General features: G+C 37.7%; 2 protein-coding genes across 3 annotated transcripts; one reads left to right on the forward strand and one right to left on the reverse strand.

Moving 5' to 3' along the window:
- Positions 1-32,603: 32,603 nt before the first annotated feature.
- LOC114267227 (cyclin-P3-1) lies at positions 32,604-35,081 on the forward strand. 2 transcript variants are annotated; one of them, XM_028208239.2, is made up of 3 exons: positions 32,604-32,908; positions 33,521-33,933; positions 34,634-35,081. In XM_028208239.2, exons 2-3 carry the CDS (start codon positions 33,533-33,535, stop codon positions 34,800-34,802), a joined length of 570 nt encoding a protein of 189 aa, XP_028064040.2. In that variant the 5' UTR covers positions 32,604-32,908; positions 33,521-33,532; the 3' UTR covers positions 34,803-35,081. The 2 variants fall into 2 exon arrangements, with proteins under 2 accessions (XP_028064040.2, XP_028064039.2); XM_028208238.2 differs by having other exon boundaries at positions 32,842-32,966.
- A 2,280-nt stretch (positions 35,082-37,361) lies between these two features.
- LOC114267224 (mitochondrial Rho GTPase 1) lies at positions 37,362-58,742 on the reverse strand. The gene is made up of 16 exons (XM_082914986.1): positions 58,657-58,742; positions 58,437-58,466; positions 58,089-58,295; positions 57,657-57,789; positions 57,323-57,472; positions 56,736-56,912; positions 56,263-56,514; positions 55,359-55,427; positions 52,911-52,966; positions 51,135-51,216; positions 49,490-49,701; positions 49,290-49,359; positions 43,623-43,735; positions 40,620-40,770; positions 39,250-39,436; positions 37,362-37,795 (listed from the first exon to the last, which is right to left on the reverse strand). Exons 3-16 carry the CDS (start codon positions 58,286-58,288, stop codon positions 37,722-37,724), a joined length of 1,926 nt encoding a protein of 641 aa, XP_082771112.1. The 5' UTR covers positions 58,289-58,295; positions 58,437-58,466; positions 58,657-58,742; the 3' UTR covers positions 37,362-37,721.
- Between the last annotated feature and the right edge of the window lie 13,347 nt (positions 58,743-72,089).

The raw sequence follows: 72,089 nt of genomic DNA on the forward strand, positions 1-72,089 counted from the left end.
CCCCACTTGTACACCGTATTTACATGCACCCACTTCACGTAGTCTTTGCTTGTATCTGCATCTGATGTATATATTTGGACTGATGTATTTGAGTTGAACTCTTTGTTTTCAGATGCCTTCATGGTCCAGTCAACCGCAGGCCAGGCCACCTGGGCCTCCTTGGGGAGCTGGGCCATCTGGGCCTTTTCAGGGAGTTGGGTCATCCGGGCCTTTTCAGGGGGCTGGGCCATCCCGACCTTTCCGAGGAGCCGGGCCATCTAGGCCTTTTCGAGGAGCTTGAGGAGGGCCTGTCCGCAGACGCAGGGCTCACGTTGTAGAGGCGGAGCCTGATGAGGAGGAGGAGGATGTTGAGGAGGAGGAGGAGGCTACCGACCGTCAGTCAGAGACATCTGCTGAGGAGGGGGGCTCCGGTCTTGGTTCGGGGAACAAAGGCGAGGCTGAGGGGGATCCTGAGGATGACAGCTCCGACTCAGATGATGATGATGGTGCAGAGGTTGTCCCGCAGAAGAGGATGAGGAGTGCTTCTCATTCCCGCTCCCGAGGACATTGATGCTGCTGTTTCCTGCTTTATTTTTCTTTTTGCTAGTAGTTTGTAGCACTTTGCACATTATTAGGTAATTTTATTTTTCGTAAAACTTGTACCTTTGTTCTTTGTAAAACATGATGGAATGAAACAGCTTTTGAAAAGGTGTTTGTATTTTAAACTTTTAGCATCGTATCGCATCATTTTATTTTGCACAAAAATGAAATTGAATGGGAATGCGCATTGTGTAATCACCAAGTCAGGTAGTGAACCGACGCAACAAACTAAGCAACTCAACTTACTAAGATATAACAGAACCTTAGGCAAGTTTACAACTCGATAAGCAAAAACAACAGTGTTGATAACGCAAATAAACAAGACTTAAACAAAGATTGCTTAAACAGAGCGTAATGACTCAAAAACACGAAACACGTCCGCTCGACAAACAACTCGATAAGCAAAACAACAACTCGATAAACAAAACTCAGCAACAACAGAGTGTACTTCGGACGATCTGGGCACCGGAACGGATCCGAAACAGAGGGAAATGAAGGCTTTTGACACATCCGCTGCATGGAGAAGCTCGAAACTTTTCCTCGGAGGGTAAAACAGGGCCAAGGAGATACACTGGAGCATGGCCGGCCACCTTTGGGAGCCGGCCGGCCAATTTTGTGGAGAGAGGGAGCCGGCCGGCCAGTTTTGTAAAAAGTAAATGGCCGGCTAGCCAGAAAAGGTGGCCGGCCGGCCACTTGTTCCTGCAGCCACCTAGTTTTTGACACGTGTCCCTGTGAATAGTGTTTTTCCCTCTATAAAAGCCTCAACTTCGGGAACATTCATTTCATCTTAGTTTTACACAAAGATGGAGGCGTTTCTCGCGGAAAATCTCACATCTTGGATCTCTTCTCTAGATGGCTCGGAAAAGCTGAACTTCCGGGGTTTCGGCTTGAATGCACTATTCACGCTGAGCCGTACTCCACTACAGCTCCCTTTTCTCCATGCCGCGGCAAGGTTCTGGAACCCAGTGACGCACATTTTTAGCTTTGGCGGCCAAGAGATGTGTCCCACTTTCGAAGATTTTCAGGTTTTAATGGAGTCTGAATGCTCTGAAGTGATCTTGCCCCAGCTCCGTTTTGGCCATGCCCAGACTTTAGGGCGGATGTGTGGGCTCACGGCGCATGATGCTCGATCTATGATCTGCAGTGGGGAACTGGACATCCTCGGCTTGATCCATCGTTTTTCCGACGCCGGTGACCGCAGCAACCATTATTGGCAGGGTTTCCGGCAACACGCCCTCTGCTTGTGTTTGTTGTCTCACTTTCTACTTTTTTCAGGCTTCGGCGGAGCTAGCATTCACCTAATTGAAGTTACCCAAGGCTTGAGAGAAGGAAAGAGCTGTATTGCCATGACCTTGGCCGAGACACTGATGGGCTTAGATTCTGTCTATCGCCGGGAGGCGACTAGGTTTGCTGGGAGTCCACTGCTGCTGCAGGTAATGTTTCCCACCCAACCTTACATATATATTTGCTCACATCACTCGACCCTCAGGCTCGGTTTTTCTCACAAAACCCTTGTCTTACTTTTCTCTCATCGTACATCTCTCTGTTCTTTATTCTCTCATTTTCCATCCCTCCCCTAGGTATGGTTAATGGATAAGTTGCAGGTTGTGGACTCTTGCCCGGCCTACTCAGCTCGAGGCTACTTCTTTCGGCAGCGCCTAGTCAATGCTCTTGACGAAAGGTGGTGGTTTGATTGGATGTGCAATTTGTCCGCAGACCGCATTGCTTGGCGTTGTCCTTGGCTCAACCTCCCGGCAATGAGCTATAGTATGTCCCGGCTGATTGGGATCCAATTGATTGGTCTAACCCACTGCGTATTCTATTTTCTGTTCCGGTTCCTGCGTCAGTTTGGTCATGATCAGACCTGCCCACCGGAGGGGATTGAGTACCCAGCTGCTTTCCCGGTCCGGGGTGCACAGCTTGCCCGATATGCCACAGCATGGAGGACTAAAGAGCTCCTGGCCCCTGCTTCGACTTTCAGTTGCACTTTGTCCGATGAGTGCTTGGATTGGCTCAACGAGGAGGCGCAGGTCGGGCCTAGCTTGGCTTCAGATGCTTCGTCCAGCTCTGAGAGAGGACGCAGAGATACTTGACTCAACTATGCCCCAAATTTATTGCTTATTTAGCATTTTCAAGTTTTCTTTATGAATGTACTAAAAAGCAACCTCGATTGTATGCAAGAGCAGGAGAACTCTATTTTGAAATCAATGAGATTGAAGTTTGTGGTACTGAAACTTTTCCGTTTTGGTCCAAAAATGGTCTAAGTCGTAAAAAGATTAATTTGAACAAAGTCGATTTTTTATTAAAACTTTTCAAAACCATTTTCGATGTGGATCAGAACTGGACATGCCGAATATCTGTCACTGAGATGCACAACCCCAGATCCCTGCAACTGGAAAGTTGCCCCTAGTCTGAAGAACAATGCGGCACTTCATGGCAACGGAAAGTTGCCCCTTGTCTGAGTAACTTTGCACCGTTGCGGCAACGGAAAGTTGCCCCTAGTCTGAACAGGACTGTACCGGAGATCGCGATAAATGCTGATGGATAAAGATGACTGAGATGATCAAAATGGACAGAGTTGATCGGGGAAAAGTTTATGGCTGAACCTCAAGGTGAAGTTGCCTACGTATCCCAAAGATGGGAATCAAGCCTTACGTAGTTCAGGCCAAGGTTCACTCGAGTATTTTCACTCTCCTTTTGCGCTCTAACTTTTGCCAAGGCCGCCCTTTGCGGGTTTTCAACCTTGCAAGCTCAGTTTTTAAATTTTCTAATTTTTTGTGCTCTGACTTTTGCCTAGGTCGCCCTTTCGGGTTTTCGGCCTAGCGAGCCTCTCAAGGGTAATATTTCTTCAACTTGTCCATATTGATCGGTTGTGAGAACTCTAAGCCATCTAGATCCATCAGAACCACAGCTCCACCTGACCAGATAGCTTTGATGATGTAAGGACCAGTCCAATTGGGTTTGAACTTGCCCCTTGGGTCGTGGATGGGAGCTCGGTTGTCTTTGAGCACCAAATCTCCTTCTTTCAGATTCCTGGACTTAACCTTCTTGTTGAAAGCCCGGGCAATTCTGCGTTGATAGCCTTGGATGTGGTACAGTGCTTTTAGTCTTCTTTCATCAAAGAGCATGAGTTCTTCGAATCTGCTTTGCTGCCAATCTGCTTCGGCCATTTGGCATTCAGCCAATACTCGTAACGACGGAACCTCAATCTCGATGGGTAGAACAGTCTCCATTCCATAGACCAATGAATATGGAATCGCTCCAGTAGAAGTTCTGATTGAAGTCCTGTAGCCCCACAGAGCAAATGGCAGCTTGTCTGGCCAATCCCGATAGGTTCCCACCATCTTCTGCAGTATATGCTTGATATTCTTGTTGGCGGCCTCAACCGCTCCGTTGGTCTGCGGCCGGTATGTAGATGACTTATGGAAAGCCACATTGTATTTTTCCAACAAGTCTATCACTTCTTTCTTGAAGTGGGAACCATTATCTGAAATTATCTCGTTTGGCACCCCGTAGCGACAGATGATGTTGTTTCTGATGAACTTTGCGACGTGCGACGCCTTCAACACTGCGTATGATTGGGCCTCGACCCACTTTGTGAAATAATCTATCGCTACTAGGATAAACTCATGCCCGTTTGACCCCTTCGGAGTAACAGCTCCGATCACATCAATTCCCCAAACCGAAAAAGGCCATGGTGAAGTCATGTTGTACAGTTTTGACGGCGGGATGTTCATGCGGTTTGCATGAATTTGACACTTGTGGCATCGCCGAACAAAACTAATACAATCCTCCTCCATGGTTCACCAGTAGTAGCCCTGTCTGAGGATCTTTCTGGCCAGTATTACTCCATTCATGTGTGCACCGCACTCCCCCCCATGGATGGCTTCCATCAGGTGTTTCGACTCTTCAGCTTCTATACAGAGCTTATGCATTCCCAGATGACCCCTTTTGTACAGCTTCCCCCCGCAGATAATGAACTGAGCAGCCATTCTTCTGATGGCCCTCTTATCCTTGGCATTTGCCCCTAGTGGATACGTCTCCTTTTCCAGGAAGTTCCAGATGTCGTAATACCAGGGGTTGCCGTCTTGAACCTCATCTATGGCGGAAATCGACTCGTATGCTGGCACAAACTTTTGATCAATGATGACTGGACGCATCCGGACTCCAGACGGGATGTCTATCATAGAAGATAGAGTTGCTAGTGAATCTGCGAACCTGTTGTTCTCTCTTACGAGGTGGGTGAAATTTAGCTTCTCAAACCGAGGAATTAACGAATCCAAGGTTTGGTGGTAAATTATCATCCTTTCCTCCTTGACTTTCCAATCTCCTTTTGCTTGAGATACAACTAGGTTTGAGTCCCCAATGACGTCCAACCGTCTTGCCCCTAATTCTAGGGCTGCTTCCAGGCCAGCAATACATGCCTCATACTTTGCCTCATTGTTCGAGACTTTGAACCGGAGCTTGAATGCTAAAGGGATACGGGAATCGTCAGGCGCTATCAGCAACACCCCTATCCCATACCCGTACTGGTTTGACGCTCCGTCAAAGTACATCGTCCAAGTTTCATCTTCGACGTGCAGAATGGCTTCATCTGGGAATAGGTACTCAACCGCTTCATCCCCCTCAACCGGGTGGTCGGCAAGGAACTCTGCTACCGCTCTTCCTTTTACTGACTTGCGCGTTACATACTTCAAATCAAATTCGGAGAGCAACAGCAGCCAACGAGCTAGCCTACCCGTAAGTGCTGGTTTCTCGAAAAGATATTTGATGGGGTCCAAACGCGAAACCAACATTACAGAGTGGGCTAACAGGTAGTGCCGCAGCTTCCTGGTTGCCCATACCAAGGCCAAACAAGCCTTCTCCAGCGGTGTATAGCGAGTCTCGTAATCCAGCATCTTTTTGCTCAGATAGTAGATGGCCCTTTCAACTTTGTCTTCTGACTCCTGCGCGAGCATGCAGCCCATGGTGGTCTCAGTTACCGAAAGGTACAATATCAACGGTCTCCCCGGCTCTGGTGGTGACAACACGGGCGGGTTCTGTAGATACTCTTTGATCTGCTCAAAAGCTGCTTGACATCGGCCGTCCCATTGGAATTTCTTTCCTTTCTTCAGGAGACCAAAAAGTGGTTCACAAGTCAAGGTTAATTTAGAAATAAACCGTCTTATGAATTGCACTTTACCCAGAAAGCCTCGCACCTCCTTTTCAGTCCTTGGTGGTGGCATTTCTAAGATGGCCTTGATTTTGGAAGGGTCGACCTCGATGCCCCTTTGTGTAATCAGAAACCCTAGCATCTTCCCTGCTGTAACACCAAACGTGCACTTCTGGGGATTCAACCACAGCCGAAACTCTCTGATCCTTTGAAAGAATTTTTGTAAGGCGGTGTAGTGGCCCTCTCTTTCTTTGGACTTGACAATCATGTCGTCCACATACACCTCGACCTCTTTATGGATCATATCATGCAATATTGTAGTTGCTGCCCGTTGATACGTAGCTCCAGCATTTTTCAACCCAAATGGCATCACTCTATAACAATATGTACCCCACGGGGTAGTGAATGCAGTCTTCTCCCGGTCTTCGGGTGCCATTACTATCTGATTATAGCCTAAGAAACCATCCATAAACGAAAGCAAAGCGTGTCCTGCCGTGAAATCCACCAATTCATCAATGTGTGGCAAGGGAAAGTCGTCCTTCGGACTGGCCCTGTTCAAATCTCTGAAGTCTACACAGACCCGAATTCTGCCATCTTTCTTTGGCACCGGAACAATGTTGGCCAACCAAGTTGGGTATTCAGATACCAGCAGGAACCCTGCGTCAATTTTCTTGGTGACTTCTTCCTTAATTTTGAGAGCCCAGTCCGGGTGGATCCTCTGAGTTTCTGTTTGACAGGGCGGGCCTCGGGATCAAGAGGGATCTGGTGCTGTACAATCTCAGGATCGATTCCAGGCATGTCTTTGTAGGACCACGCGAAAACCTCTTTGAAATCTTTTAATAAAGCGACTAAGCGCTCACGCTCCTCCGAAGACAACGTGGACCCGATCTGGACCAGCCGCGGGTCCTTCTCAGTACCAACATTCACAGTAGTGATTTCATCCATTAAGGGTTTAACAAATCTTTCCTGCTCTTGATCAATTAACCGTTGCAAAACTGGGGGAATTTCTCCCTCGTTGTTTTCATCAAAATTTTGAAAATCCTGATTTAAGCAATAAATCAAAGGCACAGAAAAATACTCAGAAACCACATCCACATCATTCTCATTAAATATTTCCAAGCCGTCAGATTCCTCTGTTACAACAGACTCAAAAGAAAATGAAAAAGACGATCTAGGCAGGACTGTGGCATCTGGGTTATCACCCCCAGGAATACCGGACTCAGACTCTGTCGAGCTGGAATCTGATTCCGACGCACAAGATTCGGTGGAATCAGATTCCGGCTCACTACCTGACCCGGAACTGCTAGATAAAAAGCCTTCTTCATATTGCCAGATGAGAGAAGGTGCGATAGATGCATCCAAGATCGGTGCTGGAAAGCCCGCAGCTATTTCATCTCCAATCATAGAAACCGAAGAGTTATCCCCCAAGCACTCTTGGCCGATCGGAGGATCTGATAGTAGACACGCCAGTGCTACCCCCATTTCAAGCTCTGTGCTCTCAGGATCCACTGTTCTACACTGCTCAACCTCAGTTGGTGGGTCTGTCTGCGCTTCGGCAACGTCATCCCCAGATAATTGTATGTCGAAGAAGATTTTAAAACCAGGCACGCGCTTCCTCTCCGCGTTCAGCCATGGCTCTGGGAAGCCGCAGAATGGAAAATCTTCCCTCTCCCGGACGAATTGTCCGTTTAGGGTACCCCAGATGGGCCTATGCATTAACTCAAATGGCTTCCCAGCCTTCTTTGCCCTGGCTCTTCCGGCCATTTCTTTTCCTCTCCTCACCCAGTCCTCTTTGGTGGGCAGATAACCCAGTCCAAAGGTGTGAGGGTTGTGTGGCACTTCGGCCAACACTGAGACGCCCTTCCAGCCGCTTCTCCCTAATCCCATCCCGGGAGTATGTTTTAGCCTATTCATGAGGTAGATAGATTGAGCACTAACGTACATACCCTCATTCACAGCCATGACATTCTGCACAATTCGGGCCTCCGCCAAGGTGAACCCCGATAAAAACACATCCTCCGTGCCGTGCTCGATCTCCAAGACAGGTGTGGACACTTTCGGCGGCGGATGGATTGATGAATTCCCAAAAACGATCGCTACCCCTTTCCCGTGAGGGTACTTTAGCATCTGATGTAGAGTGGAAGAGACTGCTTTGACCTGGTGCAACCACGGTCGCCCCAAAAGTAGGTTAAAGGTTGCGGGAACGTCCAAGATATGAAATTCAATGCTGTGTTGTCCTGGACCAACCTTGGTTTGAATTTTAACAGTCCCCATCACTTCTCTGCTGGTATTGTCGTATGCTCTGATCACTTGAGTAGTTGGGACGAAGTCCACGGGTTTTAACCCGATTGCATATGCCGTTCTGGTCGGGCAGACATTAATCGCAGACCCGGTATCCACAAGTACCACCGGTATCCACTTATCTCTACACTCCACAGAAATATAGAGAGGTTTGTTATGATTTGTGCCCTCAGGCGGTAGCTCCTTGTCCGAAAAGGTTAATGCCGGGGAACCTCCTCCCGGAAAAACCAGCCCAACCAGCTGTTCAGGCGTGGTGTCTATGGAGAGTTTGGACTTGTCCATAGCAGACAGGACAGCTTCCCTATGTACTCGTGATGCCATTAGCAATCCCCAGATGGAGATGTCTGCTTGTATCTTTTTTAACTGTTTCAGCACAGCTTCGTCTTCAATCTGCTTCTCCTTCTGTTTCTCCGCTTCTCTATCCTTCCCGGATGCCTCGGGTTGGTCCAGGTGTGGGGGTTTGAAGTATCGCCCACTTCTCGTCATATGGTCAACCTCATCGAGGTACCAAGTGTCATCCGGTTGATTATTTCCCCAGTCTTCATCCGTGTGGGCAAGACATAAGTCATCGTCTTCCCACCACATTCCGTCGGCAGCCAACAGACACCTGTCTGGCTCCGGTTTAGTTGCACTCGCAGTACTCCCTGTCCACATGCTCGCAGCATTCTCCATCTTCGTGCACACAGCACTTTCAGTCCCCTCAGGGCCTTTAGCTTTCCTAATTCTCTCAGCCTCCTCAAACTTTTCTCGTTCCAGCTGCATCAATACAACTGTTTGTTCAACAATTCCCGTATCCATAATGCCCATGTCCCGAGCAGAATTCTTAGCACCGGCGCTCTCCGGCGATACAACTTGACTTCCGGCCATTCCGGCCACAGCTGATACCTCTGCCCCTGCCGGGCTCTGTTTTGGTTGGGTTTCCCCCACTTCATCTGGTTGATCCTCGAGCCATCCAGTGGCCTCCGCTGATCCCTCATGATCGAACCAGTTGATTGACGCATCCCCCGGTTCCTGGTCATCGAAAAATTGCAGGTTAGCAAAGTCCTCCTCTACGGCTGCCAGATCATCTACCCCTAGCCCAGATCCATCCCCCCGGATCATGCATAGCTCTCCTGTCTCTGGCAATTCTATACCTAGCCCAATTCGGCTCATTGATAGGATATACTCGCTTGGATCATAGGCTCCCCCAGCAAAATTCTGTCCAGTCCTAGATTCAACAATCTCATTCTCTCCCAAAATCTGCCCTGCCCTATCTTCGACGGTCACCACCGTCGGTTCTGGTTGGGTTTTGGAGATGTCCACCATGCACAAGAAGTCAGTGCAATCGGGGAGGAACACCTCCAGCTTAGGTAGGTGGGATGGGGTGATATAGATACTGGGATCGTAAGATGCGACCCCAGTTTGGATAAAATTGATTCTGTTGGGAGGGGGAGCTTGGTTATGTGGTGGGAGAGGGTTGGTTGTGACATTGGGTTTATCAGGAGGCGCAATCACCTGTTTGTCAATAAGATCCTGGATCTCATGACGCAATCTGTAACACCGGTCGGTGTCGTGACCGTGTTGTTGGTGATACGCACAGTACTTTGTTGGGTCATGAGAGGGAGGGAGTGGATTCGGTAGTGGCTTTGGCTCCAGGGGTTTCAAATGCTTTTTCCTGATCAATACCCCTAGAGCTTTGGATAGGGGCATATATAATGGGGTGAAGGTTCTTTGGCCTCGCGGTTGGAATCTATTGGTTTGTGTGTTGCTTCCGGACGCGCCGAAGAAGGGTGTGGCAGCCATGGGCCTTGGAGGGGGAGGGGGAGTGGTGGTGATCATACTGACTTCCGAGGCTCTTGTATTTGCAACGCCACTCGGGCTAGCATTGTTGTTACGGTTGAAAGTCCTCCTCGGTTGCTCCCTATCGTGGTCAAACAGACCTTGTTTCATTGCGTCTTCGATTTGCACCCCCATCTCATGTAAATCCGCAAAAGTAGGAAAGGGACTATAATCATTCTCTGCATCAACTTTGGGTGGAGATTGCGCACAATCATCCGGATTTGATCTTTGTCAGTGGGCCTTAAAGTCATCATTGACGCCTTTGCCCTCCATCGGATTACAAAGTCCGAGAAAGTTTCCTTGGGCTCTTGCCTTGTCGTTTCGAGATCACGGGTTGTGATCTCGATCTGAGTGTTGTACGAATATTGCGCGACAAAGGCTTCAGCCATTTCGTCCCAATTCCTTTTCACTTCATCTTGTAACTTTGCGTACCAGTGGGCAGCCACACCCGACAGGGTTCGGCCGAATAGTGAAAGCTTCTGTGGTCGTGTTAGGCCCATTGGCCGCAAAATGTCTGCGAACAGTCGGAGATGGACCATGGGGTCGCTCGGACCCGTCAAAGCGGTCGATTTGTGGCATTTTGAACCTATCGGGGAGTGTCACAGCCTTCTCGGTATATCCGTCTTCGATATCTGGCATAGCCTTGACCCCTTGGGATTTCTTGAAGAGCTTCTCAAGTTTGCTCAATTTCAGAGCTGTATGATCAACCTCGAACTCGAAGGGAGAGTCGGGGCGATTGGGTGCATGGACCTTGGACAGTTGTGGTGGAAGCGGGGGCGGAGCTGGCCCTGTTGGAAGATTCGTGTCCTCTTGTAAGTTTTGGATATTCGGCAGGGCATTCTGGGCATTTGGTGGGGTGTTCTGAACAGTAGGTGCCTGCTCAGGCAATGGAGCCCCTGCCGAAGGAGGGACTTGATGTGAAGCAGATGCAGCATTCTGCTGTTGCAGTCGGGTAATCAGCTCAGCCTGCTGGGTCATAATCTCGGCCTGTTGCTTGGCGAGTTCATCTCGGCGAACGGCATCCTGCTGCATGGCCCGCATGGTTTCTTGCATTTGGCGCACCATCTCCTCAACTCCTGTTGGCGTTGCCATACTGTTTTGATCTATCTGAACTACTGGCAGATCTGTCTCAATGGGGATCTCAATCCGACTGTCCACTGATGGGGGAAACCATTGTTCTGGTGATCTCTGTTCAGATACACTGCGCTTTTTCTGCTTTCTTCTGGTAACAGGGGGTAGAGAATAGAACACTGGCTGTCCGTCGATTAGATCCTTAGATCGATTGAGTCGACGACCTCGTGTCCAAAGTGCTTGGGGAATGCCTGCTGGGTTGGAAGCAATTGTGCTAGAACTGACCTAGCAAAAGATAAATAAAGCAAAAAGGAAATAAATAAACAGATAAACGGACAGCATAACAGCTTAAAATAAAATGCATGACACACAGCCGGGCATAACAACACACAGTCAATAAGCTGTATACACACTGTCCTCAAACGCTGATTATTATCCCTGTATCACTGTCCCCTAAAACAGAATCTGATATCCGCAGATAACTAATTCTCAAATACTGGCTGATGCCCGCAGGCCTGATGCTGACAATACTGAACTGATGCTCGTAGGCCTGACGCCCAAACTCATATACTGAACTGATGCCCGCAGGCCTAATACTGACAATACTGAACTGATGCCCGCAGGCCTAATACTGACAATACTGAACTGATGCCCGCAGGCCTGATGCCTAAACTCATATACTGATACATGCATTCCTGTAGAGACGCACTCTAAAGCACATAACAGATAAGTGAGAGCCAAAACACCCCTATGTTGGGGTAGGGTTTCCCTGTAATATTTTGTCAGGAACTAGGGTTTCACTACGCACGCAGCGGTTTCAAACAACCTATAATCGGGTAAGCAACCTGTCCTAGTTTGGAATGGTCTCTATGGATCCGAATATGCACTAGGTCGAATGGTCAAAGAGGGTGCCCCGGTAAAACCGGGGTTTGTGTTCCCATACTGGCAGAGCCTACAATCGGTCAGCCTTATGGTCATGCCTTGACAAGACAAGCCTCCGGCAAACCGTTCAGGAATAACAGATGGAAAACACGGTGTCCTAGGCGCACCAATGCAAATGCAATGCAAAGAAAGACACAAGTGTAGTCAAAAATAGATATCATGAGTTCGAGTCAAGTTCTCTAAATCCCCAGCAGAGTCGCCAGAAACTGTAACAAGCCCGCGGGGGACCTCGCTACAGTTTGGACTTGATTTGTGGTCACGGTTCTAAGTCTGAACCAAAGAGTCCAAATCCGGCAAATCGTTTTGAGAAAACAGATTTTTGAAAGAAGTGCCAAACATGGACTGCTTTGCCAGATACAGAGTCGCCACCTAAATATTTTATTTTGGGAAATTTAGGAAACCCTGACTCGGTGCCAAAAGGCCACGTGTCCGTCATCACCAAAGTTGCCTCGGCTCGGGAACTTGGGTACGATTGGGGAAGGTCACTTCGTGAGCACCCCCGCTCACCCGATCAAAGATCGGCCTCTACTAACCATGATATCTATTTTTGAAAACATTGTGAGTTCTTATTCCGGTTATTAGCCTAGGTTACTATGTGATGCGCACAGCATACAAGTATAGACTGGGTCGCCCGAATTGGAACAAAACGTTTCATGCTTGTTTATTTGAAAATGGTTTGATGATGCTACTCGCAAGTAGGCTAAGACGTGGATTTGCCACCCTCAGGTGGGCTTAGAAAAATGTGATTTTACCACTATCTAGTGGGCTTAAAACTCACAGTCAATGATTTGTTCCAATTTAAACAACCTGACCTTCACCCACAGGCATTCAGGCAGTTATATCACATAAGCACATAGCCTCATGGTAAGCATGCTATTCATGGCATTCACTCACACGCGTGCAAGGATGCTAAAGCATAGAACTTACCGAGTACTCCAAGCCAAAATAGAAACTACATTAGAAATCATGCATGATCCTAAGTATACAGAAATGCCTAATGCAACACATGCAAAAATGCAACTATAGCAGGCTCGGCTATTCTAAAATGGCATATGGAATGCTACAGCTAACATGTATTCAATTTGGAATTGAAATACAATGCAGTTAGTATGATGCGCCGAACCGGTGCATGTAATACAGATGAATGATGCAAACATGCTGTCATACTGTATGCTAATTGAAACATGCCCTAATCTAACCATCAAAAGCGGATAAATAAAAGGGAGAAAGACGTGGGGTTGGAAGACATACATCACACACACGCACACTTATTACAGTTATGCCCTCGCGCAGAGGGTCCGAATAAATAATACAGTCCCAAATAAAAGAATAGTACAGTCCAAATATTACAGTCCGAATAATCTACAAAATTCTAATTAATTAACAAATTAACTAAGAAAATAAATAAAACTGGCATGCAAGCCAGAGACTGCCTTGCTTCTGATGGATGATGCATGTCCGGGTTGTCTTGCGCGGAAATCCACTGGGATGCCCCAATTAGCCTCTGTTTGCGCCTGTTCTTGAAATGCGTGCCAAACCTCGAAAGACCGCTGATTCCTGATTTTGCTGCAACAGAGAGCGGGAAAGGAGCATAGCAATGTATTTTCACAGATATATGTATGCCTCGATCCTCGTGCCACCAATCACGTATACCGAGGCATGATGGTCGAGGAGTCGAATTGCACAACTCAATATAGAATGAATGCACGTATAAACACAACAAAAACCTAACTCCATCATGGATAATCCGGAGTGTCGGTGACTGGGAAATTGAGATACATTCCGTCACTCGGAGTACGAAATGCACCTCGTTTCCCGTGCCCGGGCTAACTCCTATTCCGAACATGATGCAATATGCATGACATGCATGAAATGCAACTAAGATACAATCCTAACATACACCATGCTATGGAATGACATGCCTCGAAATACGTGCACACGGGCACGTAAACTGAGAAAATGATAGAATTGCGATCTAAGATACAACCTAGTATGCACTATGCTGTAAAAAAAAGATGCCTCGAAATGCGTGCACACGGACACGCAAACCGAGAAAATGACAGAATGCGATGCAAATGCGTGAAAATGGCATGTAGAATGCAACATGGACTTATACTAACATGAGAGAGCCTCAGCCACACTCACATAAGAGGCCAATGGATGAAAATGAAGTGCCTCGAAATGCGTGCACACGGGGACGCAAACCGAGGCAATGGCATACGCAATGCGATGGCATGGAAATGACATATAGAATGCAACATGGACTTATACTGACATGAGAGAGCCTCAGCCACACTCACATAAGAGGCCGATGGATGAAAATGAAGTGCCTCGAAATGCGTGCACACGGGCACGCAAACCGAGGCAATGGCATACGCAATGCGATGGCATGGAAATGACATATAGAATGCAACATGGACTTACACTAACATGAGAGAGCCTCAGCCACACTCACATAAGAGGCCGATGGATGAAAATGAAGTGCCTCGAAATGCGTGCACACGGGCACGCAAACCGAGGCAATGGCATACGCAATGCAATATGGCTAAAATGGCATATAAGCATGCTAATGGATTTTCAGCAATGAAAAGTGGGGGAAAACAGCCCCGAAACGAGGCGAAAGTACACCCGATGCACGGAATGGTCCCGAAACATGAATTTTGGCACCCGAAATGGCCTATAGCTATACCAAACATGCACAATTGGCACATGCAATGAATAGACAGAAGCAAGGCAGCCCCTAAATATGCACTTTTCCAGTTTATAGCATGGCCAAACAGCAAACCAAGATAGGGCAAAACTAGCATGCAAGAAATGGCCCTAAACATGAGATTAAGAAGCAACTCACATCTTCTGTCCTCAAACAGGTTAGGGCCCTTCAACAAAGTTGAAGAGGGGCCCAAAATATGATGTTTTCCAGAACTGTAAAAACCCCAAAAGCAAACACAAGTATGGCTGCACTCCTATGCAAGAAAAAGGGCAAAAAAGTGGCCAAAGAGACAAGTGGTATATGAAAAGCCCAAACTGAAAAATTCCCTTCTACAACATTGAAGAGGGACCAAAAATAAGCATATTTACAGAACTGTAAAATGGCCAAAACAGTATACAAACATGCTAGAAATGCAATGCAAAATAAGGCTCAAAAGAGGCTATAACATGAGGTATGCCAAATATTCCACAAACGGCCAAAGACCCTTAATGAAACATGAAGAATGGGCCAAAATAAGACTATTTTCAGAACTGTAAAATGGCCAAAAACAAAAGCATGATAGGCTAACAAAACATGCAAGAATAGGGACCAAAAGAGAGATATAACATGAAGTGACATATGGAGGTCCCAAACCATGAAAGGCCCTAAATGAAACATGAAGAATGGACCAAAATAAGACTATTTTTAGAACTGTAAAATGGCCAAAAACCAAAGCACAATAGGCTGCCAAAGCATGCAAAAATGGGACCAAAAAAGGAGTATAAAGGCAAGTACAACATGGAAGTCCCAAACAGTGTTGATCCCTTCTTCAATGTTGAATAGGGGCTCAAAATAAGCCTATTATCAGTTTACAACATGCTCCAAAACAAATCACACACAAGCTAAAAATATCATGCAAGAAAATGACATTTTAGAGGGATAATGAAGCAAGTGCAAGATGGAGGGCTCAAACAGGGTTGAGCCCTTAATGAGACATGAAAATGAGCTCAAAAGAAGGCCAATTTCAGTTATGGCCAGAGCTCAAAGCAAAAAGCATAGATGGCTAAGAAATGTTGCAAAGAAAAGCTCAAAAAAAGGGAAAAAGGCAACTCACCCTTGGAGACAAGTCTTTTGTTGCTTCTTGGACCAAGTTGCAGAACCTTTAGCGTTTGAGAAGCCTTCCTTGTTGTTGGAAATGAAGTGGTGATGGTGGTGCTTGGTGGTGATGAAGAAAACAAGGTGTAGGACTTAGGGATTTTTAGGAAAATGAGAAAGATGGAGGGAGATATGTCTATTGAGGCTTGAAGACAATTTTTTCTAACCCCAAAAACAAGTGTTGGCCCTTGGTTATATGGACCAAAAGGAGGGGCCAAAGGTGGGGGAAAAGGAGGCAAACTTTTCCCCACAAAATATCCTCCGGATATTGATATTTTCTGGGGGATAAAGCCATACAGCTGTAAAGTGAACAGTGTGAGGATCATGGCCGGCCAAGTATTTTGGTTGCAGGTGGCCGGCCGGCCACATCCCCTAGCCGGCCGGCTAGGGGTCAAAAGGGTCAAGCTGGTTTAGTGGCCGGCCACCACATGATGGTGTCCTCCCATGTGTCCTCAACACAACCCTGTGGTTAAAAGTCCAAGAAAGTGGCTCAAAGGTGTTCAACATTAGCTCGGAAAGAGGGGTTCAAAAGGGTCAGGTGGAATTACTGGCCGGCCACCAACTTTTAGGGTCCTCCTAAGTGTGTACATCACAAATATGTGGTTCAAAGTTCAAGAAAGTGGGCCCAAGGTGTTCAACATTAGCCCGGAAGGAGGGGTTCAAAAGGGTCAGGTGGAATTACTGGCCGGCCACCAACTTTTAGGGTCCTCCCAAGTGTGTACATCACAAGTATGTGGTTCAAAGTTCAAGAAAGTGGCCCCAAGGTGTTCAACATTAGCCCGGAAGTGCGAAAAATGGGTGTCGGAGGGCGAAAATGGAACATAACTGGTTGCCAAGATAATTGCTGGCCTCCCACCCTCCAATGACCTCCTTGGTGATGAAACAGAGGCACCTGCCAAAAATGAACGAAAAGCAATGCAAAACGAATGCTCGGGGGCCAAAACACGCAGTTCGGGGTCCCGAAAATGGGCTGTCAAGCACCGAAAGTGGCGTTCAGCCACGAAGTGGGTTTCTCAGGGCCCAGTGTCCCTTGAAAGGGAGAAAATAAGATGTATGCCAAAATTTAGAGCAAACGGAGATAGTTAGGCGGTCCCAAACCGAGGCACACGGCCAACGGTCCCAAAAAAAACGGAAACCGGACTCCGAAATGGGCAAAATGGCCTGCGGCCACAAAATGTAGCCCACGGCCACTGAGAGATGGTCTACTGGACCTCTCCCTCCCCTCAGGAAAAGAAACAAAAAAAACCGAGTCTGGTTCGCAAACCGAGGCAAGGCACAGAAGAGGGTTCGGAGGTCCGAAGGCAGGGCTCGCAGCCGCGACTCTGAGACTTCTGAACAAGCACAACATGCAATATCACCAAGTGCTTAACTGGTGACATCTGAGTCTCAAGGTCGGTCAAAAATGGGGTGTCTACAGATACCTCCTCCCAAATTTGTCTTCGGGTTTTCATTCGATCTGAGACACTTCCAATCACCTGTTGAGCCAGATGATTCAGTTTCACCCTTACTGATGGTTTGAATTCTGGACTTGTAGTGACAAGAGCATCAGTAGCGGTGTCTCTTTGTGCACTCTTTGGACTCGGACTTACCTTAGAAGTTGGTGCTGGCTCACCTTCTTGAGCTTGGTCCTCTGTTTCTCCATGACTTTGTGTTTTTGTATCTAGGATTGGAGACTTACCATTTTCTTCCTCATTTAATGCTGAAGTAGGAGAACCTGTGTCATCTATAAGCACATTGATCGATTCCATTAAAGACAAAGTAAGCAGGTTATAGACCGGAAAAGCTCTACTAAAGGTTGGGTACCCTAGAAAAATACCTTCATCACTTCGGGAGTCAAATTTGCCCAAGGGCTCTCTATCTTTGAAAATGTAACATTTACTTCCAAAAGTTTTGAAGTATTTTACATTAGGTTTCAATTCATTCCACAATTCATATGGAGTTTGTAAAGTTCTGGGCCTTAAATACACACGATTTACAACATAAACAGCGGTATTTAAGGCTTCAGCCCAAAATTTTGAACAACCCTGTTCTTCCTCTCAACAACTCCATTTTGTTGTGGAGTAATCGATACAGAAAATTCATGCTTAATTCCATGCCTATCACAAAAATCTGAAAACGAACTATTTTCAAACTCACGACCATGATTAGTTTGAATTCTTATGATACGCCCAATAGAAACACCTTGTTCATTTTGGATTTTAAGGACTAAGGCCTGGAAAGCATCAAACGTATCAGATTTTTTTCTTAAAAAATTTACCCATGAAAAACGAGTATAATCATCAATGGTTAAAAAAATGTATCTTTTACCTCCAATGTTTTCAGTGCGAGTGGGTCTCATAAGATCCATATGAACTAATTCAAGAGGACGTTTGGTTGTGAAGCTGTTCACCTTTTTATGAGGAGCACGAGTTTGCTTCCCAAGTTGACAAGGGCCACACACATGGTTGACATTCTTATCCAATTTGGGTACTCCTCTTACAAGCTCTTTGTTGGCAATCTTAGTTAGGTCTTTGAAATTGATGTGACCTAATCTTTGATGCCATAGGTTAATGTTACTTATGACGGCCGAGTGACAAGTAAGATCATTAATGGTAATAATCCCATAGCAATAATCAGATGTGCGAACCCCATGCATGGCAGTATTTCATTTCTTATCCAAAATTTCACATTTATTTTTTGAAAATAATACTTCATGATGGAAATTACACATTTGACTAATGCTTAATAGATTAGTTTTAAAGCTGTCAACAAGCAAAACATTTTCAAGTTTAGGAAAACCAGCGACACTTATAGAGCCCTTACCAATGACTCTAGAAGTGCCACCATCTCCAAAGGTAACAATTTGTCACGACTCAAACCCACCCCTATGGGTTTAACACCGTAACCGGCCAGTAATCCAAGATTACCGAAGGCCTGCTTAACAGTAATACAGTAAAACAGAGTACAGGGGCATGGCGGAAGCCAAAACAGTAAATAAACAATGTCCAATGAACTGTGATAGTCTGTATGCCAAAAAGACTTTTCATACACATATACATGAATAGTACAGAACAGTATGTACATATATACAATCATTCAATTCAGGGACCTAATCCCTATTAAACAGTCCAGTAACAGTTTATACAGTTTACAAAATAGAACAGAAGGGGGAAAACTAAAACACCCCATAGCCTTAGCTTGACAGGCTCAGAACCTGGCAGTGAGGCACACAGGTTGGCTTGACAAAACTAGAACTTAACCCCGACGCTTCTAGCCGCGGTCTGGTGCCTGAACACCTACATATATATATAAACAGTGAGCTAAGGCCCAGTGAATAACATAATGCGTAAAGGGGTTTAGAATGAATGTCCTTACAGTAATGAAAATAGTTCATTAAATTAGTATTTTAGTCGTTCAATCAGTACAGTAATATGTGGTACATCCATTACCATAACAGTACAGTAAACAGTAGGTCTTGAAAGACCGAACGGTAAATGATGGCCATCAATCAGTAAACAGTAGTGGTTCCAACAAGGGAACCGACAGAGATCTCTGTAACAGTAATAGTAAACAGTAATTGCTAAGGATGCCACAATACAGTTCAGAATATAGGACATACATTCATTCAATTAACAGTATCAGTTCAGAAAGCAGTACAGTTCAATTATTCAGAAGATAATCATTTTGAACATATCTTTACACAGTTGTTACTCACAGAGTCCTGGGCTACAGTAAAGCTAGAGCTCGTCCCCAGTCGCCAACCCTACACAGTTTATAGATTGAACACACACTAAGCTACACAGTTGGGAAAATAATAACTTAATCCCTAATTTGCCTCGGTGTGTTCTACATCTATATCCTCATTAAGATGTCTTAAACTAGGCCTAATAATGCCAATGATGAGATGAGGATGCAAAGATGCACTTTAAAAGCATTTTTAGAATTTTCAGAAAACAGGGGTCACGCTCGAGCGTAGGTTTACCCGCTCGAGCGGACATGCAGACAAAGGTATCCGCTCGAGCGTAGACTTTCACGCTCGAGCATTATGCAAAACAGTCAAAAGTGCTAGATAAGTGAAAATCACGCTCGATTGGGTGCTCGACACCCGCTCGAGCATGAGACACAATGTCCCGCTCAAGCGTCAATTATTCCACTCGAGCGGATTTCAAAACAGTGCAAAGTACTGGGAGCACGAATTTCACACTCGAGCGCCAGTCACCCCGCTCGAGCGTGAGTTCAAAATCTGGAATTTCCAGATTTGAACTTCAAGCTCAAAACCAAGTTCAAACGCATCAAAACCAATCCTCTTGGGCTAATTTTCCAGAAAACTCCTCAAAACTCATAGTTTAACATGATTCAAAGCTCAATTTGTAAAATCAACGCCCAAAGGAAGATCAATTAAACACAATTTCAAACCATCTTTCAAGAACATAATCCAAGCATGACATTCATGAGTTTAGCTAGCTTCCAAGCTTCGAAAACATGCTCCAAGGAGCCAATTCTTTCCAAAACAAGATGAAATCATGGACTTCACATAATTATGCGCATGCATGTGACAATTTTCCATGGAATCAACTCAAAATTCAATAGTATAGGCATGCATGCATGAATTAAGCTATAATTCAACAATTAAGAGCCATAACTTGGCTCTAGATTTCAACTTGCTCTAAAACCATGCAAGAACCAATTGAATTCAATAACAAGAGGGTAGTTACACTACCTTAGGTCTTGTAGTTCAAGAATGGAAGCACAATTTTGAAATCAACCTTCAATTTCTTCAATTTTCTAAGCAAATCAACAAGGACAATTCAATTCCTCTCCCTCTTTTTCTCTTGGTCGGCTAAGGCAAGGGAGATGAGTTGATGAAATGTTTGCCTAAGTGTATAATAAGGCTCACATATGTTCAATGAAGTGGCCCACTCAAAATGGCAAAGTTGTAGATAAGCCTAACTCTTTAATTAGCTTTACTTAATCCAGCTTAATCATACTAAATCAAATTTCAGGTAAATACGCCATAAAATCATATAAATTCTAAGGATCACAAATCATCAATCAATTTCAGATTCGGCCGCCGATAAGGCCTTCAATTCGCAATTTAAACATAAAGGCATGAATAGATAATCAAACAGCCAACAGGTAGACATACAATTAAACAGATATACTTAATCAATTCAGTTCCAGATTTCAGTCAGTCAGTTCAGTACTTCAATCAATTTAGTTACCAATCATAATCAGTCTCAGTTTAGTAGTAATCAGTGGTTAATCGGTAAACAGTAACGAGGGTTATTACACAATTCCTCTTTTATATTTATCAAGAGATGTGAAGTAGGATTTGTCACCAGACATGTGACGAGAGCACCCACTATCAAGATACCACATGTGTGAGTCACGTGCTTTCAGTGCAGTGTGAACAACAAAACACGTTAAGTCACTCTTTCTAACCCATATCTTTTTTGTTTGAGTAGAAGTAGGACTAGCAGTCTTGGTAGACGTCTTAGCATTGTAAACACCCTCATGAATCTTGGTGTTCTGTCTAGACATGTAAGGTTGTCTCCTAACCCAAGAAATATTAGAATTTTTACCCTTTTTAGACACTTTACCAAACAACTTAAAATAATAAGGACGAATATGGCCATACCTCCCACAATGATGACAAACAAACACAAGTTTTGCCTCCAGTTTGTTGATCTTACCCCCTTTGGGTTGATGAAGAGAAGTATCACCCTTAAGCTTTCCCTTTGCTTGAGTTTTTAGGTCCTGCGATGTAGAGGCCTGTCCCTTTTGAAGTGTTATAGTAGTATAGCTTATTCCACTTTTATCACCACTCATTTGTTGAGACCCGATGATGCCTTCAAGTGTCTTTGACCCTTTGTTCCACATATCAATCGTGGCTCCAGCAACTTTGAGTTCTTCCTCTTTCTGACCAATCAGCTCTTCCAACGTGGCTTGTGACATCTCAAGGATTCCAATCTTCTCTTCAAATGTGGCATAGATGCTCAGAAACAGTTTCACAAGCTAGAAGCTTTCCATAGAGGTCTTGCCTGTCATTTGAGATGTTGATGACATCCCTTTTTGTAGCTCCAATCTCTCCATTTAGCTTAACATTCTCACTTTCTCATGCTTTGAGCTTGAGAGTGAGTTTGTCATTAATCTTGGACAAATTCAGATATTCATCGTAAAGCTTTTCATAAGCTTGTTGTAGGTCTTCACCATTAATCTCATCATTGTCTTTCAAGGTTTCATCATCTTCTTTTTGCTCCTCTTTCTCCTGAACCTTATCCAGTCGAGCAACTAAGGCATGAAAGTTGATAGCTGGTGGTGAAAATGACTCTCCTCTTTCATGAAATTGACTCAGAATGTCCCTTGCATTTTTTGCCTTTGTGCAGTGAGCAACCCGTTGCTGTTCTTTGTCAGAAATTACTTCACGAATGGTAGTCAGAACTCTTTGATTGCTCGGATTATCAATACTTTCAACATCCTTTTTAATGGCTTGCCAGCCCTCAGGGTCGTGAGCTCGCAGAAACATCCTCATTCTGATCTTCCAGAACAAGTAATTACTCCCATCAAAGGTAGGAGCATGGTGCAGATTCTAACCACGAGCAAATTCCACTAGCTTTGGAGGAGGTTAAGTGACAATAGACCAGAATGTCATGTAAGTACTATCTTCATCTTTACCGGATTCAGTTTCTTCAGGTTCTTGCTCTGACCCGCTTTCATCATCCCAAGTCACTGTATAAACTTTCTTCTGGTTCTTTTTCGATGGACATTCAAGAGCAATATGTCCAAACCCTTAACATTCGTAACACTCGACACCTTGCCTCTTCACAGTCTTCTTTTCAGTTTTTTGAGCAATTTTTGGTGGAAAAGTTTTTGAGTTTTTCATTTCCCTCATCTTTTGAACTAGGATCCTTGAAATTAGGCTTCTTTTTCTTTAAATTTTTTTTGAACTGTTTGGTAAACATAGCCGTCATTTAGGATTCTAGATCAAACTCTATCTCAAAGGTCTTCGAAGTCTCATGAGCACTAATAAAAGCCACACTATCTTTTTGTTTTTTCTTAGAAATCTGGTGGGATTTATATGTAACGACCCCGATCTTTGATTAACGTTAATCCATGATTTTATACACCTAATTCGTAATTAAGATGAAATCCTAAGTTAATGACTTGTGCATTGCATTATTTGTGCTTATATCTGTCTAATGTAGAAATATCTGTTTTTGTTTCTGTTTTAGTTTATGAATTGAAGGCCTTATCGGCAATCGAATGCGAAATTGACTTGATATACGTGTTATTTGGCATTTTTAGGAATTTATGGTAGGTTTAATTAAAATTTGGTTCAGAACGATTAAATTAGAATAATTTAATAGTTGATCAACAATTTAATTAAGCCATTAGCCGAGCCTATATAAGGCTCCCATATGTGCCTTCACTCATTCTTTTCATCATCTCAACACATTTTGAGCTCACACACAAACCAAACGTGAGAGAGAGAGAGAGAGAGAGAGAGAGAGAGAGAGTGGAACCAAGAGAATTGAACTCAAACAAGGGAATTACTAGCTATCTAAGGGAAATTAACTTGAAAGTTCAAAGATAGAACAACCTAGAGCTCAATTGAAGGTCTTAGGTGAGTGTTTGATTCTTAATCTTTGTATTTAAATTGTTAATGAAGAGAATTCAAGAAGTTTTGGTAACTAAGTAAGAGACTTAAGCTTTAATGAATGAATTCCATGTATGCATGCATATATCATGGCATTTTGAATAGATTTCTAAAGAATTGTCACATGCATGTGTCTATCATGACTTGATTTTGAGAATTCATCATAATTCTTACCATTTGACCTTAATTAATCATGTTTTGGAAAGCCTTAGTTCAAAGTAATTCATGCATGTCATGTTTATGGCATATTCATAAATTTTTCAAGTTAAAATTTTGGTCAATTAGCATTCTTTTGGGCCTTGATTTAGTGAAATGATCTTCAAAGCATGGTAAATGTTTTCTGGAGTTTTGGCCCAAAAAGATGAGTTTTAAGGTGTGTAGTTCGAGTTTGGACCTTGGAAGTGTAATTTGGAACTTCCAAATTCTGCACTTTCGCTCGAGCGATAGAAATTACGCTCGAGCGACCACTCTGTGATCTTACACTTCCGCTCGAGCGACCTGAGGTCCGCTCGAGCATGAAATGCAAGCTCCCAGAAGTTTCATGTTTTTGCAGACCGCTAGAGCAACAAGAGTTGTGCTCGAGCAAGGACCTGAGTCTTATGCTCGAGCGACCGTCGAACGGCCATCGAGCGGAGATTTTAAACAACTAGTACTTTTTCAGAGTTTGCGGACCGCTTGAGCGAGGGATGTTGCACTCGAGCGTCCCTTCACATGTTTGCATGTCCGCTCGAGCGAGGAAAGTCGCGCTTGAACGTGACCTCTGTTTTCAGCAAATTTTGTTAAGGATTCCAAAGTACATTTTGGCATCCACATTGCATCCTAGGCATTCGTAGGCCATGATTAAGACTCAATAAGAGGTTAAGACTTAGAAACACACTAAGAATGAAACGAAAGAAGTTAAGTATCAACCGAATGTGTGTTTCATTATGTGTTTCTGATATGTGTGTGTGTAGGTCACATGTCACAAGTTATCTGATTTGTTTGTTCTGCAAGTGGAGTCATCTGTAAGTAATAACCTTGTAAAGCTATGTTTACGTTTATGTAATTTCTTACATGATTGATATGACAAGAAATGCCTTGTTTATGAAATGTTATATTCTGTCCAATGAATAATTGTTCAATTTTTAACAAGTATTTGTGGCATCCTTAGCACAAGGCCCTTGCCCGGGGGTAATAATACCGTGGTCTTATGGCTCTCGCCCGGGGGTAACAATACCATGGTTCAAGTAAGTTACAAGTTTCCCGGTACCGAAGGTTCCCAATGGAACTAACAAGCAAGTTAAAGCTAATGGATATACCATGTATAACGAAGCATGAACTCTGATTTCTGTATGTAGTTCGAACAAGAACATGAATATAAATCTGTTTCTAATATGAACTCTAATTTTTGTACCTGTTATGGACATAATTCATTTAAACCCTTTACTCCGTTATTATTCACTAGACTCTCGTTCATTATTTATATTATGTATGTAGGTGAGCAGGCGCATGACCAGACCTAAACTGCTGCCTGGAGATTTGGGTCAGTCAGTCACTGTGCCTCCCGGGGATGTTCTCTTTTGAAATGTTTAGTTTTGTAAACCTTGCTACAGATATTTTTACTTTGTTTTGCTTATCTATACATTGGGCTAAGTTCCCTTTTAGCATTATCTGTTTATTTGGGTAACGAAAGACTAATGTATTTATGACATTACATGTATATATACGTTTTGAAAATTTTATCTCATATATGTCAGCACAACTCAATGGACTATGTATGTTTATATATTGTTTCCTCAGTCCCTAATTATATATTATTCTGTTAAGAGACATTTGATAATCCAAAGATTATTGGCCGGTTACGACGCGAAACCTATAGGGCGGGTTTAGGTTGTGACATCATAAGTCTGCAAGTTTTCAACCAACTGATCAAGCTTGAGGGTATCAACATTTTGAGCCTCCTCAATAGCTATAACTTTTGATTGGAACCTCTCAGGTAAAGACCTCAAAATTTTTCCAACAACCTTAGCTTTAGGGATTTTTTCACCGAGTATGAAACAATAATTCACGATGTCACGGAGTTTAGCATAAAAATCATCAAACGTCTCATTATCACGCATAAAAAGAGTTTCAAAAGAAGATGTGAGACGTTGAAGTTTTGACCTTTTAACAGAAGTAGTACCCTCATGAATAGTTTCAAGGATGTCCCAAGCTTCTTTTGCTACCTCACACGTGCAAATACGACGAAACTCTTCAGGTGTGACAGAGCAAAAGAGGGAATTGAGAGCTTTACTATTCCAACTCGAGTTTTGATAGTCGAATGCGACCCATTTATCAAGAGGTTTGGGAATATCAATACCTTCAATGGTAACAATAGGTTCACTCCACCCATAGATCACACAGTACCAAACTTTCTCATCGATAGATTTTAAAAATACTCTCATACAAGCTTTCCAATAAGAATAGTTTGTACCATCAAGTAACGGAGGTCTATAGGTCGAGTTACCTTTGCGAATTGAATCCATATCACCAATCACACAAAATCACACTCCTATAGTTTTGATAAAAACCAAGAGTGACCTACTCTGATACCAATTGAAAAACCTAAGTGATTTGTGATTAGATCAAGATTTAATTGTACCAATTCCCAAACAATTAAAACTAACAATCTAAATCATCAAGCACATACGAAAGTGATTTAGATTGTTGTTTCAAAAAATAATAAATTGACACAAACGATTTTTACGTGGAAAAAATACTATTGGAGCACCTCCAATTGTGATTAAAAAATCACGGGCCAAATACCACAAATCAATTCACTATGAAGGAAAGAAAGAATACAAATTACCCAAACTCTATCAATTTGTCTTCAACGATTTGTATATCTTCCACCGCAACCTTCGTCTCAGAATTGATTAGATTGATGTTGATTCCACAACATCCACGTCAACTCAACGACCGCGCACAACTTCGAACACCTTTGAACACTCTACGCTTGAATCTCCGAATTCCACTGAAGAAGAACACTCTTGAAGATAATCACTTAAATGACCCTTTGATGTGAATTATCAAACCATCTGAGTTTAATACTCAAGCAAACATCAAAGGAAAACTATCAAAATAGCCCCAAAAGAAAACCCTAGAGCTCCCAAAACAGATCTAGAAGCATTAAACCTAAAAACAGACTTAAACACATATATATAGAAAACAAGGGCCGCGTACCCCGCTTGAGCACAGGACTTGTCGCTCGAGCGGAGTCACTAAAACGCGTGCAATAAAACAAGACTACGCTCAAGCGCTGGAACTCATGCTCGAGTGCAAAAACACGACTCTCAGTATTTTTACAGACAAGCCAAACTATTGAGAAGGTGCAAACTCCGCTCGAGCTCATATTTGCCACTCGAGCGGGACAAGCAAAATACAAGGAAAAATTACAGCTCAATTAAACAAAGTTGGTTAACGGAATTGGCAACAAATAAGGATCTAACAGTGGAGATCAAGAAAAACTAAGATTGTATTTTTTTTTAATTTTATAAATTATGTGTGAGACTCATGGTTCACTTGTTCCCCCAACTACAGGGCACCAACAGCAATTTTGGTGTAATAATATCAAAAAAATTAAAAAATTAGTAAGTATAATCGCATTATGTATTATCAATTTCAATAACAAGTGGATTTCATTTTTAAATCAGATTATGTGACAAGTAAAATCAGTAACAGTGGTTAGTAAAATCACGAAAATTGCCACTTTATTTTTTTATATTTAATTTTAATCGTTATTAATTAATGACTGAATTTTCTACTCATCAAAATTAATGACTGAAATTGATTGGTGCATGGTGCACGAAAAGCACTTGACCATATTAAATCTCTTCTCTATCTAAACCATTCAACTTCTACTAATCAATTTAGATCTCACACACAAAAAAATAAGGAGAATCTACTAATCAACAATTCTAGTTACTATGTGAAAAAATAACTAAAATTTTAGTTTCAAAAATAACGTGTAGCGGTTAAAAAATTACCTAATGGTTATTTGACTATTTGCAATTTGTTTGACCTACAAAAATTAATATTTCTTAAATTACAATTCGTAACTTCTTAAAACTTATTTGGAACATCAAATACGAATTGACAAAAGATATTCATCGATTTTGTTTTAATTATTACTTTAAGTAAATTACAGTAACCTTGTTTAAGATTTAGATAAAATACAGTAAGTCTCATAGTTTTAACATAATTATACTGACTTTTCTTTTAGTAAAGTTAAAGAGACCAAAACTCATGCAGATAGTATAAAAACACAAAGATACACAAGATAAAATGTACATTTTAAAGTAAAAGAGATAATAATATTATTTTTTTCATTCATATGATTAACAAATTTCTAATGAAAAAATGTGTCAAGTATTAGTATAAATTAAAACTTTAGGGGAGTCTAGTGTAATTATTCTAAACTTCTGAAATTTACTGTATCTTCTTCAAATTTTAGGAGAGGTTAGTGTAATTTACCTAGTATAACTTTTGAGGGTATTTTGGATACATGCCCAACAGAAAAAGAAAAAGAAAATGACATATGCACTGTATTCATTTTATAATTAAAAAAGAAAATAGTATAATTTCATACTTTTTAAGGCCTATTTTGGGAAGTAGGTTAAAAGTCACTTTCAGCTTTTAACCCACTTCCCTCTCTCACAAAAAAGTCAAAAAAATAGCTTTTAACCATCTTCCCAAAACACCCTTAAGTCATAATTAAAAAAAAATGTCATAACTAAAAAACTCATGAATCATAACTAAAATAATATTATAAATAGAGAAGAAATGATCATAACTAAAAATGAAAATAATATAATTAAAAATACATATGATATATCTTTTTTAATATGTGTATATTAGAAATATTTGCCAAGATCATATCCAGTATAAATAGATATAAGTGGGGCCTTCATGATTTTGTGACATGCATGACATTTGCAGTAGCTTGAAGAGATTTGACCTCATGATGATAAGGAGAGTTGTCACAGGTGGGATAACTCAGTTCCCCCTGTGAGCACAAAATAACTTTAAAATTATACAATACTTTATGCGAAAGATGATTTCATAAAAACATGTCCCCAACAATGATGTAAGAGAAAATGTAAACAATTGTATGCATACCTAATACAAGAAACCTATGTCACCACAACCAATTATAAAATGTTAGTATAGAAACTAACCCTTAAAAGTATCAACAGCCCCAAATTTTTTATTTTTTTTTTTTTTTTTTTTGGGGGAGTATTACATATCAATAGTAATTACAAAAAAAAAATTATAAAAAATAAAAAAAAAAATTTCTAATTCCACTAATGTGTAATTCTCCCTTTCTCTTCTTTATTTATAAAAAAAAAATGCAGCATTATAATGACAAACAAGTTATTTTTGTCCTTCACTTTTGTTGTCATGAGTTCAAGTGTCGCTTGTTTACTTTTATTTTCAAGTTAGCTCACATTCTTAGTATGATTAAATGACATGAATGAAGCTTTTTTTCTTATTAAAAAGAGAAGAAAATTATAATAAAACAAAAAAACAAAAACAAAAATGACAACAAAAAATTAAAGTTTTGAGTAGGCCTATACAACGAAGGTAAGACATTTTTATCTAACATAACAGCGAAATATTCAATTGGGATTTCATAAGGGTTAAACCAACTGCATACCCCAATGAGATTAGTCTAGTTAATCACATAATTACATTTAACTAGTAATTATAAATACTACATATATTTTTTAATTTTATAAACTTAAAGTTGAGGTGATGTTCAGCTATTGGCTATTCTTTGACAATTGGATGGGTAAAATTGCATTTAACCATTTTTTCTAGTTGATATTGTAAAAGTTAGGCATGTAAATTAGGCTAGAGGCCCATGGGCTGGCCTGATCCCAGTGTAGTATGCCATTCTAGGCCTAAATCCTCGAGTAAAGCCTAAGCCAATACTTAAGAAGCCCAACATGGCCCAAGATCAACCCCTCCCTCCCCTCCCCCTGAGTTTTTTTTTAAAATTTTTTTTTTTAATTTCCTAAATAAAATTAGGAGGCTATCAAAACATTTAGACAAAAGAATAGCCCACTGATTGGGAGCCCCTTTACCGGGTGGTAGATTATTTAAGCTTTTAAAACTTAATCGGCTTCAAAATGTGTTTGAGTTTACCTTTTACAATTTGAAATATTCTCAAACAAATTTTAATTGAGTCAAACTTGGATTGCCAAGTTTTTTACAATGTAAATAAAGTTATAGGGATGAATTTGAGCTACGTTTTAAAAATTACGAACATCAACATTTGTTCAATTTTAACTTGTTTATATAACAAGCAGAACTTGAACCAAACTCAAATAACTTTGTTAGTTTTTTTAGTTTTAGAAATAAAACCCCTACTCTGTCCATCCGATATTCTTGGCTTGTACTCTAAACAAAAATATATCTTGCTTATAACTTCTTTTTTAGTTTTAGAAATAAAACCCCTACTCTATCCATCCGATATTCTTGGCTTGTACTCTAAACAAAAATGTATCTTGCTTATAACTTCAAGTATTTTCTTTAGGAACGAATCGTCTAACAAGTTGAAATTTCACATTTCTAAAAAAATCCCAACTTATGATCTTTTAGAAGGAATATTATTATTATTATTATTAAATCATTGAAAATTGTACATTTCTCTTCAATCAATTCAAATATAGTTGAGAGAAATCAATTTATGTGTTGACGGCTTGGGTTGGGTCCATTGCTAAATCTGATTTTGTTGAGGTCATGCACAATAGAACCTAATAATTGTGGTTAGTTTGTTGTTTTCATAAAAATAAAATAAAAAAATGGTAAATGAAGTGAAATTAGGGCTGGTTAAGTAGATGGGTGACATAATATCAAAACATTGGCCATAAAATGGTTTTTTTGGTTTTTTTTTTTTTTTTTTTTAAGTCACAAAATGCAAACAAACATACTGGTTAGCTTAAAAATCATTTTTCTTTTAGAGTATAATTATTTAGACTTAAGAAAAATAAAAAAATAAAATTACAATGAAATCATCAAAAACCAACCGCATGTTAACATTGCATTGGTCACATGTTGCAGCTATCACCACACAACAACCAATGCAATAGCAACATGTGGTGGCCTTCTGCATATTAATTAATTCGTCAAAGTATAGATATATTCTTTGATATTTAAGTGGGTTGTAAGGAAGGCATATATATATTTTAACTTTTAGAGAAAACAGAGAGCATATACTATTGGTATTGGGTGCCTTAATAAATCAAACAACACAAATGTTGGAATCTAAGATGGTGGCCTCATTCTCATTCTCTTCCCATCAATTGCTCTCTGGTTGGTTGATTGGCAATTGGAATGGAAAGGGACAGCTCAACTGTAGGTGACCCAAAATGTACCACCAAGAGAGGACTAGTGTGAGAGAGTATGAGCTTACCTTTAAAGGGATGGGCTTTCCTTCAATCCAGGTCTGGAGAATGTTATTCGAGTTAATTTGAATTGTTAATTTTGTAGGACTTCTTGTGTATATCATTCACATAAAAAATTAGATTGAATTGATAATCGTAACATATTCAATTTGTCACATTTGTCTCAAAAAAATAAATTAGTGTGTTTTTAATTATTATTTTTTTGTGACAAACACAATAAATTGAAAAAAGTTACAATTATCAAATTGATCTAATTTTTTGTGTAGATATATATATGAAGGGTCTAACAAAATAAACAGTTTAGATCATTAAAACGGAGCACTCATGTTGGACCCCACAATCCCAAAAGGAAGCTAGATTTAAAAATGAAATTACTCAATCGCCAATAGCATAAATGGCTCAAAAGTCGTCAATAATTCAGGTTGTGTAATATCAGAATTATCAATGTTTTGATTATTAAATATTGTTATGGTATAATATTTTAAAATGATAAATTTTAATGCATTATATCATTTTGTATATGTATATTTTATTTGTATATCATTACTAATTTGAGTCTCACACAAACATTGACATCCTACTTGACCATTTGAAGTTGTTAAAAATCACATGATATGGTAAGCTAAAATGGAAAGCAATAATTTTATGTATCTTGGTGGAAGCTATATTTTCCTTGGAAAAATGGCAAGAAAGCATCTATATATGAGCATGGTTGAAAACTGCTGAAACTTCTCAATCACTAATGCAAACAACTAATCAGGGTTCATCAATTGGCCAAGAATCGTAATTTACTATCATGGATTCATTTTTTGACTTTGATTCGTAGCTCGAATTCGGAAGCTCGAATTTGGCTCGAATTCGGAGAAGAAGAAAAAGAGAAGAAGAAGGAGGAAGGAGGACGAGGAAGGAGAACTGGAGGGGAGGGGGCCATCAAAATCGGGCCGGAGGAGGCGGGGCTGCGCCGGGCTACGACAATCGGAGCTGCTGCTGCAACGATCGGAGCTACTGCAACGATCGGAGATGCTACGACGATCGGCGGCAGCGGAGGCACAGGAGGGGCCCTTCTCTCCTCTCTTCTCTCTTTCTCCCTCTCTCCTCCTCTTCCCCTCTGTTCTTCTCCTGTGTTCAACGAAGAAGAAGAAGAAAAGAAAGAAAGAAAAGGAAGAGAAAGAAAAGGAAGAAAAAGAAAAAGAAAAAAAAAATCGCAAAACGACATCATTTTGCGATTTGAGCCAAAATCGGGCCACTTTTTTCGAGTTACCAGTCATTTTCCTTCATTTTTTTCCCACATATTTATTTGGTGGTCTTCCTCCTGTATGATAGTTGGATTTATTGTATATTCACAATGAAATATTTTTACACTTTCTTACATAATGTCGAGTTGGATAAGTAACAAAATATTTGTAAATTATTATTTAATTTACAGATTGGTCTTAAAAAATAATACAACTGCAATTCATATGACTTGCGAGACCTACACAAAAAATAAAATAAATACTACTTTATAATCAATTTTGCTACACCTACAAACTAATTTATTAATGTTTTTACCAAACTCACACACCTTATTCTCATGTTTGTTTTAACATTTTGGTTTAGGATTATTAATCCAATGGATAATTAATCCAACAAATTTGTAGGATTATTAGTAATGGGGTAGGGGTGGGATTATTAATCCAATGGATATTAATCCAATTGGATAGTGAATCCTACACTAATTTAATAGGATTATTAATACTTCACTATTAGTCTTTTGAATCAAACATGACCTATGTGAATAGGTGGTAAAAAATATTAGTGAATTATATTGAGTAGTGATTCCTCTACTTTTGTATTCTTATCCTAAATGAAAGTAAGTCCAAAAGAAGACCTTACAAACATCTAAAAATTTACAATGGTAGAAGGTCCTGAGAGGAACATTTGATTCTTCTTTCTCTCTCAACAGGGCATCTAAAATTATCACAGGAAGAGAGAGAGAGAGAGAGAGAGAGAGAGAGAGAGAGAGAGAGAGAGAGAGAGAGAGAGAGAGAGAGAGAGAGGCACAATATAGGTGGAACAGAGAAAGGGAGAATGGGACTTCCATCATTCCTTGTATTTCATTCAAGATTGTCTTGTTTGTGACTGAGTCTTCCTTTGGTGTAAGTGATTTCCAATACTGCAGTATTTCATACCATGTGTGTTAATCAAAGAGAGCCGGTATTACTTTCACATATTTATATGTGTTTAAACTTTGTTTTGATGTTTATGTTTACTCTTAAATTGGCTATGATCATAACTTAATCAACTTTAATTTCTCTTGTTCTGTACATTGCAAGAAGTCCAAAATATATAGCAAAATCCATAATAGAAAGGATTCTAATGAATCATGACAACTATAACCATGGATTTAAGTTCACTTATTCTACTTCTTCCACATCTTGTTTCTTAGGAAAATACTCAAAAATTAAAATATAAAATATAAAAAAGAAAAAAAAAATGATGTCTTTTCTGTCACCAAGAAAAGTTTTTGCAGCATGATTTATTGACGGAAAATAACCTTTGTCACCAGATGAATTTCACCGTTTTTCAATGGTGCAAGAAAAACAGTGAAATTTGAAATTTTAGAATTTTTTTTTATTTTTTAGAAGTCAAGGATACAGAGGTACAAGCCTATAGAACAGATTGTGTTCAATTAAGGTCATGAAATTTGAGATTCGAGGATGTAAACTTGGTGCTAATGACTGATTGTTATATATTGTAATATGTTGCAGCTCGGGGTAGATATGGAGACACAAACCCTCAACTGCAAGTTTTTAGGACATAGGTCTCATTTAAATTTGGGACTAGTTGAATACAAAAAAGGAGTTTCTCCAACTCCCCGAGTACTATCACTTCTCTCCTCACTTCTCGAAAGAACCATTCAGAAGAACGAAAGATCATTCAAGGCATCAGGTGGGAGAGATGTCATCACCATCTTTAATGGTTCTAGAGCACCCGGGTTGAGTATTAGGCAATACATCGAGCGCATATTCAAGTACTCAAGTTGCAGCCCTTCCTGTTTTGTTGTTGCCTATATATACCTTGATCGGTTTCTTCAGGAGAGAAATGTCCGGTTAACTTCACTCAATGCTCACCGGCTACTAATTACTAGTGTTATGTTAGCTGCAAAGTTTCTTGATGATGAGTAAGTATTCATTTTCATGTTGCCAAAATTGTTTAGAAGTATGTCTTAATTTTTTGCAAATCAGATGTCATAGTTTTTGCAAAGCTTATTTGTCGTGTGTTTTTTAAACTATTCTAAATCAATTACTATGAAAAAATTTCATGAACAAACATGACTTGGAGAATCAGAAGAGGGAATGTATGATATTCATCAGCAATGTGTTTGTTATTGTCATCCATTTTTCCTTCAAAGTAAAATTTTTCATTTTCATCCTTAAAAGTTTTAAATTTGAGTTAATTAATCCAATTGCGAACACACCATCTAAATTGTTAATGAAATATTATGAAATACGCATAGTCTCCAAAGAATGGGTTTCATATTATTTTAATCCTTTTACTTTTTTATTTTGTCACTTTGATTCCTAAACAATAATGAAGACGACAAAACATAAAACGTTACAGTATTGTCAAGCAAAATTATAACTTTGGAAACTTAAATGAGAAAGAACACTTTAGCAACCAATAGTTGAATTTTATGTAATGATTTTGACAACGGCATATAATTAGATCAATTTGACTCAATTTTAAAAGTTTGAAGTACAAAATTGACAAAATGTAAATTTTGAAGGTCAAAGTAACACGGAGCACATACTTTAAAGACTGTTAGTGTATTTTAGCTTGAGTGTTTGTTTTTTAAGTGATGTGATTTTATTTTGTGCTAGATGTTACGACAACAAGTATTATGCGAAAGTGGGAGGAGTGAGCACAGCAGAGATGAACAATTTGGAGGTGAAGTTTTTGTTTGATATACACTTCAGATTACATGTAACTCTTGAGACTTTCAACAGCTACTGTTTGTTACTAGAAAGCTACAACAAAGGTCGCGATTGAACGACAACCGATTTAAGCTCCATCTGTGGATGGACTGAAAGAGCAGAACCCAACTGAACTGTGCACCCAACCACCATTGCAGGGTACATTTGTAGAGCCCAGAATGTGGTAAAACCCCCTCTAAAATTGTGATGTTAGATCATTGTATGATACAAAACAGGATTGAAAAGAGAAAAATCATTTTGACATTATTAGCTTTGTAAATTATAAGAATGTGAAGAGTTGCTTACTTGAACAAAATGAAATGACAAGAACATGAGTATAGACACAGCTTATTATGCAGAGCATGGGAGAGACATTTTTGTGGGTGTATATGCAATTATAACTGAATGTTGGGATGGGTGAATTTTTTATAAAAGGTTTATTTACACCAAGATCCCTTTCACTCTTAACAAATATCACTTTATCTTCTCATCTATGAATCCTATATTTTGACATTTTCAACTAAAAAAAATTCATTTTCACCCCCTTTAGACCCCCTCTAAAATGGATATATTTGTATGATTTTCATAGTTAAGGGGTTATAATGCACTGATTCATAGATAAGAAGATAAAGTGATATTCATTAATAGTCGAGGTGTTGTTACAAGAATTTTTAGTGTTCCAGCTGCTCCTTATTCAACTATTAAACATTGATTATGTGTTTGAATCTTAAATTTATTGAAATATGTCCGTTCATTTTTGTCAAAAAGGAGCTCTGAATAAGAAATGAGAAATATTATTTAGACAAAAAATCTATACATAGAATGCACAAAAACTCTCACATAAAGGTGAGCCCACATAAATACTATTTACATAAAAAATTTGTGTACAGAATGTACAAAAACTCACTTGAAGGTGGTGCATCTTATGCTCAAATTTTCTATACATCTAACATTGCTAAAAAGAAATAAAAACATCAAATAAGAATCGAGGAGATCCAGCATAAAAAATGTACATTCAAGTTTAGTCCTCATTATTTAGGTTCTAGGAAGAATACATTGAATACAAATTTAATCCTTGTAGCATTATTTGCATAAAGTGGTCCTCAAATGCACCACCTCAAAGTTTGAGAATTTTAGCCATTAGAGCACAGAAGAATCGAGCCTAATCGATTGGAATTGAGAAAATTTTGTTCCTATTGTTACAAACATTCAATTCATGGGGAGATATAAAAAAAATAGACCGAACTAAGCACCTGTGCATCACCCTTTCAAGGGAAGGGAAAAAATTACATTATATAATATATTTAATAAATGAATTTAATAACCAAAGCAGGTCCTATTTATTAATTCTAATTCATTTTAGCATTTAACATACAAATTAAAGCTTAAAGTTGAGTAATAAAAGGTTCCTGAATTCCAATTTCAAGCGTTCACCATCCCTTAAAATTAATTAATTCTGAAAAATTCATTAAACCAAAATTCTGGGTTCTCAAAAAAAGAAAAAAGCATTCTTTAATTCTCAAAATAAATAATAAATAATATAAAATTTGGTTGTGATTGAGGTAAGATGTTCAATTACATTTGAAGCCAAAAAAATATTAAAAAAAGAATTAGAAAAACATAGAGAATCAAAAATAATTACGAAAGGCAAAATCCACTTATGAAATGACAAAAATGCCCCTCTCTCAACCCTGCCCCTCTTCCTCTTCTAGCTCCTCTTCCCTAACCAACCCTATAACCAACTCTAACACTGCCCCCACCCCAGCCTGCTTTCCTACTGCCACAACTGTGACACTGCAACGCCTTCCCTATACCACCACAGCACCCCCAATCCCTTCGGAAACCATAGATCGTCAATCCCTCTCTAGTCATGATCTCCCTCACAAAGGTGGGAAAAGGGGGAATCGATAAAGAGGCCGAGAAGGGTGGTGTAAGGGCTTGGGAGAGGAGAGGGTAGGGATGGGGCTGACCGAATAAAAATTAATTTGATAGGGCAAAAACTAAGTCCAAAAAAAAAAAAAAAAATTGAATCTAGATCAACAAAAAGCACAACTGATTTGAATGTAAATGGTTTTCTATTTATTAAAAAGTATAATCATTTTTTGAACTAGAGCTTTTGCCAACCCCACCACCAATGTCATCACCACCACCAATACATCTCTATCACCACTACAACTGCCGCAGCCACCACTTACCACCACCATTACTACGCCGCTACCACAACCGCTAGCATAGCATATTATTTTTAAGGTAAAAAACAAACCCTGTTAAAAATTAAAAAAAAAAAAAAAAAAAAAAGGTTACAACCAAACAAAAATGTTTATTCTAGAAATATTTTCCAAAGCAAATGTAGAACAGCACAAAAATCTTCATCACCACTTGTAGTATAGTTTCACACCTCTCCGCACCATGGTTGCGCAGTGACTTATCCAGTGAGTAACCGGGCTGGGCACTACTGTAAAATGCATTGCCCACATTCTAGGACAGTATCTACTTGCATGTACTACCCTTTTAAATAATAAAAAATAAAAACAATTTAAAGACCACACATCACCACAGGTCCACAAGAAGTATACAGGGACAACTTTCAGACTCACATTTTATAAAATAAAACTAAAAATTTGAAGAAGGCAACTAACAAAGCTCAGATCATACATTTTCAAAATTTTATTTACTGCACAAAGTCAATGCACAAGCACCTTTCTCACATGTGTTTCCCACCAAGGAAACCCATCTATATAGAGAGAAAAGCCTACTAGTAAATTTTGGGAGTAAGCCCTACAATGAATATAAGAGAGCTAATATGGTAGATTTTCTGAGGTGTGCTACTTTCCAAATGAAAATTGCAAATTCTCTACCTAGAAAATAAAAATTAAAACTATTATTTATCTTGAGAAACATAGACAATGTGGGGGTCCAAAAAATGTAATCCAACACAGTCGATTCGAACTTGCTATGATAACGTGCAAATAGAGCTGGCACAATCCTTCACCCTTTAACTGGAGGCATTTTTCCTTGCTGCATAAACACGGTATGCTGCCAACCCAACAACGGCTACCGCAGCTCCAACTGCAAGTATTGAAAGACACTATTTGTCAACTCGGGTGGAAAAAATGAGATAAAGCATTACCTGCCTAGAAAACCTAACGTAGAAGAGAAACAAGCACAATATGTAATCATTATCGTGTTACTCTGTAATAGCAGACGAAAGAATCATCTGACCAATTATCTCCTAATCGACTATGAAAAAAAAGAATCTGCATATGCCGAATCTCTTGCTGAAACAGCAAAACCCATAATATATTTAATTTAGCCCCACTGTCATTTGGGAAATAAGCACATAACGCTCCATGATTTGTGGATTAGTGTGCACCGTCTGAGATTTCATCCAAGTTAACATTAGTGTGAACCACGTACTTGGACAAAAGGGGGTTAAAGTGTATTGTGTGTCCCAAAAAATGGTAAAAATGCTTGTGGTTTACACAACGAGGTTACATATGTCCAAAGGTATTTAAGTCTTTTGTCTTAAGCAGTTAATGATATAGGTGGTGAACTTTAGTCCACAAACCATGCAAAGTTATGTGCTTAATTCCTAATGTCAGAGAGGTGAGCCATAGAGAGATAAAGTGAAATTTTCCCTTTAATTTATTCCAAAAGACTGCAAGAACAAAGGTTCCACTGTTTACTATCCAAAAGTAAAATTAAAATAAAAAGCAGGTTCCAATTTGAGAGTACAAACTTTGTGCAAATAATGCCAAGAGTTGGTGTCCAATACACACCTTGGCAGGACTAACAAAGGTATGGCCAAGAAGACACTCAGTTTGGACAAATTAGTGATCCTTAAGCCTTTCACCCCCACCCCCACCCCCACCCCCACCCCAAAATTGTGATACTTAGGCCCTTGAAACAAATGTTCAAAGCAAATGTAAGGATGAGAATATTTAATGAAGGTATAAACATTGTTATCAAATTGCAAATCGAATAGTGAATTTTGCTAAAATAGTGAATCGTTGATTGTATCAAATCGTGAATCATAAGGTTCACTTTATTTAGCATAATATATAATTTTAAATATGTATATACATAAAAAAATATACGCACTATTTAAATTGAAATAAATATCAACACAACTAAATCATATATATATGAATATACATATAAAACCACATATATCAAAATAATTAATTGAACACTTTTTATTTTACAGAAACGATGCTGTCAAAACTGAATCGCACGAATCATAACGAATAGTAGTGAATCACAATTGAATCATATAATTCACTCAATTTAAGATTCAACAAGCACAAATCAAATTATTTTGGTTGAAACTCAAATCCAGTCATATTAACCAAATCCTGAATTGTAAGATTCTAGCAACCATGGGTATAAGATGCCTGCATACATTTATATGTGCATATAAAACACCAACAACAACATGCAGCAAACTCTTATGGATCCAGTGATTCTAATAAAAGGAAAAACTTAGCAGCCCAATGATAACAAAATTTTAAACGTTAATTTACCTGATACAAACATCAGGGAGCGATTAATAAGCTTGTGGTATTGCTTGCGACTTCTGCCAGCTTCAGTTTCAGGAATGCTCAAATGAGGGCGTTCTGCTGCAGTCACAATCCTACGGAACACATTGTTAAAGTCTTCCAGCTTTGTGCTGAGAGGTATAGGAGCATCTATTCCCATATCCTGACTTACCTGCGGAAGCAAAATATATAGTTGATGTGTCAAGAACAGTAAAAATGAATAAAAATAACAACAAATCTAACAACACATTAACTTATAATCAGGGTCTTCCTACTGTCCTATTCCTCCTATTATTACATAAATAGAAACAAGCACAAAACCAAATTTAGCAATAAAAATCAACAAATTTGTTTCAAATCAGAAATTAAAAAATCAACCCAATTGTTAAAAGAATTAGATAGGTAAAGCAGAGATCTGTCACTGAAAAGAAAGCAACAGATAAAAGGGAGAGAGAGAGAGAGAGAGAGAGGGAGTAGAAAAAATTAAATGGGTGAGGAAGAGTTCACCAGTTTACATGAAAGCAACAGATAAATGGAGAGACTGGGTTCCTTGCAATTTTAAGAATTGGAGTTGAGAGTGGATTCTACACGTTTTAATTTAATTACTCTATAGAGAAAAGTCTAGTTTTTTAAGTGGTAGATGCGTGTCACGTCCCACTTTTAAATTGTCTCCACAATGTACACATGGTAAACATACTTGTTCGTTGTTTATTTATTTTTATTTTTTTTTGATAAATATGGTAAACATACTTGTTTTGACCAAAGTCCATGGTTATAGGGAATTTATTGTAAAAAGAACAAAAGAAAATCAACCATACTTTATCTCGGTTCAAACCATTTGTGTCATTCAGATATCAACCTCCGAACAAAAACAACTTCTAAATGAAAATCAATTGTTTAAACAAAAAACTTGTTCCACAGTTGACATCCAAACATTTATATTTTGTTCAGGAGTAGATATCTAAACATTTGTATTTTGTTCGACAATTGATATCCGAACAAGATAAATGGTGTACTGAGACAAAGGCTAGTGTGTAAATAGAATCACCCAAAGAAAAGTGGGATTATAAAAACCATTTAGAGAGCAAATAAAAAAAATTTACGAGGCAATTGTACAAGTTATTTATAACAGCCAAAATTTTTAAATTTTTTTGGGAGGGCACTTTATGAGGCTCCGCTACTCGGGGTATCCCTTCCCCATCAATAAATCCTCAAACCCAAACTGAAGGCAAATTTAATCCCAAGTCTCCAGTACAGCTGTCTCCATATTAAAATCATCATAATAACATGCCTGGGTGATCAAACTAGTGTACTCAAGTATGAAAAGAAATATAGCCAGTTGTGAAGATCTCTACCCTTGTTGAATCATGTATCCCAGTTGGAAATGGATCCAGATCATCTTTAGCTGCAACAATGAGGCAAGGCACCTCATAGCCAGTCGCTTCTCCATGACTAGCAACTTCCACAAGCAATTCAGTTGCTCTCTTCCATGAGGACTCATCAGAACTGGAAAAGTAAAAGCATTAATTCTTGAAAATTCAGTGTGAAAATGCTGCTATAATACACAAACATTTGCATACATGCATACTATAAAGCATGAACACCTTGACAGGCCAAAACTTCCAAGCATTCAAGATAGCATAGCAGGGGACAAAACAGACTCTGTGCATGTCAAAAAATGTATGGTGTTCTCGAACAACTTGATGTCAGAAACTATATTAAAAGAGCTTATTTAACAAATTAAAAAGAAAAAAGAAAGATGGTTCAATAAGTAGTTAGAAATTAGGAATAAGGATTTTTCATAGCATTAACAATGAATATAGCTATCATTATTACAAATAGAATGAGTTTTTTTTTTTTTTTTTCATAGCATTAACAATGCATATATATATAGCTATCATTATGCAAATACAAGGGGTTATAAAATTATAAATTGGAAAAGTTCTTCTTTAGAAGAAAAAAAAATAGAATTAAAGATAATGTCATCAAATACTAGTGTATAAGTGAGAGGAGGGAATGGAAGGTTATGTTATTTTGTGTGATATGTGGTGTGTTGAGAGAAAGAGAGATCTTTTTGAGGGGAAGGAGCTTCAGATTTCTAGCCCAAAGGGATGCCCCATGACTCTTGAAAGTCTATTTGTGTGGCTTAAGGAATCATTCCCTATTAATTAACTAGGCGTAACCTAGTTGGCCACTATGACTTTCCTAAGGGCTTGGTCTCTAGGGGGAGGTCATGGGTTCAACTCTCTCTAGGGGAGTTGAATTAAGAAGGCAAGCAGTTAGTGCTTTACAATGGGTGGGGAGACCAACTCCTGTAGGTACTAATCTAACAACTAACAACTAACTTTCGTTGATCAAAAAAAAAAAAAAAAGTAATCATTCCCTGTTTATTTTTATTCTTTGAACCTTTTGGGTGTGGTACCTTATTCAAGATATAATGGGGGAACAGGGGGATTCACTTTTATACTTTGCACGTGAAGAGTTTGTTCTCTTTTTTTTTCTTTTTTGCTGCCATAATAATTGAAGTTCATTTATTTATTCCCAAGACGTAAAAAAAATCAATTTAAATATCGTGCTTTTTTAACTTGGTTACATGAACTTCTTACATCAAATTCATTGACATGTAATCATGCACCAGGCCTTGTAATGTCTTTTATCAAGGCAGAAAGCATATCTTTTTTTGTAATAAACAATAAAGCATTCATTTAAACTACTACATGAATATTTCCTTTCCTTTGTATGGAAGTATTCAATTTTATTATTTTATTTAAAAACATATATTATAAATAAACAAAAAAAAAAATCTTAGAACATACCCTTCAACAACTGTTGCAAGCATATTAATGAATATTGTTTCACATATACATGTCCCTGTCATGTCCCAATTTCTCTTTTTTAAGATGTGACTTAATATGTGCCTATGTCCTATCAAATTCATGTACAGCATCATGCCCACACCTCGCAGATGATGGGGGTTAGCAGAGCTCATACCATTAAACGTAAATCAATAAAGGTTTGCAAATATTGACAAACCTACAGTCCTTGTCGCTTGCTTATTCAAAAGATCTTTCCTCAACACCAATCGCACTCCACATGGCTTGCTCATAAGCAAGAAGATTTAATCTTACATATAATGTGGGTCCATGATATGTCCAAAATTAAAGGAATCATCTCAAACTTCTACAATAGAGCATGTGTCAGACAGTATGTCCAAGCTGTGTCTATGTCCAATTCCAATGCCTATCAAGCAACACCATAGCATCTCTACAACAGTGTCCATACTTAACAGTGTACTTAAAAGATATTTTGGCACAAAGATCAATATCTTGTTGACATAAAAGGTTTGGTCCAATTCTAGATCTGTCAATCTTTCACAAAACCTATGTTACATAGACTCTACAAAATAAATTAAATATCCATGCCGGACACTCAACACTCAGACAAGGGTGTGGCATCCGATACTTTCCATTGGACACTTCTCATATATTCGTATTTAACACTATCTCATATGTATCTTTTGTTGTGTAATTGCTATAAGTACCTTTTTTGACATTCTATGTTACATATAGTACCATTTTATCTCACATAATAGATTAGAAATATAAAACTATGACTCTTTTTGCCGAGTCCATGCACTCTTGAATTTGAGATTTGATGAGTCCGACCTCTAAATACGCACACGCACTCTGTACCCGAGTCCATGTAACATAGCACAAAACAAAGGAGTGAATCAACAAGAATTTGAACTACAGCAGAGGCTAACTATTATAATGGGGTTCCAATAAAATGCAAATATATATATATATATATATATTTTTTTTAAATACAAGGGATAAAAGCTTTATTAACATAATAACAATATGACAACCCCTGGAATAAAATATCATCCAAAATTTGTTAATAAATGCTTAATATACCATCCTTTTAGATTCACTTTACCATTGATGAGAACATGATTTAGAAATTGTTGACCAATCATGAATACATAAATAAAATAAACATGACCACTTTCAATTAGGAATACTTGTATACTTTAGAAGCTACTACTTTCAATTATTAGCAAAAGAGTATGTAAAAATACAATATTAAGCTATATATCCAATTGCAAACCAAATAACGTAAAATTCAAAACCCAATTACTTCCAATTTTCAATTAAGAGTTATTTAAAAAGACTATAATATATAATAATAAGCAAAATATATCCAAGTTTCCAAACCAAAAAACATAGAATTCGAATTTCTCATGTTTGAAGTTGTTGGATATATGAGAAGAATATATTAATGATTAACCACAAAAACAAACATCACCCTCTACTTGGCAACACTAAATCTGACAAAAACAATAGCATTTTAGCTACCTGTCATGAAGAAATACTGCTATGTCGCAGGCTGCCAAAAAATCCTTCTTAGGCAATAATTTTTGAACTCCATCTTCAGGTATCTCTCGCAATACAAGAGTTTTATTAGTTCCCTGTCAACACAACAAAACATATCTTAACGAGCTTGAACTGCTTCAGGAACAAATAAAATAAGAAAAATACAAATAACAATGGAAAAACCAAAAGAGAATATTCAAATTTTCACACAAGAGAAAGGAAAAAGTACCACTGCATTTTAGTCACAAAAGCAGCATTTGACATTAAGCCATTAGAAATTGATAGAGGAATTTTTGTGCTATCCTAATTGTAAGGTTAGTATTTCTAACTTCGATAAAATATTCGTTACTTTGAGTTTTAATTTCTGTAAGAATTTATGCTGGTATAGAAGACGAGTAATCTATGAAGCACAGATACTTCAAATAGGAAGACGTATCCGTATCGTATCTGTATCGGATACCGATACTCCTTGGATACTTACAGATACGTATCAGATACTTATTAAAAGTATCGGATACTTCTTAATTAATTTTTCATTAATTTTGAAGTATCAAATACTTAGTTTTGAAGTATTGGATGCTCCAAGTCACACATTATCAGATACTTTTAATTAATTTTGAAGCATCAAATGCTCCAAGTCACATATTACTCCTTTTACGAAATTAGAATTATATAATTTCTTGCATAACATCGTAATATAATATAATTGCGAGGATAAATATAATATTTTTCCAATACTTTGCTTAGTTTTTTTATAAAAATAACATTGTAAGGTAAAGTAATAGAATTCATCAAATTGACATATCTTCATTGTATCATGCATGTCCCCTATAACTACATAGAAGTAAGGATTAATAAGATAATATAACAATAGTAAAATTAAATATCAATAAATAAATAAGTAAATAAACTTGCATAGAATATTTTTTACTAGTGTAAAAAGAAAAGGCATAGAGTCAAGTTGTGGATTGTTTTGATATTATAATATCAACATATTAGACTTGATATTGAAATGAAATATTTGCAAGACCTATTGAAAATTTAAAAACTAAACTAGCTATTGCCTTAAATTAATACCTAATTCTTAAAGATTAGTATTTTGCATCATAAAGTTACTGTAGTTTCTCAACATTCTTGAGCTTATGTGTAACTCACTGCTAATAATTTTTTTATTTTTTATTTTTTACAAGCGTATCCTAGCTGTACCCGTATCCTATTTTTTTAGGTTTTGCTGTATTGCCGTATCCGTATCATATCGTATCGTATCCATACCTCGTATCCGTATCCGTGCTTTCTAGCGAGCTATAGTCTTTATATATATTGTCATGATTTCATAAATCATAAATTTTTAAAAACCAGACAAGACTGGCCAATCATATGGACCATCAATCAGTTAGGTTTCCAGGTATCAAAAAAAGGACCCTTTGTTTAGAGGGAAATGTCAAGACAAGGTTTTGAACCAAAAAATGGATTAGAACCAAAGCCGCAAGGAATTTCAGAACGGGTTGAAGCAACCAAGTTTGAATGTCGTTCTGAAGTAGGCTATACGCCGGGATGGATCAAATAAAATACTTCAAGAAGAACAAAGATAAGATACATGACCTGGCATTACAGTTAACCTTGAACAGATATTTTCGAAAAAGAATGAATGAGCATCAGAACCACTCAATGGATTCCCAGTCCAGAACACAGTAGTGGCTCAGGGATGGGGAGATGAGTTCAAAACAAAAGACAGCAGCTCTGCCAGCAAGCAAGCCAATGATATATAACTTGAGGATTTGCTGAAACCTGGAAGGGTTCTGTTACAGGTTTTATTGAGAGGCTTAAATCCTAATGTCATGAGCTACTTTCAGGTAATTAGTTTATCTTAATGTCATGTCTAGTTTAAATGTCCCTTAGTCCTTGTCAAAAAAACTAGTTCTCCTATTAGATCTGATACTCATGTAACTTATACCATCATCCTTATGGGCCAAAGTTAACAAGGTTGTCAGATAAAACCTTCACAAGATATAGAGATTCGAAAACTTCTACATGTCCATCATTAACATACCAAAAACTTGTCAATGCAAAAAGTCTCCACAAGTGTCCAACAATGTTTGGAAACTGTATATATGGCCACTTATAATTTATAATCTGAAGTTCTTAAAACAGTGGGAATAACGTATTTCTAAATTGAAACCATAATAAAAATGCTCCTTGCTTAACTGTTGAGTATTTTATGATGCACTCACAGGACAGTATATTCAAAACTTTATATACATGAAGAACAATAAAACTTCTGAAAGGTATAAAGTAGCCAAACCTGTGACTAAGAAAGAAGTTAAAAATGCTAAGAAGAAGACTTATAATGATCTTTATCTTAAGTTACGTTCTTAGGGTGCATGAAAAGATACATGTGTATATAAAAACTTGCTAGGTAAGAGAAAAAAGGTAAAGACTAGACACCTAAACTACATTAAGTATATTAAGGGAGAGGATGACAATAGATTAAGGAATGGGAGTTATTTTGGAAACTTTTTAACTGGGAAAAAAAAAACTCAGGACTCTTTAGGTTAGGAGAACATAATAAATTTAGTATTAAATATAACTTTTTCACAAAATTAGAGTGGCGCAAGTAAAGAAGTTTATGAAGAACATGAAAATGGGAAAAGCTATAGGACCATATGAAATTCCTAATGAAGTTTGGAAGTGTCTGGGTGATAAAGGGGCTGTTTGGTTGACTAATTTGTTTAACAAATCTTGAATGCTAAGAAAATGCTAAATGAGTAAGTACATTTGTTCCAATACAATAAGAATAAAGGTAATATTCACAATTGCACCAACTATCAAGGTGTAAAAATTACGAGTAATACAATGAAACTTTGGAAGATTATAATTGAACTAAGATGACCATAATTTCATAAGATCAAATTCGATTTTGTGGCTAGAATATCTACTACAAAAGTTAATTTTTCTTCTTATATTATGGAAAAATATAGCAAAAATTAAAAAAATAATAATAAAAAAGAACTCCATATGGTGTTTATTGATTTAGAAAATGCATATGATTGGTTTTCTAAGAAGATAATGCGGAGAGTAAACTACGGGGAGAGACTTTAGAATCTAAGGCCATGTTTTCAAATGCGGATTCAGAGGGGGGCCAGGAAGTAAGAAATGTGTAGGCCCAAGAGATACTTAAGAACAACCATTTCTATATATTGGGTTCAAATTAAGGAGGATGTGACCCATAGAATTAGAGCAAAATGAATTAAATGAATAACGTGTGTGTGTAATAATATTGTTACTGAGTCAGAAAAAATTTAATAAGATGGCAATAAGACCTACTATTATATATGATACAAAATGTTGGGTTTTCGGGTGGGTTGAAGGGCGAGTGCGCGTTTTTGGAGAGATAGGTGGTGTGGTGAGGTTTTGTTGGAGGTATGTTTTCTTTTGATTTTCAACATTGTTGTAGATCAGGAGGCTACAGTGGCTTCTTGTTTGGGGGATGGGAATGGGGGTGGGGATGGGGTGGTTTGGGATATTTAGTTGCGTTGACAGGTTCAGGATTGGTAGGTTGATCAGTTGGTGGATTTGTTAAGTTTCTTATTTGGGTTGGGGATTACGAGAGTCGGGGAGGATGTATTGGTGTGGAATGGTGTGGGAGCTAAGGGCCAATTTTCTGTTACGTCGTTTTATCAGAGTTAGGTGGGGGAGGTGGGGCGAGTCTTTCCTTGGCAGAGTACTTGGATGCCAGGAGCTCCGTTTAAGGTGGTTTTCTTTATTTGGACAGTTGCTTTAGGTCGCACTCTTAAGATTGTTAATTTGGTTTAACGTGATCAAATTTTATTGAATTGGTGTTGTATGTGTTGTGTTGATGTGGAGGCGGTGGATCATTTGTTTCTTCACTATTCAGTGGCTTCGCGGTTGTGCAGGTTTATGTGTTGTTGCTTGGGGATTGTTTGGGTTCAACCGAAAGTGGTGATGGAGATGCTTTGGAGTTGGAGGGCGGCTCGGGTTTGGGATATTCAGTTGCGTTGGCAAGTTCAGGATTGGGAGGTTGATCAGTTGGTGAATTTGTTGAGTTTCTTATATGGGTTGGGGATTACGGGAGTGGGGAAGGAAGTCTTGGTGTGGAATGGTGTGGGAGCTAAGGGCCAATTTTCTGTTTCATCATTTTATCAAAGTTAGGTGGGGGAGGTGGGGTGAGTCTTTCCTTGGCGGAGTACTTGGGTGCCGGGAGCTCCGTCTAAGGTGGTTTTCTTTATGTGGACAGTTGATTTAGGTCGCACTCTTACGATTGATAATTTGGTTTAGCGTGATCAGATTTTATTGAATTGGTGTTGTATGTGTTGTGTTGATGTGGAAGCGGTGGATCATTTGTTTCTTCACTATTCAGTGGCTTCGCGATTTTGGGGGCTTATGTGTTGTTGCTTTGGGATTGTTTGGGTTCAACCGAAAGGGGTGATGGAGATGCTTTGGAGTTGGAGGGCGGCTCAGGTTAGGCATTAGCGGTAGCAAGTATGGTTGTTGGTGCCGTTATGTTTGATGTGGTTGGTTTGGTTTGATGTGGTTGGTTTGGTTGGAGCGGAATAAGCGAACGTTTCAAGAGGTTCATCATTGTGTGTCTTGGCTTGAGAGTCCTTTATTAGTAGTTTTGTATAGTTGGTTGGAGAGGAAGGTTGATCCAGATATATTTGTTTTTTCAGATTTCTTGGATGATGTTATTGGTTAGGTGCTTTTAGTTTTTTCCCCCTCAAAAGAGGTGCTTTTGTATTCTTTGCATCATCTTAATGCTTTCTCAATCGAGTTTATTTATTTATAAAAAAACAAAAGAAAAAAGAAACATGCTTAGATTCTTAGAATTTGAGTTTAGTAGAAATGATAATATTCATGTGGTAGTGTGGTATTACAAGAAAAAATAAAATAATAAATGCATCCATTACAGGATGGTTAAAAGTGGCACCAGTTGACAACAAAATGAGGTAAAACCATTTGAGATGGTATGGTCATGTGCATAGTAGACCAACTAATGCACTTATAAGGACGAGGGATTTGATCCATGTGTACAGTGTAAAAGAAATAAAGGAAGGTCAAGAAGAATACAGGTTGAGGAGATAAGGGGCGCCCCAACTAAAATCTTAAGATCTATGTTCATAAATGTGTGTCTATAAATTTTGTGTTGGCTAAAAGACATAATTGCTTTAAACATTAACTGAGGATATGTCAAATAGAGCCAACTAAAATGAAATGAATCCATATAACCAAACCCAAGTAACTTGGACAAAGGCGTGTTGAGTTTGAGTATATATACAATTTTAATCTATGGAATAAACCCCCCTCCCCTTTCCCCCAAGAAAATAAAGAAAGAAAATAAACAAGTATATTCATTCACATGAAAAGCACATATATGTGCATGTACCACATTTCACAACATCAATAATTTGAAATTTGTTGCATCTGAAACCATTGTCCACGACTAAGTGCAACACTCATGCCTCAAAAAGTCATAGAAAAAAATGTAATCAAACTAAAGCTCCAAAAATTTGACTCTCTAAATTTGAAAGTGACAACTTAGTAGGTTTGCATGTGTTAAGCGCACACACAGGAAATGGGGAAGAGAGGTTTATAAACTAGCAAACCACATTGTCATAATGTCATAGTACTTACCCCAGGCTGATCAACAACATTGACAGTGTAGCGCTCATCAGTGGTTGAAGTATAGATACCAGAGAAAGGCCTACATTTTAGACATCAACAATATACCTCGTAAGACTTGAAAAACATAGATAAACTACCAGGTGATCAGATTTAAAATTGGCAAAGACAAACAAGCTTGTCAGATACAGATTCGACAAAAAAAAAAGCACCTTCCAATGAAAGAATTCAATAATGCAGATTTTCCAGCCTTCTTTGGCCCCAAAACTAAACACTGGAAAACAGTTCTGTCAGATTGTTTCTTTCTACGTGCAAAATGTCTTTTCCAAGTGATATGAATGGCAGAAGAAGGATCACCGGCATATCCAATATATATAAGATTCTCCACACTACGAATTGGGTCTAGAAGTGTCATAAGGGCCCACTGCACACCACAAACTTGTCACAGAAAAATCAGAATACGTGTTGCATGAAAAAAGAAAAAAAAAATGTGTTTGGGCATATGCATTATGGTTTAACAATGAGATATGTTGAATTTTGATGTTAACAAGACCTCAAAAAATTGTGACTCTGTTGCCTGAAAAAAATACTAGTCACATACCAACAGCAACAATTCAGATATTGCTGATCAATAAATACAGCAACAATTCAGATATATGCTTTGTTCTGATACCAGTATGAGTCCTTAAATTCCGTAAAGACAATACATCAAGTTGGCACATCTAGCACCACAGCTAGTCTACTGGTGTAACCAATCCAATCCTATTGGAGCTGAGTATCAAATTGATTAGACTCATCTTGGTACTTTGGTCAGACTTGGGCTCATGTCAAGTTTGTAAAAATTTCGGTCAATGACATTTGAACTTATATTGGCAAAGGCTCGAGATAAATGCAAGCAGCTCGGCTTGGAAAAAGTGCAAAAATTGAAACAGATCGAAGAAGAAAAAGTGAATCCAGATTTTAGAAAGTTCGTGATGTTATGATTGGTCAAAAAGTAAAGACATTTGGGGCCTTTGAATTTAAATCCTTCCTTAATAAGATAATTATCTAAATTGTTAAACAATAGATAGGTTCATTTCACATTATCACTAACCCACCCAGACTTTTGGGACTAGTCAATTTTGCTACATCAGCTGTAGCCCTTAGTTAATCTATAGCACAATTACAACAGCACAGTGATGTAAACCTGAATATTTATATCACACGCTGTCAATGCTAAAGGTACGGTCCCACTTCTCACAGGCCAACAATCGAGTATGCAATACTTGGGCTTTGCTATGCTGCAAAAATGTAAGGCCTAATATGCAACCAATATACAGCCCTAACTATCAATGCTAAATTTACCCTCCCTAAAAAGCACAGATCATCGAGTAATGCAAAACTCAGGGCTTGGGTTGAAAAGGTTGGTGAGCCATAGAATCTGAAAGTTCATTATCAATCATGTGGATGAGTTTGAAGCGGTGCAAATCTAGTCATTCTTGAACCAAGCTCCAGTAGTTCAGGACATTCTACAGCCTTAATAACAACACAGTCACATCATTAATAAGCCTGTGACAAAAAAAATTAATTTGCTTTATACATGATAGTTAGGGTGGGGAGGGTCATGGTCAAGGAGAGGGCAATCCCCCATTGTGTGTAGCATCAAAATTCAACCAAAAAGAAAAAGAAAGATAACTCTATATCAGCAAATAACATTACATTTGTAAATTTTTCTGCATATTGGATTTTTAACTGTAGAACTTCACGTGTGAAGTAATCAATATAATCACAACAGTTAGACAATGCAAGTAAAACTCATGGTATTGCTAATTGCAGAAATGAATGACCAAAAAATGAAAAGAAATAGGAAACACTTGCCTCCGACAAAAACCCATCAAGTGATAGCCCTCCCAAAGCAGTTTTCTCTGCAGCATCCTTATATGGAGCTTCATCCCAAGGACTAAAATTTGAAGAAATTATAAAAACAACTACATCAATAACTAAGTAAAAAAAATTAAAAATTAAAAAATAGCAAAAACTATATACACTAATCATGTAATACAGCAATATATATGCAGCATATTAACAGTAAGGGTACATCTCAATTTCACTTGGAACACCCGTATATTTAACATTTATTCTGTACTTGTATGAAACAAAAGTGTAATATGCTTCCGATCCATGTGAAAATGGTTGTAAGTTTCTACCTTTACTAGTTTACTGTGAAAATGCTAATTGCTGATACATGTTCTGAGCAAACATTTATAAAGCAAACTAATTCAAACTGGTTAACAAAATATATTATCTAAAAATGTGATGCTAAAAAAATTAAATAAAACCAAAATGAAAATTCTCATGCAACCAAGAAAAGGCCTCAAAATGCAGCCATTTTATCTGAATAGATAACATAGATTTCAAATATGACAAACACAACATATTAAAATGGTTCTAAAATTAAATACTTATTTAACTAGACAATGTGCTCAACTGTGGTCCAAACTATTACCTCAGACAAGTACCAACTAATAGTAATTGCTGTTTCTTTGCTTATCAAAGATGTGGAATACTAGAAAGGACCAAACCAAAACTCTTGATTAGCAGACATTCCTAGAAGATGAACATGGTGTGTATCCACACATCAAAATCAAACATAAAAAGTAGTTGATTCATCATTGAAAAGAGATCAGAGCACATTCCACTGTGGAGATCAATTTGAAGATAACAAGGTGCATGAAACACAAACAATGGTGGGGACCACAACTTTTTTTGACAAGTAAATAAGAAAATTGCATTAAATAAGGTGCCAAAGGGGCACTGCCCAAATACAATGATAAAACCAATAAAGACAAAGAAAGATAACAAAGACTAAACCTAGTCCTACACAACTCCCCGCATAAAGAACTGAACCTCGACAAACAACATATGGAATGAAAAATTAACATTCAGCAAAACGCTAAAAGGATCCCCAAAAAAAAAATATAATAACAGTAACATCATTTTACCATCATCATTATAAAAGGGAAGAGAAATTATTTGAATTTGCACGTTGAATGACAAAATAAGTAAAACAATACGACATAATACACGTATCAAGGAATGACCTATTCAGCTGAGTTTCAATATCAAATTTTAGAAATCCCGAACATCTCTTCCAAATTAAATGCTAAATAAGCCAAAGGGCATGGCAGGAAGTGTTTGGATGTCTATCAACTAAGCCACAGAAAAAGTGGAAGGCCAGCCAGATTCAATGAGATTTTATAGCCAATAAGCCCAATACTGTCATATATATTGGTGATACATCTCTGTTTCAGACTACATTGCCTCAATGTATCGATATTTTTCCTTTTTGTTTCAGTAATTGCAAACCCCCTATGTCCCCTTCACTACAACATATACTTTCATTTGGAACACACAATGAATTAGTTCAATTTTGACCAAAATTAGAAATTGCTTTCAATCGATATATTCAAGTTGATTATCAGTGAATAAGCACTTTCATTCAAGAGTGGCTTCGTTGGGCTCACCCAGAACCTTTTTGCAACAGTAGCTTAATTACACACCACATGATTTTCAAAGAATTCTGATTATGCATATATATATAAAGCTTACAATATAGATCAGAGCGAAAAAGCAGAAATGAAGAATACTAATTACCTTTCTGGTGCAGTAGAAAAAAGATCTTCAAGCTCAGCTGGTTTAAGGGCCCCATCCTGGTAAGAAAAACAACCATCTTCAAGATTTCGAGGGGTCATATAATTTAATAAATACATCTTTACTAATAGAACTTTGCGTTAAATAAAACAATACTATAATTGCACACAATGATTGAACCTACTTATTCAGCATTGAAAACTCTTGCAGACACAAGTAAATGTGCATAAGCCAGTAGGGATGGCAATTTGAAACCGGCCCGACGGGGACCCGACCCCCCGACCCCGATCAGAATGGTTTTTCCCCGAAAAATATCCCCGTGGGGACGGGAATGGTATTTGAAATTAAATCCCCGATTAGTTTCGGGCCGGGGACGGGGATAGCTTTCACAGCCCCGTCCCCGGCCCGTCCCCGTCCCCGTCCCCGTCCCCGGCCCCGTCCCCGGTTTTCTCCCCGAAATGAAATTACTATAATACCCCTCTCTATATATACACTGCCCCACTCACACTGTGTGTTAAAAAAACACACGGCCCCAGCGTTACTCACTCACACAGCCTCATCTCTCTCTCTCTCTCTAAAGGCCTCCCTCCTCACACAGACCCATTCACTCACACAGCCTCTCATCTCCCCCTCTCTCTCTCTCTCTCTCTCTAAAAGCCTCCCTTCTCCGACGCTGACACCGCCGGCGCCGTTCTCCTCCTCTGCTGTCCCATTCACTCACGGATCCATTCACTCACAGATCTGCAAACTCACACAAACCCATTCACTCCTCACAGATCTGCAAACTCACACAAGCTCAAAGGCCTCCCTTCTCACACAGACCCATTCACTCACAGATCTGCAAACCCAGATCTCGACCGTCAACGGCAGATCCTCTCATTCGGCGATCTCTCTCTCTCTCTCTATACTTAGATATGTCTCTCAGATCTCTCTCTCTCCCGTTGTAATGTTGATGTTGTGTTGATGTTGATGTTGTTCTATGATGATGTTTGAATTTTTGGATTTTTTTTTTCGATGATGTCTCTCAAATCTGCAAACTTGTTGTTGTTTCAAATTTTTTTTTTTTTTGGTCCGGTGAACTTTCGGGGTCGGGGAAATCCGATCCCCGTTGGAGGCGGGGACGGAGACTCTGATAGGTTCCCCATCGGGGATCGGGGCCGGGGACAGGGAAGTTTTTATCATCGGGGATCGGGGACGGGGAGTGTGGTCCCCGGCCCCGCCCCGGCCCGTTGCCATTCCTATAAGCCAGCTCATGCAAATAATTTCAATGTTCCAAACCAAATTTAATGCTATATTGCTAGTGAGAATGAAAAACTATTCAATCATTATTTTTATCTAGTTAAAGTACACCTTTTTTTCTAAAATCAAGCATGCTAATATCCATAAAGTGTTGCAAGCCCAAGCTGAAAATCCACCCATATGTTGATTTGTTTACCAAACTGATTAATGGTATACGTTCTATCCTTTTATGTTAATTGCTGCTTCATGCCGAATAAGGCTTTTCTTCTCAGAAAGTTGGATCCTAGCTGTATGAGATTTGATGTTAAACTTCAGTGGGTATAGTGCTCATTTGGTAAGGTTGAAGTCCTCATCCAGCAGGGGTAAAACCTCAGCCTCTTTATAGAACTCATAGGGGCCAATCAGGATTTTAAAAAAAAGTCTCATGATGTGGCCTAAGTTCTAACGGCCTTGATTTTAGCCAAAATTCTTTGAAATATGCCAGAATGGTGAGAAACACATATTTTATCTACTGATGTGTTTTCACGCATCTCATTAGAGTAATTGGTTGCCAAAGCCAAAGGCTTTTAGTTGTCCTTACATTTAGAACAGAGAGCCTAAGTTATCATAACTAGCTGTTCATACTATTATGGCATAGCACCTTCATTCTTTCCTTTTTATCTCTTTTTTTTTTTTTTTCCATTTTTTGAAAAGAAAAGAAATTACCAAAGTGTTAGAACAGGGAGGCAACCCATGTATATGTAAGGCATACACCTAGAAGTGAAAAAACAAACCTGTTTGCAGGTCCCTGTTAAGTACTAAATTTTTCTATGCCGTATCTTGTTTCGTAGTATGCTTTTAGCATCTTCTAAATTTATTAAAATAGAATGCATGGAAATACACAGAAAAGCAAGGAAATTCCAAAGTTATGTAATCTACCTTACGTTAGTAAGTAATGTTATTAATCTATTAAATTGATTTTGCATATTCAAGTCTATTATTAAGGACAACTGCCTGACATATTTTCCGTGAGTAAATAAGTCAAGTAATATCAGCAACTTAAAACCACAAAAACTACAATTAGAAACAACAGCAATAACATGTAAAAACTCTGTTCACAATATATTGATAAACAACATAAAACAATGAATGGGCCTCAAATTATAATAACATATCAAATCCATATTTGACATTAAGGTCTAAATGTGTAAAGCAGATGGCTAGTATACGTACACCATCAATATCAAACATGAGAAAGATGCCCTTGAGAAATTCCACTGCTTCACTTGTCAGCTCCACACTCTACACAAATGATAAATAGAGTTTACCATTTCAAAAAGTACACTATATATGTTCCATGAACAAGGAATTTAATGCTAAAAAATAATCCACAATATTTAGAAAGGATTATATCGAGAAAGAAGAGCAGAGATGTATATTATATCAAAGTAGTCAAATTTCACTTTTAACCGTGGTGACATTAACTTGAAACTTAACGCTAAATGCCACTGCTTGAGGGGTAAAGGTAGCAATTTTAGATCAACCCTACTAGCCCAATTTTAGACCATGTTCCTTGTGGCCATCCAGTACACATGACATCCACAGTCAGAGTCTCTTCAACTCAAAAGGTCCAGGTATTTACAAAGAAACAAGCTAAAACAGGCTAGAGAGAAGATATAAAGTTGAAAAACTCCAATATGTTGAGTTCAAGCCATTTAAAAAGCCCAGCAGGAAGGCAAGATCAGATGGTATAATTGAAGTTCATCCAACATGTGTCATGGTAAAATTTTGTTACAAAAATTCACTATAAAAAAAAAAAAAATCAATTGAACACTCAAAAAATTGTTTTTGAAAGCTTCAAACCAAACAGAGAATTCTTCTCATAGATTATCAGTTTTCAAGTCAAACACACTATGCTCTCAAGCTCTAGCATCACAAATAACTGCAATTATACTAGCACAGATAATAATGATTTATTTTTTTCAGTTAACCTTTATTAAATTAAAAGTTGTTGAATCCAATCTTCAATTTCCCGTTCATTTTTGACAAATAAGTACAAAAAGCCTATACGGACAATAGAAACATAAACAAGATTCAATAAACTAAGCCATCAATCAAGGTTTACTAAAGGAGTCACCTGATCAATTGCTCGGTCAATTGGAGGTGGAAGTTGATCATCCCTGAGCCTGATATCATTATTGTATCCGAATTTCCTTAGCACAGTCCATGTTGTCTCAAGACTCCCCTTTTCTATGAATACTGCATGGAGAAAGAGGAATCCCGTCAAAGTAAGACCATGGTCATTGACGCCTTCAGGTAGTTGTTCTTGCACAACACACTTAACACGCATAATTTCATAAGGTTGTAATGGAGCATTGAAACATTTGACCTGTTTAAAATCAAGATATACGATATTTGTCATAGTCACAATAAAAAATAAACACATGCAATGCAATAGCAAATTTGCTTGAACTACAATAAAATTACTCACTCAAAGTTTTAAAAGAGCTCAGGAAATGAACAAATTCAAAGCTAATATACATATTTCACATATACACTTTTAAGTTGAGTGCATTCATATATATTCACATTCACACAAAAAACAGACACCTGAAAATCATTCAACTCTGCATCATTGAGTGCACCATCCCTATCCTGATCACAAAGAATGAATATCCGTTTTAAAGCCCTCACACACCGAGGCTTTAAAGTTTGTGCTTCCTGATCAAATAGAGGAGCTGTTGGGTGAAGAACTGCTTTTTGTGCATAGTAGAAAACTTCACGGATCTGCAAGTAGATAAATTCCAATACTTTACATTATGACAAACCAAACAAAAATGACATCACACCAACAGATTGATTTAGAAACAAAAAATTAATCACAAGTCATCCAATAAACTAGTTGGATGATTGATAATATAGATTCCTTTGACCTCATTGTTACAAATCTAACAAACAAATTCACAAGGCGAAAAATTTTAAATTCAATATTTTAATTTTCAAGTAAATTCTACAATATCTTGAAAGGGCCATATAAGCAGGTTACATGTGATAATATCAATGTCTCCAACAATGCAACCAGATATCAGTATTGAAAAAAATAATAATAATTAAAACAGTGGAAAATTTGGTATGATAAGCAAGTAAACCAATAAGGAATTAATCAAGAATAGATGCCATGAAGCATTAAACTGTACCTGAATATGTTTAATTGATGAACATTCTATACAAGTTTCAATCTCCCGAAACTGTTGCATTATTGGCGACATCACTTGCTCCAAGCTCAATTTATACTGCTCATCCCTCAAATCCAGCTTGCAACCCACTAATAAAACTGGCACCTTTACCTGCTCACACCCCAAAATAAATAAATAAAATCAGAAAGGCAATGAGAAGATAAATGATAATTTACACTTTTTGGCTTGCTTTTGAAATAATCTTCTTAATTTTTCAAGAAATTCTCATACCAAGACGTTGTTTACAAAATAACTTCAAATCAGCTAAACCAAATTTACTTAAGGTACAACAAACCTCTAATCGACGGAGTTCAGGAAGCCAGAAAGTACTCAATCGATCCAGCGTCGCAGGCTGATCACACGCATAAGTGAGCACAACAGCATCAGCTAGCTTCAGTTCTTCAGCCAGCTTACCTCTATTCTCCAAACTGAATACAACAATGTCACAACAGTACTCAAGTTTAAACTCAAAAATTACCAAGATTGTGTCAAAGAAACAACAACCAGGAAAAAAAAACTAACAAGCAATTAAACAAGAACATAGTAACCCAACAAACACAGCAAGCACAATTTCATTGAATCCCAAAAGCTCATTTATCTTTACTGCAAAACACAATTAGGTGACACAAAGCACAAAAAAGTTGGAAAATTGAACTGAGGCATGTGATTGAAGACAGAGAAATACAAATACAAAGATACATGTGGAGAGAGAGAGAGAGAGAGAGACCTAGAAGATGTGTCGACGATTGTAACAGGGATTCGATCAGGGTACTTGTCATCGGGCAACCTGGTGGGAGGCAACAGAGGGGGAACATTGGTGGGGAAGGTATCGGCGGCAGCTGTGACAATCAAGCTGGATTTGCCAGTGCCGCGGTCGCCGGCGACGACGATACGAACGCCACCACGGGCGGCGGCGGAGTTCGCCATTTACAGACTGCAGAATATCCAAAACCCTAAATTATAGAGAAAAACAAAATATGTATACAAAGACACAGCCAGCTACGTATATAGATGTATGCAGAGAAGATTGGGATTGATTCGATATGCAAAAAACCAGGAGTTGTGAGTGAAAAACCAGAATGAATAAGATGAACAGAGCAGATATAGAGCAAGGATCCTCTCTAGAGTGATTTTTTCTTAAAGTTTCCTAGAGTGCTACATTGTGTGGTTGAGATTTACTGGCAAGTCACATCAATTTTTCTGATGTGACTTACCAGTAAATCTCAAGCACACAATGTAGTACTCTAGGAAACTTTAAGAAAATTTCACTCTAGAGGATCCTTGGTGGCAGATAAATGCTTGGGGAAGAAGATAAGGGACCGCGAAACTGAAGGGCTGAGCTACCGTTTGGTTTACTTGTTTTTTTTTTTTTTTTAAGAGTAAATTACAATTATAACTCTGGTTTTTATTTAAAATATAAATTATTTTTTGTGATTTAAAAAATTATAAATATTCCTTTGTTAAAAAATTTTTATTCAACAAAATTAACTAAAAGAAATTAAATTCATAATTATATTTCTATACAATAATAAAATTACTTAAATTACTAATTGAAACATACTTTTTATATTATTAAAAATTATTAATTCACTAGATGATGTATTAATAAAATGAAAGATTTGTTATGAAATTGAAAATCTCGGTGGATAGAATGTAATTTTCAAAATCAGAAGGAACGATCCGTATTTTAATCAAATCTTAGAGATGTATTTGTAATTTATCATTTTTTAAATCAGATAAAACGTGTTAACTAACCCCTCGTTTAGAAAGTAATTATTTTAATTAAAAAATTATTATAAACTATCACATTATTTTTTTTTAATTTTTTTATATATCTTTTTATAAAAAATTAAAAAATTATTAAAATAGTTTGCTCCCAAACGAGACTTAAATATATTTTTTAAATATAATTTAAAATTCCTCTCTTTTCTTTTTATTTATTTATTATTTTTTTTTTTTCTCTTTTTTCTCCCCTCTCATATTTTCTCATATTCTATACATTAATTAATATAAAATAAAAAATTATAAATTATCTCCAAACTATTTTCAAAATTGATAATCAAAAAAAAAATTATTTTTAATTCATGATTCAAACACTCAAAATTCAAAGTATAACTTCATATTCAAATCATTATTTTAAAACTAAACCAAACATACCCTCAATGTTGTGCTTTATTTTGACGGCTAAAATAATGTTAAGACACGGAACCTCTTCAACATAGCATCAAAAATTTATGGGTAATTATTCAGCTTGTTTAGTTTCATTTTCAGAAAGTATTTTTTAAAAAATTCTATCTTTTTATTTTTCATAATTTTTTATTTTCAATGATTTTTCTAAAATATTTTAAGTAATTTTTTTAATTTTTAGACACATCTAATATAAATACACTTTAAAAGTATAAAATTTGTAAAAAATATCTTTAAAAAATTTACTAAATACCAAAAATATAAAAAAAAATACAAAAATTCAGTATATTTTTGTGTATTTATTAATTTTTTTATAAATATTTTATTCTTTAGATACATCTAAGTAAGATACATCTTAAAAAGTAAAAAAAAATAGCTTAAACTTTTAAAATTATTCACTTAAAAAAAAACGAAAAACAAAAAACTCAATTTCCAGAAAATTGAAACCCAAACATACTAATTGGATTTTTATTTTTTTTTGTTGGAGGAAATTTTGGCCCAAATAGGCTATTTTAATTTGTTATTTAATTTTTTTGATTATTTTAATTTAATTAAAAAAATTGTGTTTTTAATATAGTCAAATTTTTTTTAATTGATTTAATAGTTATAAGAAAATAAAATAATTATAAATTGAATGTGATATTTTGTTTTATTGATTATTTTAATCTATTTTATCTTTATTGACTATTTTAACAAAGTAATTCAAAATAAAAGTTGCATATCACATAATCGAAAATTATTTGCATGGTTTGTTTTAGTTAATTTATAAGAGATTAATTAAAAATATGAAATTAATTACATAAAGTTGAACAATTGTAAATCTATATAAGTCCAACAATTAATTCAAGTAAACCATTTAACCCAACCCAACAAATATCAAATTTGAACCCACAACTTGGTAATATGAAAGAAATTATTTGCTTAACCAAAATCTTCATAATGTAATTGTTGTAATCAAATATCATAATTGGTGGCTGACTGGATTGCCAAAGCCCATGCTCCAAGCCTTTACCTGATCTATGGACTGTCCACCCTCTTCTTGTTTCTTTGTTAAACTCTGATGTATCTAGTCTTCATCTTTAACGAAATGAATCTTTGTTAAAAAAATAAAAAATAAAAACATCATAATTGTAACTAATACTTTATTAACCATATCATCTCTCGTAATTAAACATCACAATGATTCATAATTAATATTAAGTAACTTATATTTTTATTAAAATTTTACTTCAATCAACTTTAGTAAAATTGCACTTCAACCCTAAACCCGGCATATCTATCTCTGATAATGTGGAACCCTTTAGTATTTCCAATGTCATTTATAATTATTACTTGCAGACATGTGAAATCTTTGTTGGAACAATCTTCTGTGTAAAATAAATAAATTGAAACCAAATCAAACAAAATAAATAAATAACTTACTGAATTTATTTTACCGAACCAAATGAATAATAAAAAGATCAAGTCAAGTGTGTGACACTCTATCCTTAAGACAAATTCGTCCCGCTACGATGCTTACGGGCAAGTGGCGTCTATCTCCCAAGATACAATGATCTTCACAAATTGTAGTAGCACTCCAAACAATTTGTACGGCGAACAAAAATCTTGTGTTCTATACTCTCTTTATTTTTCCTAAAATAATATGAAGAATAATTTATGCAAAAGAATAAAATGGGACAGCAAGGAAAAAGAATTTTTCAAACTGTTTTTTTATCATCTCGGGATCTCCAGACTGCTGGAAAATGGTCTCAATTTATAGGCAACTTTGATAACTGTTTGGACAACCCGAACAGGTACAAAATGAGCTCAATAGGTACCAAATTCAAAAGAACAGATCTACTGCAGTTTTTTTTTATTATCTGTTGGCAGTTTTAAAACTGTCTAAAACTGTTGGGCAATTATCCAATTTGTCTAGAACAGTTTGAACCTGTTGAACTTTGGTTTGAATTTGTTCAAATCTGCCTGGGCAAATTTAAATTTATTTGAAAAAAAAAAACAGAATCTGTCCGAGTGCAACAGATACTATTTGGACAGTTAATCTGTTTGGAAAATTGGACTGGAGGATGTCACATTTGGACAGAAAATTAAATTCAATTTTGGCACAAATTAGAATTTAATTTCATTAAGAATTTCTGGAAAAATTCAAATAAATTTTTGTCCAAAACAAATAATATAAGAATCGACTCGACCCACAACTCACACCCGGTACGGCTGGACGGACAACGGCTCGCGCGTGCATGTGTGGTGGTTTGGGCTAAGGTTCACTTTGTCTATAACTCCTCCCTTCTACAAACTTAGGGTGCCCCTTAGGGCCCAACCCAAGTGTAGACACCCCTATTTTTTACCAACCTTAAGACTCAGACGTCATCGATTGAGCACCGGTGATTGCGCATGTTGTGCTCGTTTCGAGGTTTCAAAGTCTCGGCTGAGAGCCTTGTCTCCGGGCCTTGGGCCCCTTTTGTGTTTTGCCTCGGTTTGCGAATCAGGTTCTGTTTTCTCTTCCCAAAGGGAGGGAGAGGTCTCGTAGACCATCTCTTAGTGACCATAGGCTATTTTTCGTGGTTGTAGGCCGTTTTTTCCATTTGGAGACCAGTTTCCAGTTTTCGGAGCCGTCGGTCGTGCGCCTCGGTTCAGGACCGCTTAACTTTCTCTGTTTGCTCCGGTTTTTAGCATACACCTTGTTTCCTCTCTCTAGAGGGACTCTGTGGCCTGGGAGACCACCTTCATGGTCGCACGCCACTTTCGATGCTTAACAGCCTGTTTTCAGGGCCTCCGGCCGCGCGTTTTGGCCCTCGAACCCTCGTTTTGCATCCGTCTTGGTTCATTTTGGCATGGACCCTATTTTCATTGTTTGGAAGGTGGTACAAGGGTGGGAGACCATCTTTTCCCCTTGGAGACCACTTTTTCCCGGTCGACCGATTTTCTTGACACGTAAATGGTCTCCCTCACTTTTGGGCCACAATTACTGGTCTCCCACCATACCACTAGCTTGCATTCACTTGGGAGACCACCAATTAGGGCTGCCGACCACCTTTTGAGGACTTGGCCCTTTTGAACTGGTCGGGCGACCACTTGAACTGGTCGGCCTACCTCCATCAATCTTGTCTCACTGAATTGATTCCAGCTGTGCCAGTTGGGAGGCACAGATTGCATCCTCCATATACGTGTATGGAGGATGTTTAACCTTGGTGTTAAGCTTCTTGGAGAAGCTTTGAACCTCTTTGTCTATAAAGGAGACTCTCTCCCTCATTAGCAAAGGTTCAGAAATTGTTTAAGGCTTGTACATACACTTCCCTCTATATCTCTCTATCTTGTGTTCAAAAGTCCATAGTTCTTGGCCTATTGCACACCACCTCCTATCCTAACACCTCCACCACCACTCTAAGCACCTTGGAGCTCATTTTCAGAGGTTGAAGCCTTGCTGTTTTGGTCCAGAAGCTGCTAGTCCTTTTGGCTACAAGGGTAACACTCTATTTCCCTCTATTTGGCATTGTTTTGTTCCATCTATTAGCCTAGTTTGCAAGCATATTTGGGCTTTATCATAAATTGAAAAGTCTTATTTTGAGCTTCTTAACATGTTTGTTTAAGATCATTTTTCTATTGGGGGTCATCTACCCCCTTGCATGCTTGTTTTTCACCTTGCTTTGAGCCATACACTTAAGCCTTTGCATTGGCCTTTGTTTGGACTTCTAGCCACTGAAATTCAGTGGATTTTCAGTGGCTAGCATGCTATTTTGAGCACCAAAAGAGGGGTAACCCTCTCACCCCTTGTCTTGTTTACTAGCACTTTTGGCCTAACAAAGGAGCCCTTATTTGCACACTTATTGTGAATGTTTCAGGCCATTTTTAGTAGGTTTTAGGACCTACATAAGCTCTTTCCAGAGCCCATTTTGTCATTTTTGGTGTCCATCTTGCATGTGTAGAACAACCCTCTGTATAGCCTATCAAAGGAGCCTATCATTCTTGCATGCATATACCATATTTCAGTGAATTTTTGGGATTTATTTGGCATGTCATACCTCTGAATTTTGCTGGTTTAGTGACCTTTTGAATGCTCCATATACTTGTAGTGTAAACCCTTTTCACTAGCTTGTATTGCATGTTATTTTGGTCCTTGATTCTAGCACTTTTTGACCATGCTTTAAACTGATTTTATGCATGTTTTGGACTACCTTAGCTCTTTTTTTATGCCTCATGGTCGAATGATGCTTGTTATGCATGGTTGTAGTTCAATACCCTTGCCTAGCTTCAAGTTTTGGAGCCTATTGCATGCTTATGTTGAGGTGTTTTCATGATTTGGGGCCATTGTGCATCATATTTTAGAGCTTACATGTATGCTATATTCCCATGTTTTCCACTCTTTAAATGCGTTTGAGAGTTGTGCATAAATGCCTAGTTTTTGGACCATTGCATGAGCTTCATTTCCATGTCTTTCGAGCCATCATTTTAGACCATTTTCCCACTGTCTTGGACCTACCTAGGGTCTGTTTGGGGCTGATTTTGCCATTTATGCATTGCTTTGTGTACCTCTAGTGTAATGCGCTTCACTAGTTTCGGTATTCAAGCCATCTAGCACGCATTGTGTGAAGTGTTTGCATGATTCGGGACCATCTTGCATCATATTTCAGAGCTGGAAAATGTATGATTGCATGTCATATTTCATCCCTTGCCATACTTTGATAGAGTGGCATTTGATGCCTTAGGTTCGGTCCCTTGCATTTGTGCATATTCGCATGTGTTTTGTTGCCTAATTTCATCATGTTTGGCCACTGATTTGAGTGTGGCTGAGGCCCATTCATTTTAGTTTAAGTCCATCTTGCATTGTGTATGCCATGTCCATGTTGTCGAATGCTTGATTGTCGCATTGTGTATGCCTTAATTATGCCTTTGTGTATGTCCATCGTCATATGTGTGTTGTGTATGCCATATAGCGTCATGTGCATTGAGTATGCCATTCGTAGTTCATAGCATTGCGTATGCTAGTTGCACCTTTGCATGTCATTCCTTGCATGTCTTAGTTGCATTTCGTTTAGGATTGCATGCTAGTTGTTGCATTGTGTTTGCATGACATGTCATTCTAGTTGTTGCATAGTGTTTGGAGTAGGGTTTAGTCTAAACACAGGAAACGAGGGACGTTTCATACTCAAAGTGACGAAACGTGCTTCAATTCCCGGTCGCCGACACTCTTGATTACCCATGATGGAGTTTAGGCCTTATTGTGTTCATTTGTGCATCCATTTCACATTGAGTCATGCAATTCGACTCCACGGCCATCATGCATCGAGATGCGTGATTAGTGGCACGAGTATCGAGAACTACCCTCCCTAGAGCTTCTGTAGTGATAGGGAGAGTGGTCATGCACACATATGTTGAAAATACATTGCCATGCCCCTTTCTCGCTCTCTGTTGCAGCAAACTGGAAACCAGCAGCAAAAACTGGTCAGCAGCCTTTCTAGAGCTTTGTACAGTATTCCAGGACCAGTCGCAAACAGAGGCAAATCAAGGCATTGCGATGGATTTCCCAACAAGGCGACTCGAGCATGCATGCATCCCTATCATTCGGAACAGAGCTGAAGTAGTCCGTTTTTGTTTAATTTGCATGCTAGTTTATTTATCTTAGTTAATTTGTTAATAAATTAGGGTTGTGTAATAATTAGCTGTAATTCGTTATTCTTTCGGTTATGTATTATTTATTCGAACACTCCGAGAGAGGGCCAACTGTTGTAATAAGTGTGCGTGTGTGTGTTGTATGTTTTCCAACCCCACGTTTTTCTCCCTTTTATTTACCAGCTTATGATGGTTAGTTTTAGGGCATGTTTCAATTAGCATCTATATGTTCGTATGCTTGCATTCATTCATCTGTATTGCATGCACCGGGCTCGGCGCATCATGCTAACTGCATTGTATTTCAATTCCGAGTTGAATACGTGTATCAGTTGTTGCATTTCATATGCCATTTTAGAATAGCCGAGCCTATCTTAAGTTACATTTTTGCATGTGTTGCATTAGGCATTTTCAGCATAGTTAGGACTCATGCATGTTTTCTAATTAGCTTCTTTCTTTGGCTTGGAGTACTCGGTAAGTGCTTATGCTTTAGCATCCTTGCATGCGTGTGAGTAACTGCCATGATAGCATGCTTGCCATGAGACTATGTGCTTATGTGATATAACTGCCTGGATGCCTATGGGTGAAGGTTGGGTTACTTGAGTTGAAATAACTCGTCGAAACCCGTGTTTTAGCCTACTTGCGAGTAGCAAAATTCAATATATTTTCAAAATAAACGGGCATGCGATGCTTTGTTCCAATTTAGGCAATCCAGTTTATACTTGTATGTTGTGTGCATCACATAGTAATTATAGGCTAATAAATCGGAATAAGAGCACATAATGTTTTCAAAACTCGATATCATGTTTAGTAGTAGCCGATCTTTGATCTCGCGAGCGGAGGTGCTCACGACGTGACCTTCTCCAATTGTACCCAAGTTCCCGAGCCGAGACAACTTTGGTGATGACGGACACGTGGCCTTAGGCAATGAGTCAGGGTTTCCTAAATTTTCCAAAATAAAATATTTAGGTAGCGACTCTGCATCTGGAAAAGCAGTCCATGTTTGGCACTTCTTTCAAAAAATCTGTTTTCAAAACGATTTACCGAATTTGGACTCTTTGATGATTTATCGGTCTTGCATTGCACTATGCGAGATTAGATACAGGACCGTGACATTGAGTCCGAACTGTAGTGAGCCCAATGAACAAATCGGGATTTTTCCCAGGACGTTCGGAGACGTCTACACCAAGTTAGTACACTAAGAGCTTATATACTCACAAAAGCTCTTTTAAAGTTTCAATGTAGGACAACCCATTTCAAGGAAAACCACATTTAATTCTTTAATTATCCATTCCACGAACCCGAAAACAACGTCAACTTCCCATTTACTCATAAATGGTTTTGACGAACCATTTTCACTGTGTGACTTGCCATGCGGCAAGAAATACGTCACATCTTCGAACCCACCCCAAAAGACGTTTGGGGCCCACTCAATTTTGATTTCAAAGTTGGCCCAAAATAAGTCTATAAAAACCATTATTTCCAACAATCTCCCATATGAATGGAATTTGACGGAGAGAAAATACAACAATATGATCTAATTACAGAGAGTACAGAAAATTAGAAATATTCTGCAAAGAATAGGTAGCTTTTGGCTTTGAACCTTCCCTTGTGAGACACTATCAGATTTACTAGCTAACCAGTGAACATGATGTCTTGAACTGTTCAGCCGTTTGTGTAAACCAAGACAATAGAACTCATATAGTATATCCCCAGACACAGTTTAGTTCTCACTATTGTGTTCATTTTGGCCCTGAACAACCTGGTCTTTCATGAGTGCTCTAAAGACTTGTAGCCCTTCACAAATCTTATAGAACCAGCCCAGTTCACACTCATATAGGTGATTCTTATGAAGGGTATCCTGCCATACTCTACTTGATATACCTAGACATAAGAATCATTAAAAGTATTACTTAACCTAAACCGCTGTAGACATCATTATTTCATCATAGAAATGGGTAGGAGTTTGACTCCCCAGTGATCCTTATGAGTCATACACAACTCGGTTGTCCCTTTAAACCTAGATCTTGGGATCTCCAGTCAACTAGGTTGGGTTGCAATTGTGGTAACTCTTATTTAATAGGCTTAAGTCTTATTTCCCTCGATGAATTCTCAACTAACTCTCTTGCTAACCCTTTGGTTAGTGGATCTGCTATATTGTCTTTAGACTTCACATATTCAATGGAAATAATTCCATTAGAGAGTAGTTGTCTTACGGTGTTATGTCAACGACGAATATGTCGTGACTTATCATTATACATATGACTCTGTGCTCTACCAATAGCTGATTGACTATCACAATGTATGCATATAGCAAACACCGATTTTGGCCACATTGAAATATCTTCAAGGAAGTGGTGAAGCCATTCTGTTTCTTCCTCAACTTTGTCTAAAGCTATGAATTCTGATTCCATAGTAGACCTAACAATGCAAGTCTGTTTGGAAGATTCCAAGATACAGTCACCCCACCAAGAGTAAAAACATACCCACTAGTGGATTTCGAGTCTCTAGTATCCAATATCTAATTTGCATCACAATATCCTTTAAGTACTGCTAGATATCTAGTATAATTCAGCCCAAGGTTACGAGTAAATCTAAGGTATCTTAGAACCCTTATAATTGTTTTTCGATGTTCTACTCCTGAATTACTCGTATATCTACTTAATTTACTTACTGCATAAGCTATATTCAGCGAGTGCAATTCATCAAGTACATTAGGCTTCCAATAATTTGGGCATACTCTAATTGAGAAATACTTTCCTGTACATTCTTAGAAATAAACAAATTAATATCCACGGGTGTTCTAGCAAGATGATCATTATCTTTGCTGAATTTGTCAAGTATTTTCTCAATGTAATGAGATTATAACAAAGCATAACCTTCTGATGTTTTGGTAATTTTCATACCAATAATTACATTAGCAATCCCCATGTCCTTCATGTCAAAATGTTTATTCAACATTTTCTTAGTAGTTTTAATCATGTCATTATTACTACTTATGATGAGCATATCATCCACATAAAGACATACAATGACATAACATTTGTCTGTATTTTTAATATAAATATATTTGTCACACTCATTAATTTTAAGTCCATTTGATATCATTGCCTTGTCAAATTTATCATGCCATTACTTTGGTGCTTGTTTTAAACCATATAATGATTTAACTAATTTACATACTTTCTTTTCTTTTCCTAGAACAGAAAAACCTTCTGGTTTTTCCATATAAATTTCTTTATCTAACTCACAATTTAAGAAAACGGTTTTCACATCCATTTGATGAATTTCTAGATTGTACAAAGACGCAATAACAATTAGCATTCTAATGGATGTTATTCTAGTAACCGGTGAGTATGTGTCAAAGTAATCAAGACCTTCTTTTTGTCTAAAACCTTTGACCACAAGTCTAGCTTTGTATTTGTCAATTGATTCATTTGCTTTCATTTTTCTTTTGAAAATCCACTTGTCCCAAGAGGTTTACAACCTGGTGGTAAGTCCACTAATTCCCAAGTATGATTTTACAAGATGGATTCAACTTTACTATTGACAACTTCTTTCCATAAAGGAGCCTCAAGACTGAACACAGCCTCTTTAAAAATTAAAGGCTCATTTTCTAACAAAGATGTTAGAAAATCTCGACCAAAAGATTTTGAGGTTCTAGCACATTTACTACGCCTAGGTTCATCTTCCTTATTTTGATCTATCTCTTGCTCTTGCTCTTGCTCTTGCTCTTGTTTTTTATCACTACTAGTAATAGCATCAAAAGATCTTTTATTATTACTAGTCTCTTATCCAATCTTATTCAGAAACACATGTTTAAAAAAAGATGCATTTCGAGATTCAATAATAGTATTTACATGCATTTCGGAATGTTCTGATTTATGAATCAAAAACCGATATGCACTACTATTCTTGGCATAACCAACGAAAATGCAATCAACGGTTTTAGCACCTATCTTAGTCTTTTTAGGATTAGGAATAGCCACTTTAGCCAAACATCCCCACATTTTTAAGTATTTGTAGGATGGTACTCTCCCATGCCACATTTCATAAGGTGTTTAATTCACTTTTTTTTTGGGTACTTTATTAAGTATATAATTAGCAGAAAGTATTTCTTTCCCCCACAAGTTCTGTGGTAATCCAGAAATTATTAACATGGCATTCATCATTTCTTTTAAAATCCTATTTTTCCTTTCCTTTCAGCAATTCCATTTTGCTGAGGTGAGTAAGGAGCGGTGGTTTGATGAATTATTCCATGTTCTTTACAAAACTCACCAAAAGGTGATTCATATTCATCGCCTCTATCACTTCTTAGTTTTTTGATTTTCTTACCAAGTTGATTTTTAACTTCATTATTATATTGAATAAAAGTTTCCAAAGTTTCATCATTGGTTCGAATTAAATAAACATAATTATATCTAGTATAGTCATCTATAAAAGTGATAAAAAAAACTTTTTTCTCACCTCTAGTTTGAATTGATTTTAAATCACAAACGTCACTATGAATTAATTCAAGTGGTTCCATACTTTTTTCAATTGAATGAAAAGAAGTTTTGGATAATTTTTCCTCAACACAAATTTCACATTTATGATTTGAATCAATGTCAAATTTAGGTAAATATTCCATATTAATTAATCTACGCAAAGATCCATAATTAACAAGTCCAAGTCTACCATGCCATTCAAACAAGTAAGAAAAAGATGTATTTTCATTAATACCAGAAGATACAGCAGTCATTACATTCATTTTAAAAAGGCCATCAGACATGTAACATTTTCTGACATACATCCCATTTTTGCTAAGTACAAACTTGTCACTTTCAAAAACTAGCCTAAACCCATTTTTACTCAACAAAGATCCGGAAACAAGATTCTTGCGAATGTTCGGTATATGCAACACATTATTGAGAGTGAGTTCCTTTCTAGATGTCATCTTCAAAATAATCTTTCATTATCCTTCAACTTTAGAAGTCGAAGAGTTGCCCATAAAAAGTTGTTCACCATTGTCCACCACTGAATAAGATGTGAACATCTTTTTGCTGGCATAGATGTGGTGAGTAGCATTAGTGCCCACCCACCATTCTTTAGGATTTCCGACAAGGTTTGCCTCGGAAACTACTAAAAGATTTATGACATTTACATTATTGAAATTTTTTTCCATTTCGGTTATATTGGCTTGAGCAGGCTTCTGGCTTGATCTTTCTTTGCCTTTACGTTTGTAAAAGCAATCTTTGGCCCGATGTCCCTCTTTGTCACAAATGTAACACTTGCCATTAAACTTGTACTTCTTAGTTTCTCTTCCTTTTGATAGCATTTTCTTCTACCATCTTTTAAAATCAGTTCCTAAGAACTTCTCTGGTTTTTCACCATGATTGACTGGTACAGTCACAATAGAAAGAGAAATTGGCGCAATTGCAGCCACCATATCAGTACTGGTTTGAACATTAGTTTGACCAGTTTTTGTAGCCATGGATTCTAAATTATAAAACAAAATTAGAATTAGAATTTTATACTACACAGAAAATTAAACCATAAACACAGAATTTTAAATTCTGTAAAAATAAAAGAAACAAGAATTGTAACTTTTATTTCCAATTAATTTGAAAATAAAATAAAATTTTATTTAAACAAATTAATTCCACACAAAAAATTAAATTTCTGTAACACTTCAACAATTAAAATATTGAAACAGAATTTTAATTAATGAACACTCAAAAATAATTTATGAAAACCAAAATTAATTTCTGACAAAATTCCACAAATAAATATTCTAAATTGTTAATGACACCAGTATATTACTACTAGTTGTCAAAGAAAATAGACAGTATATTACTACTATTTGTCAAACAATATATTACTACTATTTGTTTTCCAACCAGAATATTATTTTATAAAACCTCAAAAAATAATATCTATAAGAAGAAGAAAGAGAAAAGGAAACAAGCGAAAAATTCTGTATAAACAGAATAATTCGAATATGTCTTAAGATTATTAGAACAATCTTCTGTGTAAAATAAATAAATTGAAACCAAATCAAACAAATAAAATAAATAATTTATTGAATTTATTTTATCGAACCAAATGAATAATAAAAATATCAAGTCGAGTGTGTGACACTCTGTCCTTAAGATAGACTCGCGCCGCTACGATACTTACGGACAAGTGACGTCTATCTCCCAAGATGCAATGATCTTCACAAATTGTAGTAGCACTCCAAACAATTTGTACGACGAACAAAAACCTTGTATTTTATACTCTCTTTATTTTTCCTAAAATAACATGAAGAATAATTTATGCAAAAGAACAAAATAGGACAGTAAGGAAAAAGAATTTTTCAGATTGTTTTTTGATTATCTCGAGATCTGCTAGAAAAGGGTCTCAATTTACAGGTAGGGGTGTGCATAATACCGCTGAAACCGCCAAAACTGCACCGAACCGCACCGCCAAGGCAAATTCATTATTATTTGCCAATCGAACCGCCGGTTTTTGGTAAGAAAAATGGCAAATTCTAGTGACACTTTTATCAATCCACCGGTTTCTATTTTTCTTCCAAACCGCACCGACCCGCACCGCTATTAAATCATGTTTTATAAGATTTTAAAAATTCTTTTTTACTTAAGTTTGCTTGTTGTTCTATATCTTAGAATATAGTATTACATTATTGCTCGAGGGGAATTTTATGTATTGTATATGATTATTGTAGCTTCCACAGATGCTTGTAATGAACTGATGGCATAATCGTTGATATTATCATGTTGTTGCTACATTTGCTGTATCAGAAGAAAACTTCGTGAGATGCTTAACATCACGGTATCTCGTCTTTTTTTTACTCTTTGATTTAAGTTTTGTAATTTAAATTATATTTTTTATAAACCGCCAATCCGCCCGAACCGCCAAGGCAAATCCGTCATTATTTGCCAACCGAACCGCCGGT

Source organism: Camellia sinensis, chromosome 2 (genome assembly GCF_055761805.1).
Source record: "Camellia sinensis isolate YWXY chromosome 2, ASM5576180v1, whole genome shotgun sequence".
Lineage (NCBI taxonomy): Eukaryota > Viridiplantae > Streptophyta > Magnoliopsida > Ericales > Theaceae > Camellia > Camellia sinensis.

Excerpts from the sequence above, each read along its gene's own strand:
- LOC114267227 (XM_028208238.2), top strand. The coding sequence starts at position 32,943 with ATGTGTGTTAATCAAAGAGAGCCG. Across the intron at positions 32,967-33,520 it reads GTGTTAATCAAAGAGAGCCG|CTCGGGGTAGATATGGAGAC; the intron begins GTATTACTTTCA and ends AATATGTTGCAG. Across the intron at positions 33,934-34,633 it reads GCAAAGTTTCTTGATGATGA|ATGTTACGACAACAAGTATT; the intron begins GTAAGTATTCAT and ends ATTTTGTGCTAG.
- LOC114267224 (XM_082914986.1), bottom strand. The coding sequence starts at position 58,288 with ATGGCGAACTCCGCCGCCGCCCGTGGTGGCGTTCGTATCGTCGTCGCC. Across the intron at positions 56,515-56,735 it reads CAGAGTTGAATGATTTTCAG|GTCAAATGTTTCAATGCTCC; the intron begins GTGTCTGTTTTT and ends GATTTTAAACAG. Across the intron at positions 39,437-40,619 it reads GGATACATGATTCAACAAGG|GTAAGTCAGGATATGGGAAT; the intron begins GTAGAGATCTTC and ends TTGCTTCCGCAG.